Source organism: Muscardinus avellanarius (genome assembly GCF_963383645.1).
Source record: "Muscardinus avellanarius genome assembly, chromosome: 16".
NCBI lineage: Eukaryota > Metazoa > Chordata > Mammalia > Rodentia > Gliridae > Muscardinus > Muscardinus avellanarius.
The window spans coordinates 45,850,187-45,921,015 of NC_137802.1; the positions used below are offsets into that span (position 1 = coordinate 45,850,187).

Sequence of the window (70,829 nt, forward strand, 5' to 3'; positions counted from 1 at the left end):
TGAGAGAGAGAGAACAGCTCCCCAAAAGGGGAGGGGGTCCCGAACAGGAAAGTCCCCCCCTTTTGCCATCCGACTGGCCAATGCCTGACTGCTTGCAAGTTCGCTTTTGATTACGGTGACTTTTGGGATTCCAAGGAGAATTTGCATAGGGCATTTGCAAGTCCTTTGAAGGGTCTCTCCTTTCAGGAATGCCAGACTTGCTTGGTGGGTTTGTTGATTAGGAAACTCAGGATGGCTTTGTGAAGCTCTGGCCTCCTTATCTCTGAGCCTTTGGAGTTTCAGGCATTTGTTGCCCCTCAGGAAACTTAGGAAATTAGCTTTTTCTACCAAGGCCTTTTCCCTGTCTGCCTATTTCCTTTCTATCTCCTCAGGGGCAGGGACTCCTTGGGGGCCAGGCTGGGAGGGAAGGGGTTAAGCGGGCCCTGTCCCGGCCTCTGAGCTGTGTGTTTTGGCTGAGGAGTGGACTCTGTTGTCTGAGATGTCCCCTCTTTGCCCTCCTTCCCGGGCTCTTGGCAGCCCGCTGTCCCACAGGCTAGCCGGCCAGCTGTGCGGCTGTCTGGGGCTGTGTCTGGCGCAATGGGGTGTGAGAACATCTGGGGCCGGGTGAGGAGAACAGGGGCAGGGGCCCCGGGCCGCAAGCCTGCAGCCTGGGACACGTGGTGGTGCCTCCTGCCTGGCGAGGGTCCCTGCGCTCGGACAGGTCTTTATCCTCACAGTGTGTGAGTCTGCACGAGGGTTCTGGCTCAAAGCAGGGCAGCCGGGAGTATGTGCCAGGCCCTTGCGTGGAGGGCGGGTGGGGACTCTTGCCATTCTCCGTCCTGGGGTGTGATCCCTGGGCACCGGGGCCAGGCTGACCCCTCCTGTCGGCCCACCCCCACCCCAGGACCGAGCCCTGGCTCTTTGCTCTTATAGGACCCCGTTCTGCCTGTTCACATTCCAGATGTAACTAATGATTTGGCTTTGTGTCCCCGAGTAGGGCCCAGCTTTGCTGAGTCAATATTGCATTCCCAGAGCCAGACACAGAGGGGAGAGAGGGGCCGAAACAGGATTCTCAGGAGGTGTCCGTGACAAGATAGCATCGTGTCCTGCAGCCCGATCTCTCCATCTAATGCCCAGCAATCAACAGCCACATTGTTCCCCAGCCCTGCTCAGGCTGTCCCTCCCCGGAACTGCCCTTTCCCCTCCCAACCCCACCAAGCCAGCTCAAAGTAGCCCAACTCTCAGAAGCATTTCCTGGACTCCCCTAGGGACCCAAAGGGGCTTCTTTCTTTCTTTCTTTTTTAGTTATTTATTTGATGGTACTGGGGGTAGAACCCAGAGGATTTCTACCTCCGAGCTATACTCCCAGACCACTATATATATATATATATGAATATATATATGAATATATATATGAATATATATGAATATATATATGAATATATATGAATATATATGAATATATATATTCATATATATATGAATATATATATGAATATATATAAATATATATATGAATATATATATGAATATATATATATATATTGTTTGTTTGTTTGTTTGGAAACAGGGTCTCACTAAGTTGCTGAGAGCCTCACTAAGTAGCTGAGGCTGCCTTCGAACCTGCGCGCTCCTCCTGTCTCAGCCTCCCAAGCGCGGGGATTACAAGCGTGCGCCACCACTCCCGGCTTCTTTAGGGCTTCTTTAGATGGAATCAGCCTCCCCCAATGCGGATGGGGGTCCCAGGACCCAGGGTCAAGGCCTCACCAACCTGCAGACCCCAGCATACCTGGCATGTCTTTGTTGAGTCAAAGTTAAAAGAAAGGGTGCCCACCTCCTGCCCGGCTGGTGGCAGGCTCACTGTCTCACTGAGACGGCAGTGACAGCGGAGTCTCTGGAAAGAAGTGTTAACTGTGGAAAGAGATTTTGTACCTGAAAGGTTCGAGTAGCCCCTGCCCCACAGGGGGCGGGGCCGGAAGCTAGGAGGTGGAGCTCTGCGATTCCGGGAGGGGACCAGGCCTCCCGGTCAGGAAGAAGAGAGTTCAGAGTTCGGAGAGGAGCCCGAGAGGGAGGGACGCATTCCCCCCCCCCTCCGCCACCAGCCCCCGCGGCCACGCAGGGGCTGGAGGCCGATCTCCCACGAATAAAGACATCCGTAATACCGATTATGGATCTCCGCGTGTATCTATGCGCCAAGGGGACCCGCCAAAACCTTTCAGTACCGTGACAGGCCCCTCTGTGGGATGGCGTGGCAGTGGCGGGCAAGGTAACCCCCAATAAATCATACCTTCATATAACACCCCTCCCCTCCAGGGCAAGCCGGACCTGGGACTTGCTTCCAGCCAATAGAATATGTCAAAGGTAAGCCCGTGGTGGCACACACCTGTAATCCCAGTACTTGGGAGGCTGAGACAGGAGGATCACAGGTTCAAGGAATCTTATCACCCTAGGAATAAAAATAAAATAGGGTTGAGGCTGTAGCTCAGAGGTAGAATGCCCCTGGGCTCAATCCCCAGTAACACACACACACACACACACACACACACACACACACACACACACACACGTAAAGGGGTTTCACATATGCAACCATATTCTCAATGCCGTGGCCTCTGCGTTGTCAGAGGGAGTTAACTCTGGGTGAGGCTGACTTAATCAGGTAAAAGCTCTTACAAAGGGATGGAGACCTTCCCAAGATCCAAGAGTCACCCGATGGGTGAGAAGAAGTAACTGACCCTGTGGCCAGGGACCTGGGAGAGGCCTGGTGGCAAGGGACGGCAGGTGGCCATCACCTGGCCCTGCGTGGGCACAGGAACTGAACTGTGCTGATATTGCACGACCTTGGAAGGGGCCCCAGGAGCTCCAGAAAGGGACAGAGCCCAGTCAACACCCTGACTGCAGCCTCCTGAGACCCTGAGCAGAGGACAGAGACTCCTCCCCAGGGCAACCTCAATAGTAATGCCTGAGTGTTTTATTTATTTTTGTGGTGCTGGGGGTCACACCCAGGGGTGTTCCACCTCCGAACTACACCCTTATTTACTTACTTACTTAGTGGTACTGAGGGTTGAATCCAGAGGTATTCTACCTCTGAGCTACACCCCCAGCCCTGTTTTATTTGTTTATTTATTTATTTATTTTTGGTGGTACTGGGGTTCCTGGAAACCCTTCTACCTCCAGGTTACACTCCCAGACCTATTTTTATACTTTTTTTTATTTGGAAACAGGGTCTCTTAAGCCAGTATGGCTGGCTTTGAACCTGCGCAATCCTCCTGTTTCCACCTCCCAAATGTGGGGATTACAAGCGTGCACCACCACCATGCCCGGCTGTTGATTTATTTTTTTGAAATAGGGTCTCACTGAGTTATGGAGGGCCTCGCCAAGTTGCTGAGCCTGGTCGCGAACCTGCGACCCTCCTCTTTCAGCCGCACAAGTACTAGGATTACAGGTGTGTGCCAGCATGCCCACTGTATGTGAGTCAAAGTTCAAGTGAGAATTAGCGACTCGGCAATAGATTGAAAGAGGCTAGGGTCCCTGGAGGTCAGGGTCTGGACCTGGGCCTTCACACATCCCCCTGCTCCAGGCTTTACCCATCCCCACCCCGCCCATCTTGACTACCTAGCTGGGCCTGGGTGCTGAGCCCTTGACACACTGAGCCCAACTGGCCTGAGGGTGATTGGGGGGTCTACGCGGTCTAGGGGCCCCAGGCTCTGTGTCTCTTTGAACTCACACCAACATTAGGATAATGCTATACCCATCCCAAACACCAACTGTAAGGCCCCAAATTACCATAGAGGCAGGTGAAACACGAACCCCCCCTCCCCACGCGCCAGCCCTCTACAGGGCCCTGGCGCCTCCTCTAGCCCAGACAGCCCCAGCAGACAGCTGCAGCTCCCCTCTGCTCTTCTCTGGCTGTTGTGACCTGGCAGGCTGCGGGGGAAGAGTTCACATAGAGCAGCGGGTCAGCAGCTGGGGCTCCAGATGTGGGGGAGCCCGGAGCTCGGGATAGGGTTACACCCGGGGGGGCTGGCCTGCTTTCCCAGGAGTGTTGGGGCATCAGGAGTGGCCGGGCACGGAGAATCTGGGGTGGCACTTTTCCTACTTTGCCCTCACCCCCAGCTCTGCTCCTGGGCCCCTTCTGGATGTGGGTAACCTATAACAAACCAAAAGGAGCTTAGAGAGGGGCTCTGGGTCCTCAACCAATAGGGATGCAAACTGCCACCCCCTTTGGGCCTTTCCTGCCCTTTCCCAAACCTTGCCGGAAGCCTCCGGCCAGAGCAGCTGGCGAGAGGAGCATGACCCCCTCTCCAGCCCCTTCCTTTTGTCCACAGTGAATACACCAGGATTTGGTTTCTCACTGACCCCCTCCCTCCCAACCCCCCTCCCAGGGCTCCCAGCATCCCTTCTCAGCCAGCACCGCTGCAGGATACAAAGAAGCAGCTCAGGTTCCTTGTTGGCGCCTGCCCTTTGATCCGTCCCCTCCTCCTGCTCAGGGGGTTCTGGGGTGCCCTGGGGGAAGCTCCATCCAGGGACAGGCACCCAGAGATAAGATCTGAGATGGGAAGGAGCCCAGGATTAGAGGGACTTTAAAAGGGTGCCGACAGGCCGCTTCACCAGGCTCACCTCTCAGGCTTCCCAGGCCCTCCCTTCCGCCTCAGTCTGGGCCCCATCAGGGCCTGACTCCCCAGCAGGCTGGGCCTACAGGGTCCTCCATCTCCCAGAGATTCTTGGGGGGAAAAGGCCCATTGCATGGAACCATGCTGCTCAGAATGGATGCCCAGGCCAGGTGTGATGGCACACGCCTGGAATCCCAGCACTTAAGAGTCTGAGATAGGAGGATCACAGGCTTGAGGCCAGCTTCAGCAACTTAGTGAGACCCTCCACAACTCAGTGAGACCCTGTTTCAAAATAAAGAATAAAAAATAGGGCTAGCTGGGCGTGGTGGCGCACGCTTGTAATCCCAGCATTTGGGAGGCTGAGACCAGAGGATCGCGGTTTGCAGACAGCCTCAGCTACTTAGTGAGACCCTCCGCAACTCAGTAAGACCCTGTTTCAAAATAAAGAATAAAAGCCGGGCGTGGTGGCGCACGCTTGTAATCCCCGCGCTTGGGAGGCGGAGACAGGAGGATCGCGCAGGTTCGAAGCCAGCCGCGCTGGCGTAAGAGACCCTGTTTCAAAAATATAAAATAGGTCTGGGAGTGTAGCCCAGAGGAAGAAGGACTTCCAGGAACTACCAAAAAAAAAAAGAAAAAAAAAAGAAAAAAGAAAAAAAAATAAAAAAATAAAGAAAGAATAAAAAAATGGGCAGGGGGTATAGCTCAGAGGTCGAATGCCTCTGGGTTCCATCCCCAGATCCACAAAAAAATAAAAATAAAAATAGGGCTAGGTGTGTAACTCAGAGGTAGGATGCCCCTGGGTTCAAGCCCCAGTACAGCAAATAAATAGATAAGTAGATAAATTAATAAAGTTAGGGATATAGCTCAGAGGTAGAAGGCCCCTGGGTTCAATCACAACACCATAAAAATAAAAATAAAATGGAGTCCTAAAATTACCTGCTACAACACAGTCACCTGGGAGCTCAGAGACCCAGCCTGCCCCACACCCACTGAACCCAAATCCCTCTGCACGTCCGGCAAGTTCCCTGTTGACACCACAGGCTGCACGGGAGCACAGCAACACAGCTACAGTTAACTTCCTCCTCCCCCGGCTTTGCACCCTGCATGGAGAGGGAGAGCCACCAGAGCTCTTCACTACCTGAAGGGCTTAAAGCTGGAAGAGAGTTGGCAGTCCTCTAGTCGTGGGCTTCTGCCAAGGACGGAGTAACAAGGACTTTAGCTAGAAGGAACATACCAAGCAGTGATTTGGGGAGACTGGGCTTCAGGCCGTGAAGGACAGTGATCCCCAAAGACAACAAAGGAAGCCCCAAAGGCAGCGTGCTGCCTGGAGAGCGCTGCGGCACCCGGCGGGGCACTGGTGCGGAGAGGCTGGGGATGGGGTACAGAGAGGAGAAAGGTAAGAGTCAGGGGCCAAGGCAACTATAGTTAGCAGGTCTGAGTAGCAGAGAGACCTGCAGAGGGGGCTGCCCCAGATGGCCAGAGAGGACCTAGAGCTCAGGGCGGAGGAGTGCAGAATGCACCAGGAAGCCTCCCCTGCTGGGGAAAGCTGATCCTAAAGGATTTAAGCCAGCTGGGGGCATTGTGGTACACACCTGTATTCCTAGTATTGGGGAGGCTACAACAGGAGGGTTGCAGATTCAAGGCCAGACTCAGAAATTTAGTGAGAGACCTGTGGGGGGCACACGCCATGTGGCCTGGGCTCAGAGTCTGCCCTGTGCCTGGTGCACGGACCTAACCATGCCATTCAACTGGCAGCCGTTTTACCCAGCCACGTGCTCGCTCTGGGGGCGGCCATCTTGGACTTCTTCCAGATTCCTAGCCAATCCTAGGAGCCAGCGGCCATCTTGGACTCCTCCTACTTGATCCCAGCCAATCCTAGGAGTCGGCAGCCATCTTGAAACCTCATACAGCCCTGATTTCACGCGACATCTTCACAGTGTGCTCCCGGCTCTGCAGCCTCTCAGTGCTTACACTGCGGTAAGCTTCTCCTTCGTTGAGTAAGCAGGTTCCGGCTTTTAGCCCCTTCCGGACTTGGGCTTCCGGCTGTTAGATAAATCCAAATATTTGGTGTTCAAGTTCTCTGCGATTGGCTAGGCCAATCTAAGGTTGTGTAAAGGGAACGGAGACGTCCTTCTCTAACACAACCACACTATCGTTTCCGGACATTAGGCAGGATCTTGGGATGCCAAATCCCTGCTTTCATCCTTGCCCGCTGACCAGTTATTGGGGAAAGTCAGCCATAAAAGATTGACACCCAGTCCGCACTAGGCCATGTTCTGGTTAATCTCCAGACACTGGGTTTATCCGGGAAACTGTCCCCCAAGAGGCTCGTTTTCTTCTGCACTGAGGTCTGGCCGACATATGATTTGGGTAATAATTTTCGATGGCCTGAGATGGGAACGCTAGATCTTAGGATGTTGACTGCTCTCAGTAATTTTTGCAAATGGTCCGCTAAATGGACAGAGGTTTTATACATACAGGCCTTCCTGTGCCTGCATTCCCAGCTTTCCTCCACTCCCAGCTCTACTGCCCGGGTCAGGCCGGCTGGAGATTCCCACCAGCTGTGGCCGCCATCTTGTTCACCACATGGCAACTCACAGGCGCCACCTGGTGGTCTTTCTGGGTCACAGGCCTGCAATTCTGCTGACTCACAACAACCATTTTGCAAGGACACGTGGATGCTGGAGTCTGACCCGGCTGAGTTACAGGCCCCATCTCCCTCTCTCTTGGCCCTGCTTCGTGAAGTGGCTGGTGCGGAAGGTGTGGTCCGTGTTCATGTTCCTTTTTCCCTTCCTGACCTTACTCAACTTGAAAAGAGACTGGGCTCTTTTTCCGCCAGTCCCTCCGGTTTTATCAAGGAATTCCAACATATTGTACAGCATATGATTTAACTTGGCAGGATCTTCATGTCATTCTAACCTCTTCTTTAACTCCAGACGAACGTGATCATATTCTGATCATATTCTGAAGGCGGCCAGGGAATGGGCTGATCAGGCTCACCTAACCAATTCACTGCTTCCTATTGGTACAGCTGCGGTTCCCTCCGAGGACACCCACTGGAATTATAATGGCAAGGAGGGAATAGAAGTAAGAAATTATATGATACAATGCCTTCTTGATGGTATGCGAGATGCCTCCCATAAGGCGGTTAATTATGATAAGCTTAGAGAAACTACCTGGGGCCCAAATGAAAACCCAGTGGTTTTTCTTAATTGGCTGCAAGAGGCTTTTACCCTCTATACGCGCCTAGATCCATCTTCCGAGGCAGGCTCGGTTATATTGGCCACCCATGTTATCGGGCAATCAGCCCCTGATATTTGGAGAAAATTAAAAAAGGCTGAGGATGGTCCTCAAACACCTATCTGAGATTTGGTGAACATGGCATTTAAAGTTTTTAATTCCAGAGAGGAACAGGAAGAGGTGGAGCGTATGCTCCGACTTCGCCAGATGGTAGATCTACAATCCCTAACCCTGGTAGCAGCCCTAAGGCCAGCGGAGGAAGGGCAGCCCTTGGGGTGACAAGTGCCACCTAGGGGAGGACGACAGCAAAGACAACCACCTCCAGGAGCCTGTTTCAGGTGTGGATTGAATGGCCACTGGAAAAGTGAGTGCCCTTTGAAAAGTGGTGGGCCCCAGGTGCCTCAACACAGGGGGACCACCCTTCCAGGTCAGGACCCGTCACTGGCCCTATCTGCCTGGCTGAGGACTGACAGCTCCTGGATCCCTCACCCTCCTTCCTCCATCCTCCTTGCTGGCCCAGGGTAACTCTACAGGTACAGGGTAAGCCAGTCTCCTTTTTGGTGGCCTGCTCAATCTTTCCATCCTTTCAGGCCCTAGTTTCCCTTCCCAAATCTCGGTCCAGGGGATTGATGGCAAGTTCTCCTGCCCACACACTACAGGCCCTCCTTTACAGGATAAAATTTCTCTGCCCGAGACTTAGGCCATATCTAAAAAGGGCTCCATTACAACAGTTCCATAACAAATTCTCTTACACAGTGTTGGGCCTACCAAGCTTTGTTTGTTCTTGGCATAATTCTCTTTGATGTCTTTATTTTAGCAGGTCCACTTGTTTTTTTTTGTTGTTGTTGTTTGTTTGTTTGTTTGTTTTGGTGGTACTGGGGTTCCTGGAAGCCCTTCTACCTCTGGGCTATGCTCCCAGACCTATTTTTATACTTTTTTTTTTTTTTTAATTTGGAAACAGGGTCTCTTAAACCAGCGCAGCTGACTTCGAACCTGTGCGATCCTCCTGTCTTTGCCTCCCAAGCACGGGGATTACAAGCGTGCACCACCACGCCCGGCTGGTCCACTTGTTTACATACTACGGTGCTCTCCCTCTTTGAATGCCAAACTGCCATAAGTATTAAACCTCTGAAATCCATTACTGATGTTTCTGATTCAATGGCATGTTTCCATTTGACCAGATAAACCCAAACCCACTCACTGCTGAAAAGAGTGGCATGTGTTCTATCAGGAAAATGCTGCTATGAATGACTCTGGTCTAATGAAAAACTGCTAAAGGGGCGGTGTATGTCTTCCTCAGGGAAAAGGCTGCTATTGTATTAATAAATCTAGTGACAATCTACCTCATATTTCGAAGGGTTCCAAGGGCCAGCAGCTGCTGGGCTCCTTCCCTTCTGGGCAAGGGCCAAGAGCTGATGGGCTCCTGCCTTTCCCAGCACTCGCTCTCACGATTTGTTTTTTTCTTTAATAGCCCCTCACCTGTTCAAGTCTCCTCAAATGCACATCACTAAGCTGTCTGGGGTAACCTCCAATTCTCGCTCCAGCCATGCTCCCACCTGCCCACTTCTGGCAGACCCGACCTCTCCCAGCCAAGGGGCCCCCTTACGATGCCCCTTGATAGCAGGAAGTCACTCGAGGGTCGAGTCTTCGCCCATTATTATCAAAAGGCCGGGATGACAAGTCGGGTCCTGCACTCATGTGACCTCTGCACCACCTGACCTCTGCGCAGGCGGAGGGGGGGGGGCGAAACCCTCACGAGAATTGTGTGCTCCCACGAGTAAACCCCTCCCCACGAGATGCATACCTTAAAAGGAAGAACCCACCTCTCCTAGCTTCAGATGAGCCACGCAGGTCCCCAGAACTGACTGGCTCCATCCCCGGGAGGGGCCGTACCAATAAAGGCTGATATCATGCACCTTGGAGCCCCCTTGTGCAATTGTGTTGCGCCCGGACTCTCAGTCACTTTACATCTTACAAGGCCCTCTGCAACTTAGTGAGACCCTGTTTCAAAATAAAAAATACAAAATAGGGCATGGGGTGTAGCTCAGAGGTCAAATGCCCCTGGGTTCCATCCCCATACACACCCCCACCAACCTGGAAAAAATAGGGTTGGGGGTATAGCTCAAAAAGTAGGCCCTCAAGAGAGCCTTTAAGATGCGTGTGATGGCCAAGCGTGGTGGCACACACTTGTAATCCCAGTACTTGGGAGGCTGAGGCAGGAGGATTGAAGGTTTGAGACCAGCCTCAGTAACTTAGTCAGACCCTGTTTCTTTCTTTCTTTCTTTCTTTCTTTCTTTCTTTCTTTCTTTCTTTCTTTCTTTTTTTTTTTTTTTTTTTTTTTTGCAGGTCTGGGGATGGGACCTAGAGGCATTTGACTTCTGAGCTACACTCCCTGCCCTACTTTTTATTCTTTATTTTGAAACAGGGTCGCACTGAATTGCAAAGGGCCTCACTAAGTAGCTGAGGCTGTCCGCGAACCACGATCCTCTGGTCTCAGCCTCCCAAATGCTGGGATTATAAGCGTGCGCCACCACGCCCGGCTTCTCTTTTTCTTTTTTCTCTTTTCTCTTTTCTTTTTCTTTTTTTTTCTCTTTCTTCCTTTCTTTTTTTATGGTGCTAGGGGTTGAACCCAGGGGCATTCTACCTCTGAGCTATACCCCCAGCCGAATTTTTTATTCTTTATTTTGAAACAGGGTCTCACAAAGTTGCGGAGGGCCTCACTAAGTATCTGAGGCTGGCTGTGAACCTGTGATCCTCCTGTCTCAGCCTCCCAAGTACTGGGATTACAAGTGTAGACCACCACGTCCAGCTAACCAGACTCTGTCTGAATGTTAAAAAAATAAAATAAAATAAAACCAGCCGGGCATGGTGGCGCATGCTTGTAATCCCTGCACTTGGGAGGCAGAGACAGGAGGACTGTGCAGGTTCGAAGCCAGCCTTGCTGGCTTAGGAGACCCTGTTTCCAAATAAAATATAAAAAATAGGTCTGAGAGTGTAGCCCGGAGATAGAAAGGTTCCATCCCCAGTACCACAAATAATAAATAAATAAATAAATAAATAAATAAATAAATAAATAAATAAAACCAGGCTAAGGGTGTATCTCAGAGGTAGAATACCCAGTATCACAAGAAGAAGAAGGAAGAGGAGGAGGAGGTGGAGGAGGAGGGGAAGGAAGAGGGGAAGAAGGAAGGTGAGTATGGTGGTGAATACATGTAATTCCAGTACTTGGGAGTCTGACACAGAAAGATTGCAAGTTGGAGGCCAGCCTCAGCAAAATAGCAAAGCCCTGTTTAAAAAAAATAAGTAGCCGGGCGTGGTGGCGCACGCTTGTAATCCCTGCACTTGGGAGGCTAAGACAGGAGAATCGCACAGGTTCGAAGCCAGCCTCAGCTACTCAGTGAGGCTCTCAGCAACTTAGTGAGACCCTGTTTCCAAATAAAATATAAAATAGGTTTGGGAGTATAGCCCAGAGGTAGAAAGCCCCTGTGTTCCACCCCCAGTACCACCAAAAAATAAATATAAAAATAAAAATAAATAAGTAATAAAAATTAAATCAAAGTTGGGTGGGGTGGCACACCCTTGTAATTCTAGTACTTGGGAGGCTGAGACAAGAGGATCATAGATTCAAGAATAGCCTTAGCAAGTAGTCAGACTCTCATTAACCTAGTGAGACCTTGTTTTAAAATAAAATAAGGTTCACACACGTTTTTTTACCCCAATATGATGTATGAATATAATGCACCAATAAAAAATAAAAAAATAAAATCTCCTCACAAGTTTCCCAGATGTGCTAAATGGTAAAATTCAGATAGGTTGAAATTTATTATGGTGATTCGAGGGAAAATTCTAACTAATTGTTGTCCAGGTTGTTCAGAGGTATTTCAAATGCAATTTGTGAAATCATTATTTAATTTTCCATTGTTTTATTTACTTGCTCTATCATACAGAACAGATGTAATCAATATCTTTAACAAATATGAAATATATATTTGATATAATTTTGCCCCCCCCCCAAAAAAAAAATAAAATAAAATAGGGCTAGAGGGTGTAGCTCAGAGCTAGAATGCTCCTGGGTTCAATCCCTAGTACCACAATAAAATAAAATACACTAAAAAGAGCTGGGGTTATAGCTCAGAGTTAGAACTCCCCTGGGTTCAGTCTCTAGTACCCTCCCCCCACACACACAAGAAAGGATTTAAGAACAGGTCTTGACCCTCGCCAGGGGCTGGGAAGCTGGGGATTGTGCCTGCTCCAGCCAGACAGGAAAAACTCACCATTCCTGTGCCGCTGGGCAGAATACCCAGGAAGGTCTTACTTTAACCATGGAGAATAATGAGCCCCAGACTGGACCCTGCTCTGGACTTACTTCTAAAAAAGAACATAGTTGGACAGCTAACTCAACCTGACTTCAAGAATTATTATAAAGCTATAGTAACCAAGACAGTACGGTATTGATGTAAAGATGGAGAAATACATCATGTAGAACAGAAACTCCAGAAACAGACCCGCACTGACATGAGCAATTGGCTTTGGACAGGGTGCAAAGGTAGCTCAGTGGAGGGAGGGATCTTCTGCAGATAATGCTGAATGCTGGGTATCTGGATATAAAAGAAAAATCAACTTGGTCTTACACATCTCAATTATATGCAATTTGTGTGTGTGTGGTACTGGGGATTGAAGCCAGAGGCATTCTCTGAGCTATACCTCCAGCCCTATTTTTTATTTTTCATTTTGAAACAGGGTCTCACTAAATTGTGGAGGGCCTCACTAAGTAGCTGAGGCTGGCCGCGAACCTGTGATCCTCCTGTCTCAACCTCTCAAGCACTGGGATTACAAGCGTGCACCACATGCCCAGCTTCATATGCAAGGTTTTATTAAAAATTTATCATAGCGCAGAGGGCATCTAAAGCTCCCAGTGGCTGAGCTCAGCACATGCTGCAGGGATTCAGAGTGGAAATCAAAACCAAGAAAAAAAACGCCAGCCCCACAGCCGAGGGCGTAGCAGCGGCGCCATATTGCCACCGGCGGCAGCAGCACCGAATTCACCTAATTCAGTACAGCTACATCTGCGTACTCAAGAACAGTGAGTCAAATTGCGGGCCACAGAGGAGAAATCCCAGTACTGTACTCACTGGGACTTGACCCAGTGGGAGAGGGGCGGTGGCAGAGATATCACACCATAGGAGAACGTGCAACCTGGCACCCCCCACAGTCTAAAGCAGCCTCTATCAACTCTCTGGGTCGGAGACTCTGTGATACAACCCAGTAAAGGAGTAGTGGGGTCTGAGATACTACTGACTCGAGATCCAGAGCACCTTAAGTGAAGTCATAGTGACCCAAGGGAAGAACCCAGAGAAGGCACAAACTTCCGAAATCATGGGAAAGAGGAATAATACTGGAGCAATGAATGCTCACAACCCCACAACATCAGAACCCGATAAAACAGAAAATCAGAGATTTCTAGAAGATCAAATCAGGAAAATAACTGTAGAAATAATAGAGGTGCTTCGAAAAGAACTCAGAGAGAGCCAAAAAGAGATAAAGAGATTAAAGATAATGAAGTAAAGGCCTCAATTCAAAGCACAAACAACCGATTAGACCACATGGAGAACAGAATCTCGCTCTTAGAAGATGATCATTCCAAAAATGAACGCATAGTTTCTAATCTAGAAAAAAATATCCGACAGCAGGAATCTGATATTGAAGAAATATGGGCCCATTTTAAGAGAGCTAACCTAAGAATAATTGGAATAGAGGAGGGAAAAGAAAGTGAAACCAAAGGGATCAACAATCTCTTCAAGGAAGTAATAGCAGAAAATTTTCCAGACATAGAGCAAGAGGTTGATACGCAGGTCCAGGAAACGTATAGGACTCCCTTTAGACAGGATCGGAGAAGAGGATCCCCACGCCACATAATTGTCAAAATGACCAATGTGGAAGCCAAGCAGAGAATCTTAAAGGCAACAAAAGCAAAGGGCCAAGTGACATTCAGAGGCAAACCAATTAGAATCACTCCAGACTTCCCAAACCAAGTTATGAGAGCCAGAAAGGCTTGGAGTAACATATTCCAAACTCTGAAAGAAAACAACTTCCAGCCAAAAATTTCCTACCCAGCAAAACTTTCTATCAAATTAGATGGAGAAATAAGAAGCTTCCATGACAAACAGAAACTGAAGGAATTTATGTCTTCAAAACCAGCACTAGAGAAAATACTCAAAGAGATTAACTACAAAGAAGAAATAGGTAACACACATCAGAACTAGAGAAACAAGATTTTCCATCCAACAGACAACTAAGATTGGTTATCTGTGGAGATTCATTATTTATGTTAGTCTTTTACCTATCTCTAAATGGTATTGTTTGCCTTTATTGTTGTTAATTTTTAGGATTTCTAGTTGGAATATTAATATACCTTCAGATATAGCATTTGGAAATATTTTATCCCATTCTATTAGTAACTGTTAACTCTGTTTACATTGTCTTTGGATATACAATATGTTTTTTATTTTTTAGGGAGTTTGTATATGCTTCTGTTGCCTGTGCCATTGAAATGATAACCAAGAAATCACTGCCAATTTCAATGTTGTGAGGTTTTATGACCCAGATTTTCTCCTAAAAGTTTATAGTCTTAAGATTTATATTTAGGTCTTTTATCTATTTTGAGTTAATATTTGTATATGGGATTAGGTAAGGGTCCAACTTTATTCTTTTCCATGTAATTATTATTTTTCAACAATATTTAGTTAAAAGATTATTATTTCCACCACCAAATGTTCGTGGAAACCTTGTCAAAAATAACTTGACAATATAGGGAAGAATTTAGCTCTAGGCTTTTATTTAACTCCAATGGTTTATATATCTGCCTTTAGAATAGTACTACACTGTTTCAATTATTGTAGCTTTATATGGTTTGAAATCAGAAAATATACATCTTCTAGCTTTGTTCTTTTTCAAGATCGTTGTGGGTACCTAGAGTCCATATTCCATATTAGGATAGATTTTTTTCTGAAAAATAAATATATAAATATATGATAGTTTCACCTAAAAAATAGAAAAAATAGATTCTCTGGTAAGAAAGAAAGCAAAAAGAAATATTGAAATGTTATCTTTAAGTCATCAAAAGCTTGGTATCAGACAAATGAAACTGTTATGTGAGATTATCATTTTTAATTTTTGATAAATTGCTATAATACTAGATGTCAATCACTAAGCCAAGCATGGGAGGGAGGGATAGGGAGAGAATGGGGTGGGGATCGGGTGGGGGCTGACTGGGCAATGTGTGCATGTATGTCTACAAAAGTATGTATCCCACTATGATGTATGAATACAGTGCACCAATTTAAAAAAATAAATAAAAAAAATAAAAAATAAAAATTAAAAAAAATTTATCATAGAAAGCTGGGCATGGTGGTGCACGCTTGTAATCCCAGCATTTGGGAGGCTGAGACCAGAGAATCACAGTTCACGGACAGCCTTAGCTACTTAGTGAGGCTCTTTGCAACTCAGTGAGAACCTATTTCAAAATAAAGAATAAAAAAAGGTTGAATGTCCGTGAGTTCAATCCCTACTACCACAAAAAAACAAAAATCAAAGATGGAAGGAAGGAAGGAAGGTGAAAGAAAGAGAGAAAGGATAAAAGACATCAGTAGAAATTCATGTTTGGCTTACAATAGATAAAGACGCACACATCTATTTCCCTGCTCTATCAGTTGAAAAAGCCAAGGAGCCACCACACTCTACGAAGAACACGCGCACTTAGTCCCCAGGTCGTGCTCTCTAGTAATAATTCTAACAAAAGGAACCAGGAATCTTTGGAGAAATGGTTGATTTTAGGGCTCAGGCAGGAAACATCTTGCAGCAACAGAGCTATGCGACTTCAAACAAAACCAACAGTCCAAGCCCACAGTGGTGGGATCCGCTAAAGGAACACAGGAGCTAACTGGAAGAGCTCCTGAGCCGCGCTCCCGGGCCGAGGGTGGCGCGGCCTCAGAGCGCCGGCCTAGCAAGTCCAACGCCATGGGCTCTGTTCCCGAAACAGAAAAGAGAGAGTGTTCCCAAGAAAACCAAAGCCGGAATCATTTCAACAACAAATTTAGGGAGTATTGGATTATAACTCAAAGTACAAAGCAAATACCCACGAGTCCATACTGATGTAAAGAAATGTTTGAATAAATAAATAAATGGGGAAGAAGAGACAAATCTCTGGTGCAGATGAATTCCAAGTAACATGTACACACAGTCTGACCTCCGTATCCACGGGCTCCACACTGACGAAATAAACCAACTGCAGATCAAAACATTTGAAAAAAATTGAGTCTATACTTCCCTTTTTCTTTTAAAGGTACAGACATTTTTCTTGTCATCATTCCCCAAACAATAGTATAACTCCTATTTACATTACATTTACGTTGCATTAGTTATTATAAGTAATCTAGTGGTGATTTAAAGTGTACAGGAGGATGTGCGAAGGTTGTACGCAAATGCCATTTCAGCGGAGGGACTTGAACATTCTTGGGCTCTGCTGTCTGTGGGGCATCCTGGGACAGATCCCTGTGGATACCAAGGGGCGACTGTCCACCCTTCCTGAGACGGAGCACTGCTCTCCATCCCGAAGAGTGCAGTATGGAAAGGGAGAAAAGGAGAAATTTTGCAATGCAAATACCTCAGCCAGGCCACGGGTCAGCACCAAGAGTGATGAGAGCTATTAACAGCCTGTTCCCTGGATGGGACACCACACAAGCACACTGCTCCCCCCACCCCGCCCCGCAAGCCACAGCCCCAGTGCAAACATGAGAAAAACACCAGGCAGATCCCAATGAGGGGCATTCCCCAAAATATATGACCAGTACTCCTCAAAACTGTCAAGCTCATCGCCGCCAAGGAAGGTCTGAGAAACTGTCACAACCCAAGAGGCTTAAGGTGACTTGACTACTACATGTGGTATCCTGGACAGACCAGGGAAAAGATTAAGTATTTAACTTGAAGAAAGCATGCACTTTATTTTTCGTGGCACTGGGGATTGAACCCAGTGGCATTCTACCCCTGAGCTACACCCACAGACCTATTTTTACATTTTTACTTGGAAACAGGGTCTCTCTAAGTTGATGAGAGTCTGCTTACTGAGACTGTCCTCGAATCTGCGATCCTCCCCTCAGCCTCCCAAGTACTGGGATTACAAGCGTGCATCACCAAGCCCTGCTAAGCATGTACTTTAAATAATGCTAATGAGCCGGGCGTAGTGGCGCACACTTGTAATGCCCGTGCTTGGGAGGCGGAGACAGGAGGATCGGGCAGGGTGGAAGCCAGCCTTGCTGGCTTTAAGAGACCCTGTTTGGCCGGGCGTGGTGGCACAAACTTGTAATCCCCGCGCTTGGGAGGCCGAGACAGGAGGATCGCACAGGTTCGAAGCCAGCCTCAGCTACTTAGTGAGGCTCTCAGCAACTTAGTGAGACCCTGTTTCCAAATAAAGTATAAAAAAATAGGTCTGGGAGTATAGCCCGGAGGTAGAAAGCCTCTGGGTTCCACCCCCAGTACCACCAAAAAAAAAAAAAAAAAAAAGAGAGACCCTGTTTCCAAATAAAAATATAAAATAGGTCTGGGAGTATAGCCTGGAGGTAGAAGGGTTCCATCCCCAGTACCACCAAAAAAAAAAAAAAAAAAAAAAGAATAAAAATATAGGGCTGGGAGTGTAGCCCAGAGGTAGAAGGCACTTGAGTTCCATCCCCAGCACACACACACACACACACACAAATCCAGAAGAAATTAAAGTAAAAAATAATTTCTCCCTGTTCCATCTGGTATCCATCCAGCTCCTCCTCTGAAAAAAAAACACTCAACCATTTTTATTCCCAGATACTCTGGTGATTACCGTTTTTATCTTTCTTGGTTGTGCTGAGGATTGAGCCCAGGAATGTTTACCGCTGAGCTACCTCCCCTGCTCTTTTAATTTATTTTGAGACAAGGTCTTGCTAAGTCGTCCAGGCTGGCCTCAAACGTGTGGTCCTCGTGCCTTGGTCTCCTGAGGCCCTGGGATTATAGGTGTGCGTTACCATGCCCAACCCATTGTTTTCTTATCTCTAGTAAAAACAGTTATTTAAGAATATTTTGCTTACTTCTCTGCCTTGACTTGTCAACTTTAGATGTTATTTATTGGCTGTCTTTTAGGATTGCTGAAGACCTCGCTCCCAACCTCCCCATCCCTCTCCTCCTTCCAAAGGTGCCTTGACTCCACTCTTCTTAGACCCTCTGCTTCTCACTCTTGGGACACAGCATCACATATCAAAACCTCTATTTCTTTTTCAGCTCGCCATCAATGGTATCTTTATTTGTTTTTGTAGTTCTAGGAATTTAACTCAAGAGTGCGCTTCCTCTGAGCTACACCCTCAGCCCTATTTTGTGTTTTGTTTTGTGGTGCTGAGGACTGAACCCAGGGGCATTGTACCTCTGAGCTACACCCTCAGATTGATTTTATTTATTTGGAAACTTAAATTGCTGCAAGGCTTGTTCATTTGCTGAGGCTGACCTCAAACCTGCAATCCTCCTGCCTCAGCCTCCCAAGTACTGGGATTACAGCAATGCACCCCCACCCCCACTGGCAGTCCTATTTTATTTTTATTTTGAAAAATATCTCACTGAGTTTCAGAGGCTGGGCTGGAACCTGCGATCCTCCGGCTTCTCGATGTTATCTCCTAACGCTTCACTTTAGAGGTGAGGGTGCTGGTCCCATCTCCCTTCTCTCCTTTCCATGTCCCAGCTGCTGTGAGCTAACCTTTTGACACCAAGTCATTAACATTTATCTTCTAGGATATAACCATGGACACCTCTCTTGTGGTTTGTTCAAAGTTAATCCTTACTAAAAATAAATTAGAAAAAAAATAGCATTTGTCCATGTAAGTATTGTTCAGTGCAGAGCCAAGGTGTACGCTGTGGTTACAACATGACTGTCACAACCACTTCTCATCATTTTATGGATCAGGAAACTGAGATCAGAGAGGTTCAGAGTTTGTTGAAGAACACATAGCTGTGCGTGGTAGGGTTGTAAGAACTTTATGCGTCTCCCCAAACCCACCTTCCAAATCCCCAGTGGCCTTGGAGGGAAGGCGACTTGAACCAAGACGTTGTCTGTTGGTTTGCAGTTATAGGCAGGGGAGAGGCAGAGTCATTGATAACCAAGACCTTGGTCCTGCACGGTGTCATCAGTTATGAACAGAGTACTAATAGACAATAGAATAGGCCCATATCTGTTAAAGAATCAATAATTAGTAACCTTCCAAAACATAATTTACCAAGCCTATATTGGTGTATTGGTGAGCTCGACCAAACATTTAATGAAGAAATTATAATGGTTTTCTACGATGTCCTCCAGAAGTTAAAAGCAGAAACACCCTAATACCAAAACCAGACAAAGACATTTCAAGGAAAAAAAAAAAAAGAACTACAGACTAATATCTCTCATGAACATAGATGCAGAATTCCTCAACAATATATTAGCAAATCGGCTCCAACACTGAATAAAAAGAATTATACACCACAATCTAGTGGGACTTATCCCAGGGATACAAAGCTGGTTCCATAACTTTGAAAATTTATTGGTGTAATTCGTCATGTCAACAGGCTAAAAGAAGAAAACACAGGTTTATATCAATAAATGCAGAAAAAAGTATTTGACAAAATATAACACTCATTCATTTTGTTAAAAAAAAACTCTCAGAAAACAAAGAATAGGAGGAAATTCCTCAACTTGACAGAGAACATCTACAGAAACCTAGAGCTAACGTCATATTTAGTAGTAAGAAACTCAAAGCTTTCCCTTTAAGATCAGGTAAATAAAAATATCACCTGTCACCTGTTTTTTCAGCACTGTAGTGGAAGTCTTAGGTAATGCAAAAAATAAGAAAAAGAAATAAAAGGTAATTGACTAGGAAGGAATAAAGACATTTGTTTGCAGATGACATAATCATCTATGTAGAAAGTGTGTGAAAGGAAAAAATAACTCCTGCTGGAACTGAGTGATCATAGCAAGGCTTCAGGATATGAAGTTAATATAAAAAGTTAATCATTTTCCTATATACCGGCAATGGAAATGTGGAATTTGAAATTAAAAACACATTACTGCCAGGTATGGTGGTGCACACCTGTAATACCAGTACTGGGAGGCTGAAATAGGAGGATTATAGGTTTGAAGTCAGCCTAAGCAATTTGCAAGACTCTTGGCAACTCAGTGAGGCCCTCTACAACATAGTGAGATCCTGTTTCAAAAATAAAAAAATGAAATAGAACTAGGGGTATAGCTGAGAGGCAGAATGTCCCTGAGTTCTATCTCCAGTATCACAAATAAATAACTAAAATTTCAAAAATAAAATAAAAATGGCTGGGATATAGCTCAGTGGTAGAGTGCTCCTAAATTCAATCCCCAGCATCAGAACAAAAATATAAGAAAATGAACAACACTATTTAGAGTAAAGAGCTGAGCTGGGTGTGGTGGTGAATGCCTATGGTTCTAGTACTTTGGGGGGCTGAGACAGGAGGATCACAGCTTCCAGGCCAGCCTCAGCAACTTAGTGAGGCCTTCAGCAAATCAGTGAAGCCCTGTTTAAAAATTAAGAAAAAAGCCGGGCGTGATGGCGCACGCTTGTAATCCCAGCATTCGGGAGACTGAGACCGGAGGATGGCGGTTCGCGGACAGCCTCAGCTACTGAGTGAGGCCCTCTGCAACTCAGTGAGACCTGGTGTCAAAATAAATAATAAAAAATAGGGCTGAGGGTGTAGCTTGGAGGTCGACTGCCCCTGGGTTCCATCCTCAGACCCGAAAAAAAAAAAAAATTAAGAAAAAAGGTTAGTTCAATCTCTAGTAGCAAAATAATAACTTTAAAAAATTAAAGAATAGAAACCTCACCAAAGACACACAAATGGCAAATGAGCATTGGAAAAGCAGTTGTTCAACATCATGTGCATATATATATATATTTTTTTTTTTTAATTTTTTGGTGGTACTGGAGATAGAACTCAAGGGCCTTCTGCCTCTCCCAGACCTATTTTATACTTTATCTGGAAACAGGGTCTCACTAAGTTGCTGAGAGCCTCACTAAGTAGCTGAGGCTGGCTTTGAACCTGTGCGATCCTCCTGTCTCAGCCTCCCAAGCGCTGGGATTACAAGCGTGCGCCACCACGCCCAACTTGTATGTGTCATTAGAGAAATGCAAATTCAACCTATAACAAGATACCACTGTACACCTTGTTTTTTTTTTTTTTTTTTTGGTAGAGGTATTGGGAATTGAACCCAGGGGCGTTCTAACCTCAAGCTACACCCCCAGCCCTATTTTATTTTTATTTTGAAACAGGGTTTCATTAAGTTGCTGAGGGCTTCACTAAGTAGCTGAGGCTAGCCATGAACCTGCAATCCTCCTGCCTAAGCCTCTGAAGTACTGGGATTTCACGCATGCTTCCCCCCTCCCCTCCCCAGCAGTACATGCCTATTTTGAATGACTAAAATAAAAAACACAAATGCCAGTGAGTGTGTAGAGAACAGGACCGCTCACCCACTGCTGGTGGGAATGCAGGATGCCCCAGCCACTCTGGAAGACAGTCCGGTAAGTTCTTACAACTCAAAACAGACTGCTACCATATGATCCAGCAATCGCGCTCCTTGGTATTTACCCAAATAAACTGAAAGCTTGTGTCGACATAAAAAAAAACGGCAGATGAATGTTCATGGCTGTTTTATTCCTAACTGTCAAAACTTGGAAGCAACCAAGATGTCCTTCCGGAGATGAACAGGTAAACTACAATCCGTCCAGACAATGGAATACTACTTGTCGTTAAAAAGAAATGGGCTAGCCGGGCGTGGTGGCACACGCTTGTAATCCCCGCGCTTGGGAGGCAGAGACAGGAGGATCGCGCAGGTTCGAAGCCAGCCGCGCGCGCTGGCTTAGGAGACCCTGTTTCCAAATATAAAAATGTAAAAGAGGTCTGGGAGTGTAGCCCGGAGGTAGAAGGGCTTCCAGGAACCCCAGTACCACCAAAAAAAAAACCAAAAAAAAAAAAAAAAAGAAATGGGCTATCAAGTCATGACAAGACCTAGGGGAACCTTAAGCACATTATTACTAAGAAATGGAAATCAATCTGAAAAGGCCGTGTGCTGCATGATTCCAACTGTCTGACATTTTGGAAAGGCAGAAGTAGAGAGATACTAGAAGAATCAGTGGATGCCGGCAGTCAGGGAGGGAGGGTGAGGAGGTGGAACACCGGGTTTTCAGGGCAGTGAAACTGTTCTGAATGATACTACGATGGTGGACACAGCTCATTATACATTTGTCAAAATCCGTATCATTGCCCAGAGTGAAGTCAGGAGTTCAGGTGACAAAGATGCTGCCAGGCAGGTTCGTCTGTTGTGACAAATGTCCCCTGTGGCGCAGGATGTCAGCGGTGGCGGAGGTCCTGTGTGTGATGCGCCTGACGGTATATATGAACTCTGTGCTTTTTGCTTGATTTTGCTGTGAGCCTAAAATTACTCTTTTAAAAATTAGGTTCAGAGCCTGTAATCCCAAAATAAAAAGGGTTGAGGGTGTGGCTCAGAGGTAGAATGCCCCTGAGTTCCATCTCTAGGACCCACAAAACAAAACAAAACAAAGGAAAGGAAAGCAAAACAAAACAAAAAAACAAAAAACAAAAAACAATCACAGAGCACAGAGGAAGGAACTTTTGTTTCTGTTTTGTTTTTATTTTTTTATTATTATTATTATTTATTATTATTATTATTATTATTATTATTATTATTATTATTGGTGGTACTGGGGTTCCTGGAAGCCCTTCTATTTCCGGGCTACACTCCCAGACCTATTTTTACATTTTTATTTGGAAACAGGGTCTCCTAAGCCAGCGCACGTGGCTGGCTTCGAACCTGCGCGATCCTCCTGTCTCTGCCTACCAAGCGCGGGGATTACAAGTGTGCGCCACCACGCCCGGCATCTGTTTTGTTTTTAAAGGGGTGGTGTGGATACAGCAGGGCTCTCACAACTTTTTTTTTGTGTGTGTGTGGTACTGGGGATGGAATCCAGGGGCATTCTACCTACATCCCAGCCATATTTTTTTTTTTTTTTTTTTTTTTTTGGTGGTGGTACTGAGGGTGGAACCCAAAGGCTTTCTACTTCTGGGCTATACTCTCAGACCCGTTTTATATTTTATTTGGAAACAGGGTCTCACTAAGTTGCTGAGAGCCTCACTAAGTAGCTGAGGCTGGCTTCGAACCTGCGCGACCCTCCTGTCTCAGCCTCCCAAGCGCGGGGATTGCAAGTGTGCGCCACCACGCCCGGCCCCAGCCCTATTTTTTATTCCTTATTTTGAAACAGGGTCATACTGAGTTGCAAAGGGCCTCACTTAGTAGTAGCTGAGCTGGTCTCACATAGCGACCCTCCTGTCTCAGCCTCCCAAATGCTGGGATTACAAGCGTGTGTCACCACACCCGGCTTTCTCACGGCATTCTAAACATGCTGGGTTTGAAGAGCATCTAACAGGCCAACAGAAAGTCAGGTGTAGGGGAGACGCGATGCTTCAGTGGGCCACTGGGAAACAAATCGGGGTGAGGACAGGGTGGCTGGGAAGCAGATTACTGTTACCTGTGAAGGCAGTATGGCCCACAGGGCGGAAAAGGCCAAGAAGCCACTGGGAAGCTCTGGCCTTCTGTAGTGGCAAAGGATCGGGGTGAGAGGAGATTCTAGTGGTTTAAGATGCTGCAGGGGCACCTGGCCTGTCAGGCCTCAGGAGGCAGGGAGGCTGGGAAGGTGAGGCTTGAGAGTCACAACTGAATCCCAAGAGGAGAGAGGCCGGCTTGGGTAGGAAAGGAGTAGGGATTTGGAGGGGAGCGGGCACTTTTGTCTGCTAGTGGGAGTACAAGGCGATAAAGCTCTTTTTCCCAGAATCTGGAGTTTGGCAGACAAAGCAAAAAGACAGAGTTTGAGAGGTGTGAAGCTAGGGGAAGGCGTTTACAGGATGAGGGCAGTGGGAGAGTGTTTATAGACTGGGGGTGGGAGTCCGCGGAGAAGCCGGGGAACAGGTGGAAGGAGGAAAGGACCTTTTCATGGATTGCTTGCATTTATCGTAGAAAATAGATTGCACTATTAAAAAGAAAAAAAAAAAAGAAAGGGAGAGAGAAGGGGAAAGCACCCCTCATTCCATCTCTCGATCGGCTCCGTGATTCAGCTTTCTTCTGATGTCAAGAAGTGTATCCTGGCAGAGCGGGGAGGGAATTCAAGGAGAGCTTCCCGAGACCTCCCGGCTGGGGACCAGGGGAAGAGGGTGGGCGGGTGCCTGGCTGGCAGGGGGTTAACGTGAACCCATCCGAAATGAATACAAGATTGTCCTCCCAATCCTCCAGACTCGGGGTCAGGTCTGTTCCCCTCCTGTGCCTCTCTTCCCTCCGGCCACCCTTCTTGGGGCACCACACTGACCCCTGCGTGTGGAAGGGTGGGGAGGGCCACGCTGCAGCACAAATGGGGAGTAATTGAATCCAGGGGCCTCGAGACAGGCAGAGGCCCATGGCTTTTCCCGGCCTAATTAGAGGGATTTTTTTTTTTTTAAACCCAGGAAACAAATCCATATGGTCTGCGATTCTTTTCTCAGGCTCTTTACCCTCCTGAAGTCGTAAATGTCGTGGGCTTTTTAGCACCGGGGGATTGGGAAGGGGGAGGGCCCACTGGCTAAGGTTTCTCTACTGGAACTGGGTCCAGGATCTGGGCCTCCTGCGCCAGGGTCCTTACCCCCACTCTCCCAGCCCCTCAGCTCAGCTCCCCCTGCTAGACCTGGCAGGCGGTCTCCATCCCCCACCCACGCAAGCCTCCCTTCTCCCCCAGGCCTCTCCGCTGTCCAAAAACTCTCCCCCAGTCCACCCTCCTCCCTCTGTCTGTCCCCTGGCCCACACAAGTCCCTTCTCTCTGCCCAACCCCAACCCCTGTCTGCATCCCTGCCCAGGCATTTGTGTCTCTCCCTCCTGCTGTGTGTGATCTGTTTCCACCATCAGACTGGGAGAGGATCAGAGACAAAAATCAGCTTTCTCCTTAGTCTGGGGCTAGTGGCGATACCCAGGGGCATTTACCTCTGAGCTACACTCCTAGCCCTATTTATTATTTTATTTTCAAACACGGTCCCACCCAGCATTCGGGAGGCTGAGAGGAGGATCGCAGTTCACAGACAGCCTCAGCTACTTAGTGAGGCCCTTTGCAATCAGTGAGACCCTGTTCAAAATAAAGAATAAAAAATAGGGTTGGAGGTGTTGCTCGGAGGTAGAATGCTCCTGGGTTCCAATCTCAGTACCATAAACAAAAACAAAACCAAACCATGGTCTCATTAAGTTGCAGAGGGCAGCACTGAGTTGCCGAGGCTGTCAAACCTGCAGCCTTCCTGTCCCAGCCTCCAAAGTACGGGGATTACAGGCATGTGCCACTATACCTGGCTCTGTTGCAAATTTTTATGTATTTTTAGCCAGCTGTGGTGGCACATGCCTGTAATTCCAGTATTTGGGAGGCTGACACAGGAGGATTGCAGGTTCAAAGCCAGCCTTGGCAATTTAGCGAGGCTCTCAGCAACCTAGTGAGACCCTATTTCCAAATAAGAAATCAAATCAAACTGGGAGTGTAGCTTGGATATAGAATGCTTCTAGGCTCAATCCCCATTACCTCCCCCCAAATATATATATATATATATATATATATATATATATATATATATATATATATATATATAATGTTTTTACTCTATGGTTGTCTGGCAAACTGAGACCCAAGTCCTCAGATGGGTTCCCACCTCTTGTGCATCCACGGTGTGACCTGGGAGAGTCACTCTGTCTCTGTGAGCCCCAGTTCTCTCATCTATACAATGGACGACTATACCAAGAATCGTCAGTTGGAATCAGCGTGCTGGGAAGACAGGTGCCATGTCGTGGCCTCCAGCCCTGCCTCAACGGCTCTGCTGGGCAACGGCGTCCGCCTTGGCTTCCCCTACCCTCTGCTGAGGCCCAGACTGTGTCTGCCTCACAAATTGGTGCCTGTAGGTGGCTTCTCCTTCTCCATGACAGCCAACGATGGGGGAGGGTGCAAGCTGCTGCTGAGCCTAAGGGACAACCATGAATGGCTTTTGCCAAACCACGTCAGGCTGGATTAAGTCACAGGGCGGCTCCTGGTCCTCTCGCTCTATTCTCTTGCTTGCTGCCTTGTCTGTCAGTAGAGCGGTGGTGGAGTCTGGGTTCTCCTTGAAAGGCAGGGCTAGGTCTTCTCTATGCACAAAGCCCTCCTGGTGTGAGGGCTGGGGTGGGGGTGGGAGGAGCAGGGGCCTGAGCTGGAGGAGATCGAGGACCAGCGTTCCCAGGCCTCGGGGCATCTACTGAGCTGAGCACCGGGCACTGGTGCGAGGCAGTGGGGATGAGGAGGGTCATGGAGATAAACTGGCTTATGACTTAATACAGGAGACAATGCAGGAACCAAGGCAGAGTAGAATTCTTCCCATGCAAAGCATTGAGGTGGTCCCAGGAGCAGTGTGAGAGGAAGGCCAGCAGGGGCCCAGGATGGGTGGGCAAAGGAGCGCCTCCAGGTAGCTGGGAGAGGGCAGAAGGCTGGGCGCCGAGGGCGTAGGGAGCAAGCCTGCCGGGCTGGCCGCAGCAAAGGGTCTAGGCAGGGCAGGGTGGGGCTTCTGTGGGGACCTCTAATGCAGGATGGGAGTGATAATGACTCAAGTGTAATTTAACATAATTATATTACTAAATATAACTTCCAGGGCTGAGCTAGATCTAGCCTCACCTATACAGTATGAGCTTTAAGTTTCACTGCAACTTCTGTTGATCCTCATTCTGTGGCTTAGGAAACAAGGGCTCGGATAGGATTTGCGACCACCTTGCTCGAGACCCCAGAGCCAGTTAGCGGCAGGCTCAACTCTGAATCCAGGTCTGTGTGGCTCTAAAGCTCACATGGCGGCCCAGGGAGCGGTTTGGGGGTGGGATGGAGCCAGCACGACTTCCAGCAGTCAGGTGGGAAGAGTGACCCCAGGTGAGCCTGGGAGGGCCCCTGTGAGGCTCCCTGAAGGTGGAGGGACTTGAAAAGGCAGACTCTTTAGAATCCCCAAAGAAGTCCTGGGTCACTGGGGAGACCCTGTGGACGGGCAGAGGGTGGGCAGTGGAGGATGGGCGGAGGGGTGGAGCAAGGGTCCCCCAGGCTAGGAATCGGGTCTCCAGCGTGGGGCGCAGTCTCCTGGGCCTCCCACCAAGCCCGGCCTGTGTGGCTCTGTGCCAAGCTCCCAGCGGCGCCAGCTTCCCGCAGCCTGGGTGGGGTCCTGGGAACGAAGGGGAGGGGTGCTGTGGCGGCATGGAGGTTAAGGCGCCAGGCTCAGAACGGGGATCCCCTTTCTTCTTTCCCTCGTGGGCTCCAGCTGTCCCTGCCACTCTTTGGCAGAAGGGGGCAGGGGATACAGGAAGGAAAACAAGCCTTTGGTAAAATCGAAGCGGGGTCAGCTTATCCTCAACCTCCATCCCCTTCTCTGAATTCCAGTCCTCACCCTGGACTCCCCACTTTTCCATCCCAGCTCCTTGCCCCAGCCTTCATCTCCAACCTCACTTAGCACCTTTGCCTCAACCTCTACCAGAGCCAGCCTGGCCCGGGAGAGAGAACAGGACTCCAGGAACCCAGGGGGCGGGTGAGGCTCTCAGGTTGGCCAAGCCCCTTGCTCTCAGATGGCCTTGTGCATCTCTGGGCTTGGTTTGATTCATCTGTAAAATGGGCCTGATCCTGCCTCTCTAGAGAGTACTGAGACAAGTAGATGAAAAAGTGGTTTGTAAACTAAATGAGAAGCAGGTTTCTTTGGTGCCTTGAAGAGTGTCTCCAGGGGCCCAGTTAACAGCCATCCATGTCTGTTCCTAGGCCCTTGGAGTTTCCAGGCCTCTCTCCTACCTAGAGGCCAGACTCCGGGCCCAGCATCCAAGGAAGCAGGCTGTGAACCCACCGTTCTCAGCATGGGGGACGCTTCTCTGACCACAGAGGGCCTTCATTGGTGAAGTGCTGCCTGGCATGGGGCACTGACTCCGTTTGGGGTTTTCCTGGGCCCTTAAGCCGGTCTGCCAAGTTTACTTTCTTTCTGCCAGACTCCCAGATGGGGGGCCAAGCCCCTGCCAGCCCACTACCCCCCTTCCCCGCCCCTTGGCTGGCGGGCACCTGGTGGTGTGGGTACCACAATCTGGGCTGGATGGAGCCCTCCCTCCCAGCCCCTAGCCCTCACCTGAGTCACTGCTTGGGGTTTACCCAGCTCCAGGGCTTCTGGCAGCCTCCCCGGAGAGGCGTGCGGCAGGCCCCGGCCTGACAGGCATGTGGCTTTCTCTGAGCACGTGCTCAGCCCATGTGTCGCCCCAGGGAGGGGAGCCCGGTGCCCAGAGCTGCTGAGGTGGCTTCTGCATGAACCTAATGTGATTCTGGCAGCTCACTCAGCCCTGCGCTGGCTTCCAGCCAGTCATCCCGGAAGAGATGGCATAGATGCCTCCCTGGCTGCAGGACCTGAGGGCTGCTTATTTAAGACTCAAAGAGGCAGCTTTTCTTTTTCCTCTTTGTGGTGCTGGGCATCAACCCCAGGGCTTCATGCATGCTAGGCAAGCGCTCTACCACTGAGCAATACCCCAGCCCAAAGAGGTGGCTTTTTTTTTTTTGGTGTGTGTGTGATACTGGGGATTGAACTCAGGGGCATTCTACCTCCTAGCCACACCCCAGCCTCTATTTTTTTTTTTTTTTTTTGTTACTGGGGATGGAACCTAGCATAATTCTTCTTTGGAGCTACACCCACAGCCCTATTATTCTTTTTTTTATTATTTTTTTTCTTTTTCTTTTTTTTTTTTTTGGTGCTGAGGATGGAACACAGGGGCATTTTACCTCTGAGCTACATCCCTAGCCCTTTGGGTTTTGTTTGTTTGTTTGTTTTGTTTGTTTGTTTGTTTGTGGTACTATGGATGGAACCCAGGGGCATTCTACCTCTGAGCTACACCCCCAGCCCTATTTTTTATTCTTTATTTTGAAACAGGGTCTCACAGAGTTGCAGAGGGCCTCACTAAGTAGTTGAGGCTGGCCGCGAACCGCGATCCTCCTGTCTCAGCCTCCCGAATGCTGGGAGTACAAGCACCACCACGCCCGGCAAGAAGTGACTTTTTGACAGGAGATCTGGGCCACGGTCCTCCTGACAGAATCGACATCATGGAGACCTGGAGATGAATTTTCTGTCTATTTTGACTCGATGTGGAGTTCCTTGAGAAGAGGCACCAACTCCGGCTGCTGTTCAGTCCCCCCAGCAGCTGCAAAGAGTTGACATGAGGAAGGAGGAGTGGGGAGGGCGGGGGATGGTCAGGGCAAAGGGCTAGTAGGATCCCGAGGACCACAGCTGGCCCCCGTCTGTTGGCTGAGACCCCAAGGCTGTGACGGATTTGTTGTTGTTTTGGTTCTAGGAACTGAACCCTGGGGAATGCTACTTTTCTGAGCTTTTTTTATTTGTTGTTTTGAAACAGGGTCTCACTAAGTTGGTGAGGCCGACCTCAAGTCTGAGCTCCTCCTGTCTCACCCTCCCAAGTGCTGGGATTACAGGCATGCTCAGCCATGTGCTGGAGTCCAAGGAGAGCAACCAAGATCAAGGCAGCCCCAGCTTTACAACCTGCAGTTCCTGAAGTGTGGGGGGCCCATCTCCTGCAGCGAGGCCCCTTCTTGTTGCAGGGAAAACCCTGTCTCTTTCCTTCCCTTCTCAGCAAAGCTTTTAGAAGGATGCTTAGAGCCAGGTGTGGTGGTGTACGCTTGTTGAAACAGATTCGAAACCAGCCTCAGCTACTTAGTGAAGCTCTCAGCAACTTAGTGAGGCCCTGTTTCCAAATAAAGTATAAAATAGGTCTGGGAGTGTAGCCCGGAGGTAGAAAAGCCCCTGGGTTCCACCCCCAAGTACCACAAAGAAGAAGGAGGAGGAGGAGGAGGAGGAGAAGGAGAAGACTTGGATAGGGGCCTTTCTGTTGTCCTCTCCTCTCCTCTGTTGTCTTCTAACTTCTGCCATCTGTCTCCTGCACTCTCCAGTCCAGTGGCTTATCCCAGCCCTCTGCCTCCTGGGCCCCTGCCGCCCCTGCAAAGGGGATCTCCTGCTACCTCCTTTTAGAAACTTCTCCTTTCTTAGGCTTCCTCCAGACTGCAAGATCCAGGCCTCCAAACTCACTGCCCAGTGCTTCTTGGTCATCTGCCTTGTCCTTCTGCTCTGGTCACCTAAGCAAGCCTATCCCAATGTAGCAGGGTGGAGACTAGGTTTGTTGTTTTGGGGGACCCCTTTGGGTAACCTTACCTCCTCTGTCACATGGAGACCTCACCCAGTGGCTGGCAGGCATTTAGAAGTGTTTCCCTGGAACCCTGGGCTTCCCCTGAGCTGCCCTTCTCCCCTGCGTGGCCCCAGGCTTCGCCGCCTCCACCACACCGCTCCTCCCCAGGGCACCCGCCTAGGATCAGCTCCGCCGGCCTGCACTGCCAGCGCCGGAGCCGGTGCCAAGCCAGCCTCCATGGAGCGGGCGCCAAGGCCAGCTCGTTCCAGTCTCTTAATTCTTCCTGAATGACTTCCCTGCCTTCCTCCCCAAGGCTGGTTCCTGAGGCACCAGTCTCACAGCCAGACTTCCTGCCTTTAGTTCTTTTCTCCTTCCAGACGTTTTCTTGCTCAGACAACCTCAATAATAATACTATCCCCATTCAAGTCTGAACCCCTCTGCCTGGCAAGGAGTCTTGGCTGAACCCGGCCCAGTTCCTTACCTTCCCCCCATCACTGTATTTATTGGTTCTGGGGAATGAACCCAGGGGCATTCTCCCCCTGAGCTACACCCCACCCCTTTTTATTTGTAATTTTGAAGCAGGATCTTGCCCAGTTGCTGAGGTTGGCCTCTAACCTATGTTCCTCCTGTCTCAGCCTCCCATGTACCCGGATTACAGGCGTGCACCACCACGCCCGGCTCTCTCCCCTTACTCTTTGTGGGGAGTCAGAGTTGGCCCCGCGCTGCTCCCCCTTCTCACGCCTTTGCTCCAGCTGTTTTCTTGGCCTGACATGCTGCCCTCAGCTCTTCCATCCCACAATCCAAGCCCTGTCCAGCCTCGAAGGCCCGAGTCTCGTGGTTGCCTGCAGGAGCCTCCCTGGGTCCCTCTTCGGAGCCCAATGCCTCCTGGAGACTCTTATACACATACCCTGAGGCTTCATAGTGATCCTGACTGCAGATACGCACTCTCAGCTGGCCTGTGAGGAGGTGGGAGCCCAAGTGCTGAGCTAGGATGGGCTGCATTTGTTATTTGGGGGGACCCCTTTTTGGAACCTCACTTCAGTTTCCCCCACTCTCAGTCCTGCTTCAGGAACGCTGACATTCCAGGTCCCGGAGCGTGTGACCACTGTCCCTGGCCACAGGGATGGGCCAATCAGAACCGAGGACACCAGGGATTTTGCTGGGATCCTTAGGACCAAGGTGCTGTCTTCCCCACGGCCTTGAACCTGAAACCAGGCCGCCCTCCTGTCACCACTGAGGAAAAGCAGGCAAGAAGCCGAAAGAAAGAGGGAAACCTGTGGAGTGAGGAGGCCGGGCCTGGTGATGTTGCTTGACCCAGCTCCCCCGGACTCTCCACTTCCCCTTTATATTTTGGACTGAGAAATGGACCAAGGGGCTCACTTCATTCCATTCGTCCTACCTCTGAGTGGACCCCTCGCCCCCGCCAGACACATTTTATTTTGAAACAGGTTCTTACTAAGTCACTGAGCATCTTGCTGAGCTGCTCAGGTCTCGGACCTGCAACGCTCCTGTCTCAGCCTCCCAAGCCCTGGGATGCTGGGCGCGCATCACGCCTGCCTTGGCGCTCCACGCCGGATGCGCGGTAAGTGCCCTCCAACTGCGCGGGTGGGGTTTTCTCCCTGTTGCAACTCGCAGCTCCTCGCTGGTGTGCGGATGAGGAGAGCTCTGCTCCCGGGCGGTGCTCCCAGGTGCCTTGCTTGTAGCCAACACTGAGGAATAGAAGCGAGCTGGCCCGTGCCCCGGCCTGCATATCCTGCGAGGAGCACTGGTATCCTGAGGTCGGTGGGAGTAGGATGGGGGCCATCTGGACAGCTGGCGGAAGCCTTAGGCTCTGGGTCAGGGCTAAGATCCGGGAATGTGGGTGCCAAGGCCCAGGCTGAGGCCTTCTCAGGGGGCCCCAGGCTCCTGCTGAATGACTCAGAAAGACCCCTAAATTCCACGAGTCACTAGAGTATGGGAAGGGGTGGAGCATTCCAAGACTTCCCCAAAGGGAGGACTCTCGGTCAAGGGAGGAGTCCAGACCCACCTCTCCCAGGAACCCTGTGAGAATATTGCTGGAAACAGTTGGCAGGGATTGCTGAGAAGGGAGCATCGGGATTGGGAAATGCCCAGATGCTGTGGGAAAAGGGCAGTACTGGCCGGCCTAGGAGAATTAGAGTGAGAACCAGAATGTTCTTGAATGTTCTTCCATGATAGAGCCTTTGGGAAATGTTCCTGGCCTCACCTTGGGTGGTTGTGGGGCTGGAGCATCAAGGCAAACAGGGAATCGTGTAGAAAACCCTTGGTGGCCCAGGGAGGACTCACCCTGCGTGTGGGGCCGATGGAGGAGGCTCAGGGTGCGAATGGCGCATCGCACTGTAGCCTCCCAGGGTGTGTCAGGGAATGTGGAGCCCACTCTGCAGGAGCTGGACAGCCAGCTGGGCCCACACTGCCACCCAAGGCCAGAGAACTACAGAGCGGACTCTGGGGGAGCTGAGAGGGTCAGCAGGAGGGCAGAGGCCTTGGGAGGAGGTGGTGAGGAGGAAGAAGAGGACCGGAAGCTGAAGAAGGAGCCTCCTTCTGTATCCAGACGCCTGGAAGCCCAGCCTGGTCCCCTGGCCTCCTGCCCACCAGCTGCCACAAAGCTGGGGAGGAATCTGCTTTGCATTATCAGAGGCGCTGCCTCCCCCAGGCATATGGTCAACAGACCCCCAACCCAGAGCATCATGGGAAATGTCTTCTCTTGACCCCAGCTCTGGCCCTGCTCCTTCTGGTCCTGGAGCACTGGCTACAGGCTCCGGGCCCCCACCACGGCCCGAGAGCGGAGGGGAGAGACACCTTGGGGGTGGCAGGGGCAAGAAGGGAGGCCTGAGGACACTGAGGACAGGACATAGGAGGGAGCCAGGGTCCATCTGTCCTCAGCCCCCTCAGACTGAGTCCCTGCACAGAGAGGTGCCAGTTTCAAAACTGAGCTGCCCAGAGTGGGAGCCCTCAGCTGCATATGGCTACTGGGCCCCCGAGATAAGACTAGCTCAAACTGAGATATGTGGTAAGAATAAAATACACACAGGAATAGGAGGGTGTGTGTGTGTGTGTGTGTGTGTGTGTGTGTGTGTGTGCGCGTGTGTGTGTGTGTGTGTGTGTACTGGGAATGGAACCCAGGGGCATTGTACCTCCGAATACACCCTCAGCTCTATTTTTTTAGTCTTTTTATTTTTGCAACAGGGTCTCACTGCGCTGCGAAGAGCCTTGCTAAGTAACTGAGGCTGTCCACCAACTGCGATCCTCTGGTCTCAGCCTCCCGAATACTGGGCTTACAAGTGTGCACCACCACGCCTGGCGGGAGGGTTTTTTTGTTTGTTTTTGTGGTTCTGGGGCTAGAACCCAGGGGCATTCTACCTCCAAGCCACCTGAATCCTCCTGTCTCAGCCTCCCAGTACTGGGATTACAAGTGTGCACCACCATGCCTGGATACACACATAGGAATGTTGACAACCTTATTAGGATGAAAAAAAACTAAAGTATTTCATTATTTTATTTTACTTTTGAGTACTGGGGGGGTTGAACTCAGGGGCATCCTACCTCTGAGCTACATCCCAGCCCTTTCTGAAGGTCTTCACTGGCCTTGATCCTCCTGTCTCAGCCTCCCAAGTGCTAGGATTACAGGCATGCACCACCACGCCAAGCCTACATCCCAGCCCTTTCTATTTTTTATTCTGAAACAAGGTCTCACTAGGTTGTTGAGAGTCTCACTAAGTTGCTGAGCCTGGCCCACCATGCCCGACTTCCTTAATGATTTTAAAATACTGAGACCAGGCATGGTGGCACACGCTTGTGATCCCGCGCTTGGGAGGCTGAGACAGGAGGATCGCACAGGTTCGAAGCCAGCCTCAGCTACTTAGTGAGGCTCTCCGCAACCTAGTGAGACCCTGTTTCCAAGTAAAATATAAAATGGGTCTGGGAGTATAGCCCGGAGGTAGAAAGCCTCTGGGTTCCATCCCCAGTACCACCACCACTAATAATAATAATAATAATAATAATAATAATTTTAAAATACTGATTATATGTTGAAATAATACTTCGGCTGTGTGGCAATCCTCCTGTCTCAACCTCCCAAGTGCTGGGATTATAAGCCTGTGCCATCCTGACAAAAATAGTGTGTGTGTGTGTGTGTGTGTGTGTGTGTGTGTGTGTTGAGCCCAGGAGCATTCTACCTCCGAGCTACATCTCCAGCCCTATTTTATTCTTTATTTGGAAACAGGGTCTCACTAAGTTGGGGAGGGCCTCACTAAGTAGCTGAGGCTGGCCATGAACCTTCAATCCTCCTGTCTCAGCCTCCCAAGTACTGGATTTACAAGCCTGTGCCAACATGCCTGGCAAAATAATACTTTAGATTTATTAGGCTAAACATATTAGTAAGTTCATCTGTTTCTTTATATTTATGTAATGTGGCCATTAAAAAAATAAAATCACATCTGTCGTCACTTGTATTATTATTTTCTGTTGGACAGAGCTGCTTCAAAGGTCACTCACCCATATATTCAGTGTAACTGTTGAGAGCACCAGCAGCATGCCGAGCGAGCTGCTAAGAATTATTATGTGAGCAAAGCCAGAGCCTGTTTCTGGTTTGCTGGAGTTTACAGTCATCAAATAATCACTCAGATGGGAACTAATTACAAAGGGAGATTCCTAACTGGTCTGACCAAAAAAATAAAGAGTAGAAAATGGTATTCTCTGAAGCTGGAGAATCAAGAAACCTGATTTGGGCCCAGATTGGGGCCAGAGCTTCCCTGAGGAAATACTGGACTAGGTGACTTGGGAAGAGTGTTCTAGATGGAAGGACAGCATGTGCAAAGGTCCCGTAGCTAGAGGGGATGGCAAAAATGGAAGAATTATAAGAAGGCTGGTTTGGAGGAGCACAGAGGGTAAGAAAGATGTCTGGAGCAAGGTGGTGAGTCTGGGGAGGTGGGCAGGAGCCTCACTCAGCCCCCCCAAGCCACAGTCAGGATGGGAAGCTGACGAACCTTTCAGTTCTTTGGAGGGAGTGAGAGGAGGGGTGGAGGTTATTCTGAGGAGGTTAAAGAGAATTTCTCTACACAGTGCAGGAAGGGTGCAGAGGGACTTGGTAGCAATGTCTTTCAGGATCTTTGCCCTACACCCCCAGGCCCCTGGCAGGGGTCGGTTACTTCCACGCTCCAGCATCCCGCTGGCTCAGAGGCGCTGCCTAGACTCCCCTCTGCTCCCTCCTGGACTTCCACCTCATGTCCTGTCCTGCCCCAGCTCTGCAGCCAGAGCTAGTGCTTCCTAAAATGCAAATCTGGGGGCTGGAGATGTCTTTCAGTGCTGGAGCTGAAGCCCTGGGTTCAATCCCCAAGAACAGAAACAACAAATCTGTGGGTGGCACCTCCCTGCTTAACCCCCACACGGTTCCCAGGGTTCTGAGGATGTAGTCCAGACCCCAGAGCCAGGCCCCTCTCAGGCCTGGCCCTCTGGCTCACTGCCCTCCCTCCCTCTCTCTTGTTTCTCTGGGCTGCAGGCACAGGAGCTTTCCCAGACACGGCTCGGTTCCCTCTTCCTCCAGGGCCTTAGCTCTGGCTGTTTCCTGGGCCAGAAACCCTGCTCCCTGGCCTGTGAACTCACTCATCCCCAGGGCCTGGCCCTCCAAGCCTCTCCCCTGACCTCTGGTCCAGGTGGAGCTGGGACCTCCACTGCCAGATGTGCCAGTGCTTACCACCCAGACCTGTCTGCTCTATCTCCCTCAAGAACGTACCATCACAACCTGGGCTTGGTGGCACATGCCTGTAGTCCCAGCTACTCGGGAGGCTGAGGCAGGAGAATGGCTTGAGCCCAGGAGTTTGAGACCAACCTGGATAGAGCAGTAAGTTTCCATCTCAAAAAGAAAGAAAAGGACGTACAATCGCCGAGAGCAGGATTTGACAGCATCTGGCTCTCTTCACCAGACATGAGGCTCCTTTAGGGCAAAGGTTATATTTCTTCCATCAGAAAGAAATGGACCCTCTCTCTCATCCTATGGGAGCTTCCTGTGTTCCAAGATCATTTCTCTTCCTTCCTCTGAGTCCCTCCTCCCTACAACCATCACCCTTTCCGAGGGAGTGGGGACAGGAGACTAAAGATCCCCCTCATCTCATATCTGACTCTTGGCTGGGCCCCGCTGGCTCCTCTCCCTGGATCTGGAAGTCAGGAAGGCTTCTCTGTTGTTCTTCCTGGAAAAAAAAAAAATAGCCTCCCAAAGCCTTCCCCTGTGACCACAAGCCAGCCCCATCAGAGGACCTGGACAAGGGACTGAGCGGCTTTGACCACCTGCCTGGCCAGCCTCAGAGCGGGCACAGGCCCAAGGCCAGGCACCTGCAGCTCCAGGGGCTCCCAGGCCGGGTCCAGGCAGGGCCCACAGCCAGGCAGGCAGGAGCCTGGATTAGGACCTGCCAAGGGGAGCTGAGAGGGAGGAGCCTGCCTGCCTGACTCCAGGCCAGGCCAGCCAGTCTCCAGCCAGGCCATCTGGAGCCAGATTCTGTGTGTGTGTGTGTGTGTGTGTGTGTGTGTGTGTGTGTGCGCGGCCGGCCATGTGGGTGGCTGGGAGCTGTGGGGTTGTGACCTGGCCCTCCTAGCCAGCCCCTGGATCTTCTGTGGTCAAGTTCACAGCTGGCCAGCTTCCTGTATGGCCATTTTTACTTTCCCTCTCCAAGGGCCCCACTCCTTCTCCCTCCCACGTAAATGAACGCCATGGCTGCGCACGTGAACTTGCAGGGTTTCTGTTAAAACTTCCCCATTTGCTGGTGGTGCAGGGTTAGGAGAGCTCTCTGGGTTGGAAGTTGTGTCTATCCCCATCCCCACCGCCACATGACCCCAAGCCACTCAAAAGCACCGGGACTCCCAGAAAATCTCTTCGCACGATTTTTCTCTTTGCTATTTAATGTTCATCATTTCTGTTTTATGTGTAAGTTTCAGGAGGGCCCAAGAAACGATTACACAGGATACAAAAGGGACGTGACAGGGAGGGTGACGGGGCTCACAATCCCCAGCTGGAGGGCCCAAACGGTTCAATCTCAGCCCAGAGGGAGATGGGGCTGGGGCCAGAACCGAACACATGCTAAAACATACTTGCAGCTCCCCAACCCCCTCCCCAACTGCTGGGGAGGAAAATAAATACACTCCAACTGTCCCACTCCCCAGGTGCTCTGTGAGGGGCCAGCAGGAGCGTCCCTCCCTTGATAGCAGACTGAGGTCCACGGACGTGCAACGCTTAGACCCTTATGCAGGGTTGGGAGAACCCTGGGCGGGGGGAGGGGTGGTCTGTGCACACCCTGCCTGGGGCTCCTTCATGCTAAATATACGGGGAGCCACACTCATTTCAACAGCAAGCAAAACACAAAAAGCCGGGAAGAGGGTAAAAAGGCCACTGAGACCTCGTGGCCCCTTTCTGGCCACACTAAGGAAAACACAGTCCCTCGCAGGGTCCTCTGAGCTTGGAGAAACCCCGACGAGCCACAGTCCAACCGGGCTCCTTCCCGTAGCACCCCCGCCAGCTCACTTTTCTTCACAACCTTCAGGGCCCAGCCAAACCCAAGCTTTGGAAAAGAAGAACGGGGAGCATTCCTCCACGCACAGGCCTCGGGAGGCAGACGCCAGCTCAAGCCTCAGTGGTCAGTCCTTGGCCCGCCAAAGCTGGGGGCGAATGAAGGCCGCCCTGGTGGAGCTCAGCCCCCCTCCGATACTTCTCTGGCAACGGCCCCAGCAGGATCCCATCTCAGCCCAAGAGTGGAACAAAGCAAGTCATCTCCTGTGTGTCTGTGTGTCTGTGTGCACGCACACACACGTTGCAGGATTGGGGGGCGGGGAGGGTCCTCAGTCCCTGGCACCTAGGGCTGATTCTAGGGGCCAGTACTGGCTACAGGTCTGTGCCAGGACAGATGGCACCAACGGACTAGGGCCACTCTGTAAGGACAAGCCTGAGGGGGACAGGCAGAGGGAGACCCCCTCCAACCCCAAGCCTGATTTTGTAACGACAGGCCAGAGGCCCAGCTCAGACAAACGTCCCATCTCCACAAGGGCTGGACAGGGCCGGGAGGCAGTGGAGGCTGGGGCGGTCTTGGATTCAAGACATTTCCTGAAAGTCACCTGTTCCCCCTCACCCATCCCTCAAGCTAGTCAAAGGCCCCCTGTTCAGAGAGGAGGGTACCAGCCTGCATTTGACCTTGCCAGTGCTGGGCAGCTTTGGGCGTCACTGTCCTGTCAACGGTGGACTGGCTTTCAAACCTGCTTCCAGCTCAGACAGCCCTCTGGTCCTCTTCATCTTGGGCCAGAGTGGAGGAGCCAGGGGGCCGAGGGAGGGTTTAGGCCACTGGGAGGCTCCCTCGTACCCCAAGTTCACAGTGTAGAGTCCAGGGCTCTGGTTCCTTGGTACCTCCTTCTGAGTCTCGGGGGCCTTGTCACCAACCCCAAACACAATCCCTGGTGTCAGCCCCCAGATACCTGCCAAGGTGGGAGGAGCTGGCCCACCCAGCAGCAGGGGAAGGAAGCAGAAGGCCTATGATGGTGAGGGACGGGGTGGGGTGGGGAGGCTCCCCTCTCGCTGGAGAGGGGGCGTGATGGGGCCAGGGAGCACAGGGCCGCGGTGTGGGGGCCTGGGCCCTGAGGCCCTGCCCAGAGGAGCTCAGCTCTGTGAGGCTGGCCCCACCCCGGGGGAGGGACAGGCTCCATGGGGTCTGCCCGAAGCTTCAGTCCTCAGAAGTGAGGGCAGGGCAGGGGCTCCCCCTGGGCTCACACCGGGGACGTGGCAGTGGACTCACTGCCCAGGCTCTCGGCAATGTCAGACTGCCCGATGCGGCGCAGGGCGTCCTGGAGGGTGTGGAGCCTGGCGCTGTCCCCGTTGGCCCAGTCGTCCAGCAGGGTTTGGACTGGGCAGACCTCTTGGGTGAAGGACTTTATGTGCTCCTGCTGGTAGCCCAGCACTTCTGCAAGACTCTTCCAGGTGTCCCCACCGGAGCCATTAAGCAGCTTCTCCAACTCCTCCCGCTTGGCCGGGGGCAGGCTGCTGTAGAGGACTCCGTCGCCCTTGAGGGCTGCCGAGAACACCACCGTCAGGCAGGTTCTACCCGGTGTGTCCCCCCACCATGGGCCTGGGTGACACCCTAGAAGGGCCAAGGCACTCTCCTCCCAATCTGGGGGCTAGAGGCAGAGGGATGGCTGAGATAAGGTCCCGGATGGGGCAGGGCTGGGAGGAGTGGGGGATGCTGACTCACTGCCCCTCACCCACCACACTATCCCCACCACCTAGTCCCCCCCACACCCCAGCGATTAATCAGGGCAGAGGAGACTGCACTCCTCAGCTCCAGACAACTACGGTCAGTGTCCCAGAGCCGGCTGGGGGCCACTAATTAGGGTACACACTTAACCACTTGCTCCCCACAAGCCCAGGGCAGGAGGCTAATTGCAGCTACTTTGGGCAGTAATTAGCCCCCAGGGGGGACAATTAGCCTGATGAATCTGGAGGCCCTGACTTGTGAAAGCCTCTCCTTCCCAAGTCATCCCCCTGGAAAGAGCCTCTCTTTCTCAACTCCCTCTCCCAGCTGTCCACAGAGGCAGCGCGCCAGCCCCCTCCCCGCGGTCCTTCCTGTAGTCTAACCTCAACCCCTCAGATCCCACCTGCCCGCTGGCAGCTCACCCTGCCCTGCGGCCGTCTGCGTGTGAGGCTGCTGGTCGTGCAGGCTCTGGCTGTCCACGGAGATGCCACTGTCGCTGTGGAGTTTCTCTCCTTCGGGCGGGGGTGTCTGGTTCGCGGGCCTGCTGTTGGCACCTTGTTTGTTCTGCTTGCAGCTGTTCCACCTGGAGCCGGGGGACAGGCCAGGTCTCGGGTGAGCAGCCGAGGTGGTCTGGCGTGTGGGGCCTGGCAGGTGCCCATAGAATCTAAGGTGCTTAGCTCCCCATATATCCACCCCCCCCACACACACAGTGAGAGCGCTCTAAGAGTAGGGGGCACGCTACACGCGCCCAATAAATGTCCATGGGAAGAATGGGGCATAAATATATGGCGTCCCAGGAATTCCTTCTTCCCAATCCCCCCTTCTAAATGCTCCCACATGTGGGCAGTGATATACACAAGGATTTCCTCTGTATTTATAAGCAGTAACAGAACGCTGAAAACAAATCAAATGTCCATCAAGAGGGGACTGACTAAATAAATTAAGATCCACCCGTATTACTGGATGAGTGGCTACAAATGGTCAGGTCATCCGTGTCCCAAGGAAAGCTCTCCTGAGGGGGATTAAGTGAAACAGTGCGCTGTAGAATATGTATAGTGGGATTCCCTTGAGGCTTAAAGAAAAACCTTATGTGTTTACATATAAACCTGTGTTTATATTTTAAAGTGCATGGAAAAATAGCTGGGGAGGGCATAGGGGAAATGAAAAGGGGCTTGTACTCTTCATTTTAGAAGATATTTGTCTTGGGGCTGGGGGTGCAGCTCAGTGGTAGAGTGCATGTCTAGCATGCCCAAGACCCTGAGTTCTAGCCAAGCACCCGAAAAAAAGATAGTGATATTGGCTACATTTTCCTAAACAAGCATGTATTGATTTTTAAACATTTTTGATGATTTTTTTTTGGTGGTACTGGGGTTCCTGGAAGCCCTTCTACCTCCGGGCTACACTCCCAGACCTATTTTATATTTTTTTATTTGGAAACAGGGTCTCTCAAGCCAGCGAGGCTGGCTCCGAACCAGCGCGATCCTCCCGTCTCTGCCTCCCAAGCGCGGGGATTACAAGTGTGTGCCACCACACCCGGCATTTTTGATGATTTAAAAAAATTTTTATTTCTTATTTTTATTTTTGGATTGAATGCAGGGGCATTTTACCTCCAATCTATACCCTCAGCCCTCCCCTTTTGCTATTTATTTATTTATTTATTTATTTATTTATTTACTTAGCGAGTCTGGGGATGGAATCCAGAGGTATTCCATCTGAGCTACACTCCCTGCCCTATTTTTTATTCTTTATTTTGAAACAGGGTCTCACACTAAGTTACGGAGGGCCTCGCTAAGTTGCTGAGGCTGTCTATGAACCGTGATCCTCCCATCTCAGCCTCCTGAATGCTGGGATTACAAGAGTGTGCTAACACACCCGGTTATTTTTTATTTATTTACTTCTTTTTTTTTTTTCAGTACTATGGATAGAACCCAGGGGTATCCTATCTCCTTGCTACACCCCCAGTCCTATTTTTTATTCTTTATTTTGAAACAGGGTCTCACTGAATTGCAAATGGCCCAAGTAGCGGAGGCTGTCATCAAACCAAGATCCTCCTGACTCAGCCTCTTAAGTGCTGGGATTACAAGCGTGCGCCACCACACCCGGCTGATTTTTTTTTAAAAGAACATGAACTTAAATGCAGTTAAAGGGCTGTGTATTTTCAGGTGAAGGTCACAGCAAAGCCTTCCTTGATTATGAGCATCCCACTCTCCACACCCACAGGACAGTCTCTCACCTCTTGAAGGCGATGTAGGCCACGAGGCCCACGACCACAGCAGCCAGGATGGAGCAGTAGACAGGGATGAGGTTGTCGGTGGTGCCTCTGGTCAGTACGGGCTGGGAGCTGCCCATCACTGTGGTTACCACGTCTGCCACCGTGCTGGCCACCAGGTCTTGCTCTGGGGGAACCTCAGGCTCCTGGGTGCTGGGGGCCGTGCTGTCCGAGCCCTCCGGGGGTGTGGACCGGGTAATCCAACGACCAGGGATCTCTAGGGAACATGGCCACAAGAGTGAAGGCCCGTTACCCCAGGCCCCTCCCCTAATATTCTGACCTGCTGTCATGCTTCTTCCTTAACCCTTCCACTCCCTTCCCTCCCCTGGTTCTGGACACCTGAGTACCAAGCTCAGGGGTGGGGGCTGGCAGTGTGTGCGTCCATGGCAAAACGCTGGTGGAGACAGGCAGAGGCTGCAGGTCAGGAGATCTGGATCCACGTCAGCTCTGTGACTGATGGGACCTCACTGTCCCATCTAGGAAATGGAGCTATTTAGAGCGACGGTCTCTAAGCTCTCTTCTATCTTGGGCTGTGAACCTAGAATCCTAATCTGTTTTCTCTGAGTACCCCGCAGCCTAGCAAGGGGCAAATGTGCAAGAAAGCTGGAGCCACAGGGAAGCCTCAGGCTAGAGCAATGTCCTCATTACTCTGGGGAAACGTTGCAAGCTCTCTGGCCCCGGGTTGCCCAGGTGCCTGCAGCCCTCAGGAAGCATGAAGGCACTTGGGTCTGGGTCAGAGAGGTGCTACGCTACACCACCTCTCCATACCACACTCCTCGACCCCCTTCCGGTCTCCCATGTCCAGCTGAGGTGCAGGGTGCAGCTGGGTTAACAGTGCCTGTTCCCGCCCTGCCCCCACCCAGCATTGCCCTGCCACCTAGAGGAAACTGAGTCAGGTAGCCCAGACCCTCCTTGATAGGATGCAGGCTGCTGGTGGAGAGAGGCCTGCAGGGCAGGTGGTGTCCACTGCCTCTGGGGCAGGAGGCAGCGCCGAGCCACCCATCTAGGCCCTCTAATGCCAGCTGAGCATTGCCAACCTCCCTGGCAGGGACCCTAGCACCTCCTGGCACCAGTGGGTGGGATTTTCCACTGTGCCACCCAGCCAGGGGCAGTGCTAGGGGTTGTGGGCTCTGGACGTTCCGGGGTGCTTGTCTGGGCAAGGTTGTGTACCCCATCTGTCTTCGCTTCCCACGCCTGGGGCCAGGAAAAGAGCAGACGGGGCATGCCAATGGGGTGAAGGGGAGGGCACTGTGCTCTCCAGCTCTGCCCCACCCAGCCCCCCGGTGTGCCCACCCAAGTCGGAGTCAAAGCTGCCCACTGGTCTTTTGAGCCCCACTGGCTCAAGACAAAGATGCTTCAAAGCCCCTCCCCCATTTTTGGCACCTCCTGAGGGTTAAGGCCCCCAGATGTGAGTCTGGAATCCATTTGGCTGCCAAGGAGGAGAGGGCTGCCATCTGCTGCCCCACCCCACCCCTCCCCCAGCTAGTCCTGGCAAGGGTGGAGAGAGGAGGGTGGGAAGTGGTGGGGACCTGAAGGGGACATACAGGGCTGGTCTTCTGGAAGCCTCGAGCAGGGCCTGGGACTAGGGAGGGTCTTCTTGTAACCTGTTAGGGGACTGGGCCAGCTAGGGGGCAGCCTGAGCCCTGAGGTGGCAGCTCAGACCCACATGCAGAAACTGAAATTGTGCCTTTGGGCGGGGGTAAATCAGGCCATCACAGAGAGTGCGGCAGAGAAGGGCTAAAAGGGCAGCAGGGGCAGCCCAGACTGAAGACTGTCCAGGGCACTTTCCCTCACCTCTCCTGTCCTCCTGATGGGGGCAGGGGATGAGATCCAGATGTGGCCAGTCCATAGCATTCCAACCCACTAAGCCCCTGGCAGGTCCTGACAGCCATTTCCGGAATGGGAGCTTTAAGACTTGGGGGTAGAAGGAAGGACCAGGTTACCCATTCTAAACCTCCCAGGGGAAGGGGGGCTCTCCGCCCAGAGGGTGGGTGAGTCACCGCGTTGACACCTGAAATGTATATGCAGGGAAGCGTGGTACACTGGAGGGGAGGGGGCAACCCAACCAAGAATCAAATTCCATTTCCTGACCCTCTGCCCTGACGCTGACATTTAACTCTTCAGAGGCCGGCATAGCAAGGGCAACGGGACAGGGATAAACAGGCCACTCAGGGGTACACTAGTTCAAGGAGGCTGGGGAAAAGTGGGGTGGCATATAAGAGGAATCTGTGAGCACCCCAAAAGACAGAGCTTGCCCCTACTCCAGCCTCCCCCTTTCTTTGCTCTAACCTCGCCCCTGATTAAGTGGCCCCGCTGGCTGCCCAGACTTGCCCATGGAACTGTGCTGCCCACCGGTCTGCTGCCAGAACTCTCCCTGCTCTGCCTGGCGCCTGATGCCAGCCGCCTGTCTCCTGGCCCAGGGCAATCTCCACAGGAACCACCCTGGGGTCTACACCCATTCCTCCTCCAACCCCCTTCCTTCCTGCTGGAAGCTTCAAAGTTACCTGGCTGAGCCCAGGCTTAACAGCTTTCTCCACCCTGAGCTCCCCAGAACTGGGAGGGCAGGCCCCGGACTGTCAGAGCCTGGGTCAGACTGCAGGCTCCCCAGGGGCAGGGCATTTATTTATTTTTTTCATTCCTTCAGCTGAGAGCTAGGTGCTGGACCCTGCCTCCCTTGTCAGACAGGAGCCAAGGCTGTCTCTCTGCCCTGAGGTTAGCTCTCAAAGGAAAGCGGCTCATGGCACATGCCCTTGGGGTATGAAAAGAAAGGCACTGCCAACCTCTCACGAACTGGGAACCCCCCTTCACCCTCAGATGGACATCACCAACCAGAGCCAGAACAGTTTTCCCTGGCCCAGGGAAGCCGCTTCTTCTTCTTCTTTTCCCAGGGACTGCCATCCCTTTGGGACCTCAGGTCTGGCTAATGTGGGCACACCAGCTCCCATCCACCCTGGCAGGGAGCTGAAAGCCTTCAGTGTACCCAACCTTGTCCTCAGGCCCCTGCTTCCTGTCACAGAACCCCTCCTCCACGACCTTGGTGGTCTCTGCATCCCACCTTATCCTTCATTAAACTTCACAATGGCTGCTGACCCATCCCCCAGACACCAGGAGGTGAAATGGGACGTCCTGCTCTGTGCACCCCAACTCTCAAGGACCCTGGTAACCACCCGGCCAGGGAAGAAACAAGTGCAGAGACAGGAGTGGCCTGGCCGAGGTCACTCAGATGGCGAAGGGCAGGGTGAATTCTACCCCAGGTCCTAGAGCCAAGAGCCAGCATGAATCCAGGTCAGGCCTAGGAGCTAAGGGTCCCAACGCCTGTGCCCCACCCCCATCCCCTGCCTGCCGTTGTCTGCTGCCCATCCAATCACCGGCAGCAGCCACAGATAAATGAGGGCCTTGGAACCAGAGTTACGAAGTAATAACTGCGCCCCAAAGATGATAATGCCGGCTCCCCAAACATTCCATGCAAGGACGGAAACTGCATGGGGTTTTGTGCTGGGATAGGATCCTGATCGCCTACTTCCTCGGGTTCCACAAAGGGACCGAGGCTCGGGAGGATGCACGCAGGCTCAAGGTCACTGAGCTCCCCCAGGGGCCCTTGGCGACCCCCAGAGGGCGCCCTTCCTCAGGACGCCAGCGCCCGCTCACCCTCGCACTCGGCGTCCGCCCAGCGCGTGCACTCGCGCAGCTGGCGCTCGGTGTCCTCGCACACCGTGCAGGGCAGGCACGGGTCCACGTGGTTGGCCTCGTCGGAGTACGTGCCGTCGGGGCACTCCTCGCACACGGTGTTCTGCTTGTCCTGGCACGAGAACACGAGGCCGGAGCCCGCCTCGCACACGCTGCACGCCTCGCAGAGCCCCGTCGTCTCGTCCTGGTAGTAGCCATAGGCGCAGCGGCACACAGCATCGTCCGCCTCCACGCAGGGCGCCAACATGCTCTGGAGGCCCACGCACTCGGTGCACGGCTTGCACGGCTCGGTGGCGCTCGCCACGTCAGAGAACGTCACGCCTGAGGGTCGAGGGCCGGGCAGGGAAGCAGCAGACACGGAATTTAGTCACCTGCGCTTTGGATGCATGGGATGCAGGGGCTGGAGTCCCTCCCTCCTCATCGCAGGCCAGGGTGCTGGACCCTCTCCTTCACCCACCCTCTCATGGACTCCCACCTCCTCCCTAGAGTCCTGGAGTCCAGCCTGTGAGAGCCGGTGGCTGCCTATTGGGATGGGGCCAGAAGCCCCATCCTCTGGGCCCCAAAGCACCCGCCCTGAGGCTTCACAGTGGAACCCAGCTGGTGACGGTAAATTCCTTGGCAAATCATCTTAGAGCACCCAGCCCTATGCCCTTGTTCCCACCACGATTAAGGAATAATGCAAGGGAGCGTGGTTCCCACCCAGCCCTCCCCTGCGGCCAGAGCTGGGCGGTGGACCCAGCCCTGGCATGTAGGCCTTTCACTAGGGAGCCTGGCTTGGCAGCCCCAGCCCTTGCAGGGGGGTGGGGGGGCTCGGGTGTGACCTGATGGGAGTGACTGACCGGGGTGATTTCCCACCCATGGCCCATGGTGCTCCCCCACGCTGCCTGCCTGAGGGCTTGGTTCTTCATGGTCGGAGGAACTCCAGACAAGAGGGATGCAGGCTAGAAAGCAAGAAGGACTTGCATGTAGTCCTCTGCTTTTAAAGCTGGCATAAAGGGAGGTTTCCAAGCTGTCTTATTTTTTACTGATGGTGGTACTGAGGATTGAACCCAGGGGCACTCCATCATTGACTTACTACACTTGAGCCCCTTTTTTTGTGGTACTGGGGATTGGACCCAGGGGCATTCTGCCTCTAAGCTACTCCCCCAGCCCTATATTATTTTTATTTTTTAAAGTTTGAAACAGGGAGGGTCTAAGTTGTGGAAGGCCTCCTGAACCTGTAATCCTCCTGTCTCAATCTCCCAAGTACTGAGATTACAGGTGTGCACCACCATGTTCAGTTTACCTCAGCTCCTTTTACTTTTACTTATTTGTTTTTTTTTTAAATTTTGAGGCCGCCATGTTGCCCAGGCCATCCTCAAACTTGCGATTCTCCCATCGTAGACTCCCAAGTACTGGGATTATGGGTGTGTGCCACCACGCCCAACTTCCAAGTTCACTCTTGACTAATGCTCCCTTAATTAATGGATGTGACCTTCAGAACCAGGGGAGGTGGGGTGTACCAGGGTCTTCCCCTTCTTGTGCAGGAAGCAGAGAAAGGGAAGGGCAGAGCTGGGTCTTCTTATCCCCTTCCTTCCTGGGTGGAGAACTCCATGCCAGTCTGAGTCCAGGAGGCCCTATCCTTGCTCCAGAGGCAGGAAGAACATGGATTTAGAACCCTGAGATCCAGAGCGGGCGGGAGTGCTCAGGATTTGGAAGAGATTTAGAAAGACTATGGAGGGAAATGGGGGCCTGCAGAGGGGTCCAGTATAAACATCGCCTACAGGCATCAAGAGACAAGATGGAGCCCGGAGTCGTAGCTTGGGAGAGGCTGGAAGGAAAAGCCAGAAAGGAAAGGGTAAAAGGGGGGCAGGGCACAGAAGAGATAGAGGGACAGGGCCTGAGTCAGTCCCTAGACAGCAGATAGGCTCAAACCCACTTCCATCAGGTATTAGCTGTGTGACTCTGGGTGTTTGACTTAACCTCTCTGCACTTTTTCCCCCCTGTAAAACGGGGACTATCTCCACTCACAGGCTTGAGGTGAGGTATAAATGGAGCTTAGTGGTGAAACACTGGCCACATAGCAGGGGCGCTATAAAGGTTGGGCCCTGTGGGTGGGCAGTCATAGGTACAGAGAACTGTGGTGGTCGAGACAGAGAAAGTCGGACAGCACAAAGGATTTCTCAACCCAAAGGCCAAGGCAGGATGGCCGCTCAGTGCAAACAAGAGGGTCCCTCTGGAGGCTTGGGGCGGGGGTGGGTCTTAGTCACACTGGCTGTGAAGAGGAGAGAGAGCTCAGCTCCTGGGAAAATACAGAAATTAACAGAAAACTCCTGGGAGAGGGTTTTAGGTGGTGTGAAAAATGTGGTCTTTTTTTGGCAGAGCATGAAGGCAGGAGCTTAATAGGTTTCCTTGTGGAAACGTTTTGAGGATAGAGGGAAAGTCCACTGGGGTCTCTATCCCATAAAGTGGGCTTGTAAAGGCAGCCTGTTAACACAGCTGGAGGAGGCAGGCTGGTGGGGGCAGGGGGAGAGGGGCGGGGTGAAGGGAAGGTTCCTCCAGGCCTCCGGCCTCTGTTCTCCTGCAGCCCGTCTCCCTAAAGGCCCCTTGACAGGAGGGAACCCCTGCGCTGGACTCTAGGCAAAGAGGGCGCCCTGGGATGAAGACCATGTCCATCCAGGGCCAATACAGGTGACAAATGGCAAGGCGGCAGAACCTTCCCACCCAGGCCAGGGGTCCTTCTGCTAGGGATGGGGTCTCGGGATCCCCAGCATAGAGCTGGGAAGATAGTGTGTTTGGGGAACACCAAGGAGCTGCGGTGCCTGAGGATAGGCTGGGGGCGGCAGCTCTCCAAGGCAAGGCTAGGCCAGTGGGTGGCCTTGGAGCTCCCAGCCCTGCACCCTTGTTCCCAGCGGGGTGAAAGAGCAAGCAGGGTTCAGTTCCCACCAGCCCTACAGGTGAGCATCAGCAGGATCTGACTGGCAGCAGTCAGGAAAGTTCCCGAGCCCATGGCAGCAGCTGAGCAATGGGGTATCCAGCAGGGACACCCACCCTCCCCATCCACAGCCCCGCAAGACCTTCCTGAAGGAAACCCAGGTGGGAATGGGCACAGCGCCCCTCTCCCCTACCCACCCCAAGTCACCCCAAAGTAAGAACGTCCTTATCAAGTTCCAGCCCCCACTGCTGCCTCAGGAAAGCTCTGCTTCCTCCTTCAAAGCAGTATGGGGTGGGGCCACACCCTCCAGGATCCCCCAAGGTCGGTGTCTCCAGGGTGGCTAGGGTTTGATCCTCCTCTCCCTCCCCGAGACACTGAGACACCGGAGTGTGTAAGTTGCAGCCATTGATTTTGCAGCGCACAGGTTATTTTTAGCTGGTCTTCGCATCAGCTTCTCCTGCCTGGCCTCACTCTTTTACCCGCCCTCTGCTTAGGAGCTGGGAAGGGGCACCCCTGGGAATCCCCCGCCAGGCACCCCTCCTCCCTCAGCCTACTTCCCTCACCCACTCACAGCTCCTCTCAGACCCAGCTCTGGTCACCCACCTTGAAGCAGCAGGCAAAGGACTGCCAGAAGGCAGGGTGCTTAGAGGTGCCCTGGTCCCTCCCCCCACCGCCACGCCCTGGTCCCTCTCCGGCCACCCCCTACTCACTGTCCAGGCAGGGCTCACACACGGTCTGGTTGGCTCCGCAAGGCTGGGCCACGCCCTCCCCCACGTTGCAGGCTTTGCAGCACTCCCCGCTGTGGGTGTACAGGCCCGTGGGGCAGGCCTCTTTGGCACCTCCGAGGGACACCTAGGTGGGGAAGATCCGAGGGTCAGACTGGCAAAAGAAAGGGGGTGTCTTCTGAGGCATCAAACACCCCCCTACCAGTGCCGTCTATTGGAACCACCTGGGATGGGATGAGCTCACCGGGGAGGCATTAGGCACATCAAAGCTGGCGGGAGGAGGGGCAGTGGGGGACCATCGCCCCTGCAGGCTGCCAGGGTGTGAGGTCAGAGCCTCGGATGCTAACCTTATGCAAAGTTCACTTTGGGGTTACAGCCGCACCCGGAAACCTGAGGATGCAGCCCACAGGGAAGGTGGTCTGAGACCCACTGGGAGGGCCTTCCAGCAGGGCGCCCCACTGCGTACACAGGTTGCAGCTTGCACAGGCTCCCAGCCAAGGGGCAAGCAGAGCTGAAACCTGGCCCAAGCTGGGCTCACTCGCTAAGCTTCACACCTGCAGGGCTGCATTTACCCAGAGGAGGGGCCTTTTTCTAACAAAGGCTAGCAGGGCTCTTCCTCTAGGCCTTAATTCCACATATTAAACATCACACCGGAGGTGTTCATGCCTAAGAGCAGAAGACAGAGAGCTGGGGTCTTGGGTTCAAATCCTGATTCTGCACTTGGGGTTTGGGCCTGCCCTGACTTCCCTCTTGGACTCTTCCTCTTCATAGAGAGAGATGGCGTCAGCCTGGTGCCAGGGCAAAGGACCAGGGGATGGGCAGGAGTCTGGCGCCAAGACAGAGAGAAAGGGACGCCTGTTATCAATGAGACAGCGGCTGCTCTCACCACCCGGCTACCCTGCCCCACCAGGGTTTGATTTCCAGCTACCAGCCCTCCCCATCCCCAAGCCTCCCATGTGATGGCTGGGAACAGAGCTGGAACCAGGGGAAAGGGGAGTCAGATTCCTGCCACTGAAGCATCTTTCTCTGCTCATGGATGGAACGATTTAGCACCAGACTCCCTAGAGGGAGGGGCTGCTGGATGTTGCTTTATATTTCTGCTCCTTCAAAAAAAAAAAAAAAAAACTTAATGTCTAATAAAACTCCAAAGCCTGCTTTGCTGGCTCCAGACTGCAGCCCCCATTCAATGCTGAAATGCATAGGCTCTTGAGTCACAGGACCAGAGGGGAGCTTTACAAGGTCATTTGGGGGCATTCCTCTGACCTTCCCTCCGCCCCCTCCAGTGTTTTCAAACATCCTATGTCACACCAGGGTTTGATGGGGAGAAAACAGAGGAGGCAGGGACGCCCAGGACGATCATCTCGGGAGCAGCCCTGGGCCCCAGGAGTCTGTCAGGAAAGGCGCAGGCAGCAGATGAAGAGGAACCCTGGGTGTAGTCACCATCTCTGCCCCTGTGTGGGCAAAACACAGTGCTGGGAACATCTGCAGACCAGGAGCCTCGGGGTCCCAGATGCAGGCTTCCCCCCAGGAGGCGAGATTCCAGAAGGGTCTGCTCTGATTTCTTTTCATCACTTAGGGCTCTGCTAAAATGTCACTTCCTGGAGGAAGTGGTGCTGCCATCCTCGGGCCTCCGGCAGAGCTGCCTTGTCCCCAGTTCTTGCGTAGCCTGACTCACTAGACTCCCTCACTAGTCTAGCGAATTGTCATGGTGCCTGGCATAAGGACCCGGTGTATATATGTATGGAACTGAAGGCCATCAACATACCATATGCCCCAATTAACTAGGACTCTGGGAGAAAGAGCTCCTCCGGATGGCTGAGACCCCGAGGGCCTCGGCTTTGCCGCTGGGTCACCTAATGGCTTTCACCCTTGCCAAGGGAGGCTGCACCCTTCTCTATCTTGGAACACGCCTTCCCAGCTTCCCTCTGACTCAGGGACTCATCACGCCAGCTATTATTCCGGGCTGCGAGGCAGCGATGCGCTTGTGTTTTCTCCCCAAGTACCACGCTTTCTGAGTTCTCCAGTCAGCTTTTTTTTTTTAATAGCTTTTCTATCTCCTCCCTTCCTGTCAAGGTATCAGCTGTCACTTCTTGCTGCTGCTACCAGAATGTGACCTGAAGCAGCCCCTCCCCCAGCATCCTAACTTATTAGGGCTCACTGACTCTTTAGACACTCCTCCACTAGCAGGGGTAGAAAGGTGCGTAACTGGAGGGGAAGCTCTCTGAGCCAGATGTGTGACTGAAGTGCCTCCCTCCTCCGCTGTTGCCACCACTCTGAATCCTGGCTCATCACTTAGGGACAGGATTTGAATTTCTCTGCACCTCTGTTCCCTCATCACTAGGTAATCATGACAGAACCTGCCTCGCGTGGGTTGCTCCAAATATAAATAAATTAGTAAAGTGTCAGCGCACTTTGGGACCCCTCTTTCCTCTTCCCCAGGGTCCCTCTCGCTGTCTTTGTGGTCTCTGGCTGTGCTCCAGTTAACTGAGGGCAGCAGAGACCTGGGGTCTGGGTAGCTGAGGGATCAGGCAAGGGTGGTGTGGTAGCTTCGGGTGAACCCCTCAACCAAGAAGCCTGCTCTCCCTACCTTTGTTCCTCTGGTTGTGACTTGCATTTGGAACGGGGGCCACGTAATTAGTGACCATGCATTTCCTGTGGTTTTATGTTCCCTCTATCATAAAATCCCAGATCTGTTCCTATGGCTGTGTGACTTTGGGTACATTACTTAATCTCCCTAAGCCTTGGTTTTCCTACCTAAATTACTGGGTTGGTAATGACTGCTGCTGTGAGAATTGGACGGAATAAGTTATGCAACTATGTGTGTATTCAGTGCAAAGTCAACAAAGGTTAGTTATCAAAAAAGCTGCTTGTCTTAGGGAGGATCAGTTGCTGACCCCAGGCAGGACATAGTAGGAAGAGGTTGGCCACACAGAGAGGGGAGACCAGAGCTCAGGCAGGTCACTCCAAAATTAGATCCAAAATGTCAGCGTATCGAAGTGACAAATACAGCCGGGCATGGTGGTGCACGCTTGTAATTCCCGCGCTTGGGAGGCTGAGACAGGTGGAGTGTACAGGTTCGAAGCCAGCCTCGGCTACTTAGTGAGGCTCTCAGCAACTTAGTGAGACCGTTTCCAAATAAAGTATAAAATAGGTCTGGGAGTAGAGATAGAAAAGTCCCTGGGTTCCACCCCCAGTACCACGCGTACACACAAAAAGTGGCAAATACATTGGCCTGCAACTTGTATTTATTATACTCATTCATTTCAAAGTTGATGGAACAGTTCCCCATTTTCCAGAAGGCAGACAGTCCTTTTTGTTTTTGCAATTTCAGGGCTTTTAAGAACCAAGGTGAGTACCTGGGAGGCTGGTTCCAGGCCAGCCTCAGCAAGTTAGTGAGACCCTGTTTCAAAATAAAAAAAATGGCCGGGCGTGGTGACACACGCTTGTAATCCCCGCGCTTGGGAGGCTGAGACAGGAGGATCGCACGGGTTCAAAGCCAGTCGTGCTGGCTTAACAGACCCTGTTTCCAAATTAAAAAATGTAAAAATAGGTCTGGGAGTGTAGCCCGGAGGTAGGAGGGCTTCCAGGAACCCCAGTACCACTAAAATAAAAAACAAATAAAATAAAAAAATGAAATAGGACTGGGGGAGTATCTCAGAAGTAGAATTCCCTGGGCTCAGTAGCAATACCACAAAAAATTTTAACTAATTAAATAATTTTAAAAACCCAAGGTGGAAATACCCTTATGAATTATTATTATTTGTGGTGGTGGTACTGGGGATTGAACCCAGACGTCTTTTTGCCTCTGATCTGCTGAGCTATACCCTAACACTATTTATTTATTTATTTATTTATTTATTTATTTATTTATTTTGGTGGTACTGAGGATGGAACCCAGGGGCCTTCTACCTCCGGGCTACACTCCCAGACCTATTTTATATTTTTATTTGGAAATAGGGTCTCTTAAGCCAGGGAGGCTGGCTTCGAACCTACGCGATCCTCCTGTCTGCCTCCCAAGCAGGATTACAAGCGTGCGCCACCATGCCCAGTCTCTATTTTTATTTATTTATTTATTTATGTTTGATTCTAAGATTGACCCCAGGAGCATTCTACCTCCCAGCCCTTTTTAATTTTTTCCACTTTGAAACAGGGTCTTGATAGGTTGTTTAGAGCCTTGCTAAGTTGCTGAGGCTGGTCTTGAACTTGTGATCTTCCTGTCTCAACCAAGTGCAGGGATTATAGGCTTGCACTACCACACCTAACTCCTTTTTATTTTTAAATAGTGTCTCACTAAGTTACTGGTGTGCTAAGCCTCAAGCTTGTGATCCTCCTCTGTCTCAGCTTCCCAGGTAGTAGGATTACAAGCGTGCACCATCACACCTAGATAGATGGATTGACTTTTAAGAATCTTAATTTTTGTAATTAGAATAACTAGAAAGCCAAAAATCATTGAAAGTACATGAATGGTTGAGTCCTGACCGTTTATTATAGCTTCATCACCACTACTTGGGAGGCTGAGACAGGTTTGCAAGCTGGAAGCCACCCTCAGCAACTTAGTGAGGCTCTAGCAACTTAGACCCTGTTTCCAAAAAAAAAAAAAAAAAAAAGGTCTGGGAGTGTAGCTCACAGGTGGAATGCCCCTGGGTTCAATCCCCGGCACCACCAAAAAAAAAAAAAAAAAAAAAAAAATCTCAAAGTAAGCCGGGCGTGGTGGTGCACGCTTGTAATCCCAGCATTCGGGAAGCTGAGACTGGAGGTTACGGTTGGCAGACAGCCTCAGCTACTTAGTGAGGCCCTCAGCAACTCAGTGAGATCATGTTTCAAGATAAAGAATAAAAAATAGGGCGGGGGGTGTAGGTCGGAGGTCAAATGCCTCTGGGTTCCATTCTCAGACCCGCAAAAAAAAAAAAAAAACCCTCAAAGTAAATGGAGCCACAGTCGCCACCATGGGGCGGGGCTACCAGGGACTTTTTTTTTTTAATATCTAGAGGGTCTTCAGAGGAGGATGCAAACCCGGGAAGCACTGGTACATGCCCTCCGCGCCCCCCTTGGATAGCAGTGGAGTTGTGGGTAGGACACTAGAGATTATTACCCAGGATGGCGATGTAAAGAGGCTTGAGGGGGCGGGGCTCTGTGTGGGGAGAAGCGGCTCAAGTCTAAATTTGTGGTTCCAAAGCCATTGGCCAAGATCTAACCTCCCCGGCTGGCTAGCGGAAGCTCGGAACCACACCTCCTTTGGAGATCGCGAAGTTGCCGGAAGGGAGGGAGCATGGCTTAGGGACGAAAGAGTGAGCGGATCCCGGATTCCTACTGGGGTGCCACTACTCACTAACAGGGGGCGCCCGGACCTCCTGCCTGAAAGTCTGGGAGATTCAGCCTCATCGACTGTAAAGTGATAATGACTAAATGTATCTTGCGGGTACCTTCTAAGGATTAAATAACTTAAGACAATATCCAGGGCAGCTCGAGACGCACAGTAGGCACTCAACAAGTTTTCTAATTCCCGCCTTTCCACCCGGTCCGCTAGGGAGGAAGAGGGGCGCTCGAGCAGGACCCGGCTGGCGCGGGGTGGGGGCCTCTCCTCCCAGCGCCCCCTCCCCACCCACCGTCCGCCCCAGTCCGGCCGCTCGCGCTCGCCCATTTGCTGCCCTGGCTGCTGCATCCTATTAGGCGCATTAGCCAGCCCCGCGTCTCCAGTTACTGACATCTGAATGACAAAGTGCCTCCATTACCGGCGCGCCCGCCCGCCGCCCGCCGGGGCGCGCTCCAGTTTCAGCACTCTCGCTGCGGACCAGGAAGAAACTCCGACCGCGGCGATGGTGGAGCGGAGCGGAGCAGCCCGGCTGGAGGCCGAGGCCGGGGTCCACCTTCCCCAGCCCCAGGCGCCTCTCCTCTGCTCCGCGGCACCGTCTCCTGCCCAGGTCCCGGGCCCACGCCCTCGCCCCTCGGGGGTACCAACTCCGGGCCGCCCCAGGGCCCCCTTCCCGGTCGCTGTCGTCCACCTGCCGCCCCCACCCCGGGCCAAGAAGCATCCCTAACCTGCGGCATCAGTCAGCAGCCGCGCCTGCAGTCCGAGACCCAGCCTGGGCTGCGGACCACACCGGGGAACCGGTGCTGGGCTTCGCCGTCCAAGGTCTGCCCACCGCCCGCCTAACTCCGGAGATGACCTGACCCCTCCCCACCCGGGGCCGCCTGGCTTGTGGGATCCTAGGCAAGTCGCCTAAACTCTCGGAGCCTCGGTCTCCTCATCCGTAAAATGGAAACTTGGGAGATGCTGGCGGCGGGGAGAGGGAGGACGACGCTTCCAGTGCCCTCCTCCCGGGGCATTCAGTTCACGGCCACACAGCGACCTGCGCAGAGGACGCAGGTGCTTACAGGGAGGCCCTGCCGACCTCACCCGGGTCCGCGCCTCCGGACACTGAAGGGCCGGACCCGAGGCATCTCCAGCCGCCCCAACAAGGGGAGGGGCGCGGGTACCAACCGGACCCCCCGGGGCCGCGGAGCCCCGCGAGCGCGGTGGGCGCGGCGCTGGGGTCGCGTAACTTCTCGGGGGCTGTGCGCAGCTGCGGACGCCGACCCCCGCCCCGCAGTGCCCCCTGCGGGCCGCCGCGGGTCTGCGCAGCCGGGGACCGCGCGCTCCGGGACGGTCACCACGTCCCAGCTCTGGTACCCCGAGAGTGGCCGCGGCCAGGCCAGGTTAGGGGGACACCCACCCCATCCCTTCCCGTCCGCCGCGCGTGGACACGCCCGCGGAGCCGGCCAGCCGGGAGGGGACGCCGCAGCGCCTTGCCCGGGAGAAGTGGGAGCTCCCTTCTCAGCTCCGGGTACCCCGCCGCAATTCCCGGACTGGGCGAGGCCACGAGAAAAAGAGAGAGAGAGAGAGAGAGAGAGAGAGAGAGAGAGAGAGAGAGCTGGTACATGCGCGGGAAAACGTTTGTACCCCGCTCTCTTTTTTGTCCGGCTGTCCCTCGGCGGCAGGCGGAGCGCCTGTCACTTTAGGGTCCGCACTCGCTTCGCGCTCCGCTGCCCTTCTGCGCCCATCTCTACTTCCCTTGCCGGCGTCCCTTTTCTGCTCTCCCAAACCCACTTCTACTCTCTCTTCCATCCCTCTCCAGCTCCCCGAACCTCTCCTCCCGATGCCCCTCCCCCCCATTGTCTGGCTGGTCCCCATTGTCCAAGCCCGGTCCCCTCGGCCTCCAGCCCCTCCAACCTCCCACCTATTGTTCCATCGCTTCGCCTCGGTCCCCGCCCCAGCCCCGCTCGCCCCGCACCTCTTCAGCTCCCGCCTCGTTCCCGCTCCTCCTCCCGCCTAGGTTCCGACTCCCCAGAGACACTGATGCTGGAGGGGAAAAGTGCCCTCGGGATCCCGGCACTCAAGTGCGCTCTTCCCAAGAACCCAGGTGTCCGAGGGCCCCGTGACTCCTCCTGAGAGGCCCTCCCCGCGCCCCCCGCTGCGCCCGCGGTACCGGTGCGCGGGTCCCTCCGCATCTCCACCCTGGGACTCGGGCGTCTCTGCGCTCTGGGAATCCTAAGTCCTCCTCCCCGGGCTGAGCCATCGGGGCTCCTCTCCGGTCACCGGATCCCAGCATCTGGGACCCTAAGGCTCTATTCTGCTTCCTGGGTGATGGCGCCCGGCTCCCCTCGGAGTTCCGATCCGGAGAAAGGGAGCGGGCTTCCCTCTGGCCGGCACTCACCCCCAGGAGCAGCAGCGGCGGCAGCAGGCGCGCCCAGTCCATGGCGCGGCCGGCAGCACCTGCCCCCATCGCCCGCCTCCCGCGGCAGCGCTCGGCCTCTGGCTCGGTCCGCTCGGGTGGGAAGGGCTGCGCTGCGCTCGGGCGCCGCTGCCCGCCGGAGCTGGCCGAGGCTCCGCTCGCTCTGGCGGCCGGCGGGAGCGGCTGGGTGAAGCCAATGCGGCGGCCCCGCCTCCTCCCCGCCCAGCCCGCCCACCCCCGGAACCGCGCCCGCCCGCCCCGCAGCCCCGGGTGGGGAGCCCAGGGCCGGGGAGGAAGGCTTGCGGAGAGCCGCGCCCGCACGCCACTGCGCACCCTGGACCACCGAGGCCCGGGACCCAGGGCCCCGCCGCGCTCCGGTGCGTGGGCTCGGGACTCCGAGCTCCGGCGTCTCCGCGGCCGCTCGCGCTCCTCTTCCTCGGGCTGCGGCCGCGCAGGGTTCACTCCCATCTCCCTCCGCCTCTGGCTTCAGCTGCTTCCTAGAGCCCACCCAGCCAGGCTCTGCCATCCGCAAGAAAGCGCGCTGCCCTCCCTGCCTTTCTAGGTCCGCTCTACCCCTACCTTCTAGGTACACTCTTCTAGGTCCACTCTACCCCTACCTTCCCCTCCCCTTCCAGGTGCAGGGATCTCTGGGCAAAAGCCTGGGGGTGGGGGTGCAGGTCACCGGATCCCGGGATGTGCGGCAGCGACCTTCAAGGTAGAGTGCATCCCAACCCCAACGTCATTTGAATTCTCAAATGATGGGTTTTAAGGAGTCGCAGGTGTGCACATAAAATCCGGGGACACACACACACTCAAGCTCACCTGTGTCTGTGCCCATGCTCTTACAAACATCTTCGTGCTCCGGCCGGTCATACACGGGCACCTCCACGGTACGCACATATGCACACATAACTACACACTACACGTTCACATGCGCCCAGCCACATCCATGCAAGCCCTCACGTGGATACAGCCACGCAGGTGTACACACATTCATGAACACACACTTATACCCATACACAAGCACACAGATTCATCCTCGACCACACAAACGGCTCTAGACTGTTTTGGTAAGTGCAGGCAGGAACTATGGTTTCTTATCTGAAAGCCTGGCGCACACAGTAGGTATGCAATAATGTTCTGTAGCAGGGAATAAAGAGAAAATGGCTGGCTCGCATGTTCTCATCCACCTATTATGTAGGTCTTTCTAGGACGACCCTTGTCAAGCTCTAGAAATCTTGGCAGGTCAAATCACAGATCCTGCCAACCAATGAGTATGCCACCCCACTTCCGCTGTCGCCCCTGCCTGTCCCTATCCTTCCCTGGTTTCCGGGCATCCAGGCCCTGGAGCACAGAGCTGGGGGTGGGGGTTGTCAAGTCTCCGTGTCCTGCTCAAACAGAGGACACCAAGAGCATTTGTAAAGAAGGCCTGCTATCCATCCCTTGGTGATCAGCTGAAGCAGATTCATCCATTCATGGGGGACAGAAATCCATCCTGTGGATTTTTCCTGCATGACCAATAAAGTCCAGGGGACCAAGGGCAGGTAGACATCACTGTGGCTTTGAGCATTAATGTTCCTGAGCCACCGTAGCTGGCCATAAGAGGCCAGGCAGGGAGCACCTCTTCAGAAATCTCTGAAGACTCTGCCCTCCTGGGTGGAGATCTCTTCTCCATCCCTTTTATGGGCCTGCTTTCCTCTCAGCTGAATTCATGGCAGGCAGGAAGGGGCAACATTAGTACTAACAGCAGCATTAAGCTGCTTGCTACCAAGGGTATTGACAGTGTGGCATTAATTTAAATACTCCTGTTATTAATTTATGATCCCAGTTACTATCATTGCCAAGGTTATCCATCTCAACACAATTTAATATGACCCACACCACCATGGCTGGGCCTGAGTTATTAATAATTTCCATGGTCCTGATCATTTAAGCCTTACTTGAACAATCACAAACAGCAATTGTTACTATTATTAGCGGTATTTCTATGATTAAGCCTGAGCGGGGCTGCTGAGTGCTGGTGGGGAGAGTGGCTGGGAAGTGCGATGAGGAAAGGGCACTGCACTGGGAGTCAGGCGGCCTGAGGATGCTTACCTCCCGCTCCCCCGTGGCCTGCTCCCGTGTGGGTTTAGGCAGGTGATAGCATGTCTCTTGGCCTCAGTTTTCTCATCTAGAAAATGGGATTTGCGGAGTGATATGGTGAAGATCAAATGAGGTAATACAGCGTCACCTACAGGGAGGGACTCAGTCCCCTCCTATTCATTCAACACGGATTAAGCACCTAGGCATGGTATGAGCTCAATACTTGGGAGGCTGAGTCGGGAAGATCGCAGGTTGGAAGCCAGCCTCAGCAACAAGCGAGACGCTCAGCAACTTAGACCTCGTTTCAAAATAAAAGGGCTAAGGGTATAACTCAAAGGTAGAATGCCGCTGGGTTCAGTCCCCAGTACCTAAAAAGGCAAAAACGAGCCAGGCATGGCGCACGCTTGTAATCTCAGCATTTGGGAGGCTGAGACCAGAGGATCGTGGTTCACGGACAGCCTCAGCTACTTAGCGAGGTCCTCTGTAACTTAGTGAGACCCTGTTTCAAAATAAAGAATAAAGCCGGGCGTGGTGGCGCACGCTTGCAATCCCCATGCTTGGGAGGCAGAGACAGGAGGGTCGTGCAGGTTCAAAGCCAGCCGCGTGCACTGGTTTAGGAGACCCTGTTTCCAAATAAAAATGTAAAAATAGGTCTGGGAGTGTAGCCCAGAAGTAAAAGGGCTTCCAGGAACCCCAGTACCACCAAAAAAATAAAGAAAGAAAGAAAGAAAGAAAGAAAGAATAAAAAGTAGGGCATGGGTGTATCTCGGAGGTAGAAGGCCCCTGGGTTCCATCCCCAGACCCGCAAAAAATAAAAAAATAAAAATAAAAGGCAAAAATGTATATTGAGTATCTCTACAATCCTTGAGGCCCCGAGAATTCCATAATGATAAAAAAAGCAGCTGTCCTCAGGAGCTAATGTTCCAGTGTGTTAGTTATTTGATGCGAGGGCTATTTTATCATGTAACACCTTGCCTCCATCATACCATAGGCCGTGTAGCTGTGATCGGCATATGCCTTTGCTGGGACACTGCATCACTATGGCCACAAGCACCTACATTGTGACCACCATTATAGCCAGCACCATCATTACTGTGGCCACCATCACAGCCACATATGCCAACCCCAGCACCACCATGACCATCACCGGCCACGATCACCACGACTGTCACCACCATCACCAACATCATGACCACCTCTACCAACCCCAGGACCACTGTGACCTGGCGTCACCATGCCGCCAACATCAGCATCGCCACCCAACTACCTCCTCCATGACTGCTAGGACCGTGGTCACACTGTCACTACTGAGACCGCCACATCATCATGCTCACCACTACCATCACCACCATCATGACCGCCATAGCCTTGCCCCTCACACGCGCCGGCCTTCCTACATCTGCACCACCTCGGCGGACAGCAGGAGTCCTGTTCCTAAGGAGAGCCGGGTGCATCTGCCCATTGCTTTTCTAGGAACCATCTGGGAGCCCAGCAGAGCCGCTGCCTGCCTCAGCCCAGCTCCTTAGCAATCAAGACTCCTGGCTCCATGCATGAGTCGTCTTTATCTGCACACAGAGAGGACCTCTCTCCCGCTCCCGGGCTTCCTTGACCTAAGGAGGCTTTAAGGCAAAAGGGTGCAGATTATCAGTGCAATTCAGCATGGAGCTGGGGGCGCGAGTGGTGGACTCAACAACATCTCCAGGAGTCCATAGAAGAGGGGCAGCCCCTCCCCAGTTCACTTCACAGCCCACCCTCTCCCTGTCCCTCCAGGAAGGCAAGCTCTCCAGTGCACACTCCCTGTCCCCCATGTCCACTCCAGCACCCTCGCCTCAGCCCCTTCGCGATGCACAGCTCACAGATCCCCGTCCCCCATGTCCCTAGCCTGCAGCTGCAACCCCTTTCCTAGCAGAAATGGGGGCGCAAGCACGGACAACTCATGCTTCTAGATCCATCCAGCTCCAGCCCCTCTGCAAGCACCATTTTACAGATAAAGAGACTGAGGCTGGAAGAGGTTAAGCCACCTGCCCGAGGGCCCCCAGAAGGAAGCAGAACCTGCCGCACACGACCCTCCACGGGATCTCACCACTACCCCCCTATTCGCAGCTTGCTTCCCACTCCGGCCTCCTCCAGCCTCCAACCTGCTGGACCAGGAGCAGAATCCCCATCTCAGAGGGGCTGAGCCTGCCTCCAGCACCACGACATGCTCCATCCTGGGACATCACAGGGATTGCACTAAGGGACGGGGGGTGGGGGGCATGAGCCAGCTCTCATCTCTCCTGCTTCGAGGGGATCACTTCCAGTCCCCAAGTTCCCACACTCAACCAGAGAGGGGGTGAAGGGAAGTGGGCAAGGCGGCAAGGATTTCTGAGAAAGAGGAAGAGAGCGAGAGGGAAGCAGGACGTGCTGGGCCTCACCAGCTGCATCCCATCTGCCCTGGGCAGGCAGCCAGGCAAGGTAAGTGAAACCTGCTGCCCCCATTAGGAGCCGGCTCGGTGGCTTTGAAGCGCGATGCAGGGATTGCTCAGAGCTGCCTCCTTCTGGGCCACAAGGGGGGGCCTGTCCAATAAAGGGACAGGGTGGGGCCCAGGGTTGGTTTGGGATCTGCAGGTTTGATTCTGGAGCTGAATTAGTAGCGAGAGGGATGGGAGAAATTAGCAATTTTAGAGTCCAGTTAGATTAACTCAAACGTCAAAGTGGGCCCACTGCACAGTGCCCTCCCGCACCGTCTGCTCCTTGCTGCCTTCCTGTCTCCATCCTACCCTACGACGAGCCCACTCACCCACCCACATTCATCAGCGTCGCCCACCTCCGAGCCCTGGCATGGGTTGCCCCCTCCCCCGCCCCAGGAATTATCTTCTCTCTTCCCAGGACAGTGGTGGTGGTGGTGGGGGGGGGATCAAAGGCTTCCATCTAGCCTGGCACGGTGACACAAGCCTGTAATCCCAGTGCTTGGGAGGCTGAGATAGGAAGCTCACAGATTCAGGGCCGACCTCAGGAACTTAACAAGACCCTGTTTCAAAACAGGAAAATAAAATAGGGATGGGGGTGTGGCCCAGCAGTTGAACCAATCCCCAGTGCCAATCCCATGATGGAGGGGGGCTCCCATCTTCCCCCCTACAATCTTTCCCTCCAAAGCCCACCCTGCAGCCTGACCCATGCATCCTGGGCAGGAGCAGCGAGGTCTGATCAACTCACTCACACGTAGGGTTCAGTTTCCCCCAGGCTTCATAGCGTGGACAAGGACTGTCCAGATTGGCAATGCTACCCCGGGGCTTGAAAGCAAAGTTCCAGGCCTTGTGGTAAGGGCAGGAGAGGGAGATGCAGGGGCCCCGTGCCTCAGGGCAGCCCCCTCCCTGGCTGGCTCAGGGTCCACCCCCCTCTGGCCAGCCTCTCCTCGTCCCTCTGAGCACAAGTTTCTCCCTTAGTAGCCTTCTTCCAGGAGGTCCCTCCCGACTCCAACGCTCCTCCTTCCTACCCCCGAGGACTGCAGAGCCGCCCTGCAGTTCTGCAGATGTACAGCCCTCTTTCTCACTTTTTATCCTTCATCCAGGGACAGGCAAGGTGTTTTAAAGAAGAACTTAGTAGTAGGGCTACTTCATGGCTGGAGCATCAGCGAGTGGGAAGGTAGAAGATGGGCCACTGAAAGACCAGATCTGCCGTTTATTTACTGGGTGGCCTTGGGCCAGTCCTTTCTTTGGCCTGAGCCTCAGTTTCCCCATCTGTAAAATGTGCGTAACATGCGATCCTCACAGAAGGACTTTGAGGAATCAAGGAAGTATTGAGTGAGAATGTGTTTCTGGAGTCCGGGGGGACTGGAGAGACGTCGGCTACTCTCGTGGTATTTGATGCTATTGCTGTTGGCGGCTTCTGGCCTGCAAGCTGCAGACTGGATGAGGGTGAGAGGACATTTTAGTGCCGGAGACTGGACCCAGGGTCCTTCCCGCTGCAGATAAGAGCCAGAGCTGTGACAGGCATCTGGGCTCCAGTGAAATTCCCACGGGAATGGCTGGGGGAGGAGGCGTCCCGGGCCCAAGCTTATCTTCACCCCAGTGTCTGGAGAGAGGGGTCAAGTGTAATTGTCTGGGTTAGCTTCCAGTAGGGGAGGGCAAAGGGCATGGATGCGGAGTCTGGACTAAGTCATGTTCCCCCATCCCAACGAGGGCCAGGGAGGGGGCAGCCCCAGGAGGAGGGCAGCTTCCCCGTCCCACCCACCACAAGGCAGGGTCTGTTCTCCCGGGAGACCTCTGAGATGGGGCTGGGGATTTCAGAACAGAGGATTCAGGGCTAGTTCCTCCTGCGTCAGTTCTTCCCGGGTCACCAAGGGCATGAGCCAACAGAGCACCTTCCTGGAGGAGAGAGAAGATACCCTGGCCTGGGAGAAAACTCCTCTGAGCGAGGCAGTGCCCTAGCCTGGGGAGGGCCCCTATGCAGAGGAGGGAGAGGCAGCCTTAGGCCTGGGGGAGCACAGGGGGTGGACAGGGGTCCTCTCCTCTCTTCCTGCCCCTCAATCTTCCTTTCTTCTCCTATGCATGGCCTTGGGGATCTCCTAAAGAGTTATCCAATCAAACACCTGAGGCAGCAATACAAGGCTCCCCATCACACAGTCTAGGCCTGGAATCCAACTTCAGATGCCTGTAGGGGTACCTACGGTTGGGGAACGTGAGGTCCAGCAGCGTGTACTGCTCAGGCCTCACGGCAGGCGGTCTTGGCGAAGGGGAGAAGGGAATTGGGAAGCAGTTCCAGCGGGGTGACAGCCAGGCAACAGGACCGGACCACCTTGTGTTGGGGGGCACTCTGTGACTGTTTTTCCACTTGTGACGAGAAATAACATCCTTCTCACACAGCCCCTGCTCCTGTTCCCTGGGATGGTTCTTGCGGGCCCACGGGGTGCCCAGGAGGGGTGGGGCAGCTCGAGGAGCCCGCACAGAGGAAGTGCTGCGTCGGCACACAGCACCCGCCACCTCAGATCAGGGTCCATTATTCATCCCTGCAGAGGTTCCCCTCCTCCTTCGCCCCCTCCCCACCGCTCCCCCCTCAGCTGGAAACTCTTAAGCAAAAAGGTCGTCAAGATGATTAAATGCGAACAGATTTTCAGCTCTTTTTCCACCTTAATTAAAAATGTGCTCTCTGTTCAGAGGAAGCTGGAGACAGCTCCCTCAAGGTCGCGGGGCTGAAAAGCAATAGGGAAAACGCTCCCGGGGGTCTGAGGGTTGGCCCGTGGTGGCCTGGGGTCAGTGGCTGGCCTAGAGTAGCCACGCACTCATGGTCACTGCCCAGAGAGGGTAGCAGGTGCCTGGTGGCCACTGAGCACCGGGACAGATGAGGAGTCCCAGCAGGTGGGTGGGCAGGTCAGCACTGGGCAAGAAAGAGAAGGAATCTTATTCCTAGACCACTGGGGAGTCCCCAGCCTGGGAGTAATGGACCAAGTCACTGTGCTCAAAGAGGACTGGAGTCTGACAGATAATTCAGGATAGAAAACAGATGAGGAGCCGGGTGTGGTGGCGCACGCTTGTAATCCCACTACTTGGGAGGCTGAGACAGGAGGATCACAGGTTTTCGGCCAGCCTCAGCAACTTAATGAGGCCCTCTGCAATCTAGTGAGACACTGTTTCAAAATAAAATAATAAAATCGGCTGGGGGTGTATCGGCTGGGGGTGTAGCTTGGAGGTATGGTAGAATGCCCCTGGGTTCTATCCCTAGTAACACACAAGAAGTAATAATAATAGAAAGAAAATAGATAAGTAACTCCCACAAAATCATAGATGGTCCAAGGTGCCTGCAAAAGAGATAAGTAACAGAAAAAACGCAGATCGATGTGGGAGGGCAAGGGGGCCACCTGAACAGCTGTTCCTCATCTGCCCCTGGGGAGGACTTCAGATGCAGGTGGGGGAGAGGCAAGTGCCTGTAAGGGCGTCCCACAAGGAGGGTTCAGGGAAGCCAGGGGCCAGGGAGTCCTGTGTAGACACAGTGCACTTCCGTGAAAAGATGGGGAGGCCAGGCTTAGTGGCACACACTTGTGATCCCAGTGTTTGGGAGGCTGAGACAGGAGGATCTCACGTTGGGGGCCAGCCTCAGCAATTTAGTGAGACCCTGTTTCAAAAAAAAAAAAAAAAAAACTGGGGGTATAGCTCAGAGGTAGAATGTCCCTGGGTTCAATCCTCAGGACAAAAAAAAAAAAAAAAAAAAAGGGGGAGGTGGGAAGCCGGAGAAACCAGCAGGAGAAGGAGGCTCCACCTTCCTTTCCCCCTTTCTCCTCCTCCCAGAGACCAGGAGCTCTGACAGACAGGAGAGAAGAGGCGGGGAAGGGATTTGGTGGAGACACCTGAGAACATCCGCAGGGGGCGGAGGAGCTGGCCCCGGCTGCAGGGACAGGGGAGCCTGCAGCTCTTGGTCACAGATCCCATTTCCGGTCTGGCTCTTGCCCTTGGCAGGCTCAGAGCCTCGCTCTGAGCAGCGTGTAAGGCAGGACGGTGGCCTTTGAAGCTCCTCTCCGTGTTCCGGACCTCCTCTGCGCTCTGGTGGGAGAGGAGGCTGCCCAGGGAGAAAGGCCTCCTACCACTTCCTGTACCTGTGCTGGGTGGTCCCACCTGCTCCACTAGCAGTGGGGGTCTGCCCTCTGTCTAGCCCATCACCCCGCCTAGCTCATCACCCACCCCCGCAAGAACGCTGTCCCCATCACCTCCAGGGAAGGGTAAACTCCACAGAGTTCTACTAGCCAAAGTTAGGAGGTTCTGCCTGGTGTGGTGGTGCAGGCCTGTTGTCCCAGTACTTGGAAGGCTCAGACAGAAGGATCATAAGTTCGAGGCCAGCCTGGACAACTTTGTGAGACTTTGTCTCAAAATAAAAAGTAAAATAAGGGTGTAGTTCAGAAGTAGAGTTTACACCCACACACACACCCCACACACACACACAACCTTGAGCAAGGGTTGAGCCTCATGGGGCAGTGCGGGGGGGGGGGCTATTCCCAAAGGGGACCTTGCAGTCAATATGGAAATTCCGGGTATGGAAATTCCGACCCATCAGTTTGGGGGCGGCCTGGAAGAGCAAGTGGATAGAGATAGAGCTGGCCGGATACGTTGAGGACAAACTCTTTCCCTCCCCTTGAAACGCCTTCCTGCCCCAAGCAGGTGACAAGTTCAGAGTCAAAAACTTCTGCTTCCAAGAATTGCTCTTGGTCCCTCTTCTCTCGTCCTCCAAGCCTGATTGGCCGTCCAGCCATCTCTGGTTCCCGTCACCTTGGCTAGTCTGGCCTCTCTCCCTGGTTGTCTTAGCAGAAGGAGCCCTTCTGCCTAGACCTTGGGTGCCTCCTCTGAGGCTCCTCGTTGGGTGAGCTACTCTGCAGAATGCCCCCACGCACAGGCCAGTGGCCTGGCACCTGCTTCTCCAAAGGAACACTTGGCTGGATGAGAGGGGGCACTGGCCTGATACTAGGTGGATAGCACAACCGAGACCTGGGCGCCTGGTAGCTTGAGTCCTCTGTGGCCCCCGGCCTTCCGCCTTCCTTCCTTTGTTCTACTTTTGGAAAACCCAGGACTCAAGGCAGAGAGTAGCCTATTTTGATGGAGTCCAAATGGAGCAGCTCGGGGCGGGGTAGCCATTGGGGTGGGAGGCGCGCGTCTCCGCTGGCGGGCACTGCCTTGCCCGGAACTCACTATTCCTCCCCAGTGTTAATTATCAAAATTAACCGAACACTATAAATAGCCCAACCCAGAGACTTGAAGAGCCTCACTTCTAATTAATTCATTTCCAATCAAGACACTTCTACGCCCCCCTACCCTAGAATCTGAGGGATGGGACTTCATTGTGTAGCTTTTCAAATATCGAATCCAGCCGTCCCCCTCACTGCTCCTGAGCGGTGGAAGCTCAGAAGAGAGAGAGGAGAGAGAGAGAGAGAGAGAGAGAGAGAGAGAGAGAGAGAGAGAGAGAAGCCAGCCTGCTTTCTTGGAAGGGGGTAGCCTATAAATAACCACATATTGGTGCATTTGTTGGACGACGTTCTCGCATCTAGATTGGCTTTTGTTGGGATGAGGAGAATGGAGGGTGGGGGTGGGGTGCGGAGACTTCCATCTGCCGCCTCGTTTACTGGGCAATAAATTTTAAAGCAAGACTGTGAGTACCGTCCAAGGCCTCTGTGTTGGCTGGGGCTGGGAAGACTGATCGATAGAGGAGGAGGAGGAAGGGAGGAGGGAAGAGAAAGAGAAAATGCAAGCTCTGGGGTAAATGTGGGGGAGGGGAGAGATTAGGAAGGAGAGAGGGAAGAGAGAAAGAGGAGAAGCAGGACAGGGCGGACAGGCAGGCAGGAGGGACATCTCTAGCCCCACCTCACGCTGGGACCTTTGCTGGGAGGCTCAGTGGTCTCCTCCAGGGTATGTCCAGCTGCCTCCCATCTTGATCTCCTGGGCTGTGTGTCAGGTGTCTCACCCAAGTGGCCTGCATCCACTCACAGGCATCCCTGCTCCTGCGCTCAGCCCTGGGGGAAGGGACCCAAGCCAAGAGCACACAGGGCCTGCTCATCACCTTCCTGGACCAAGTGACCTGCTGGACATGGGCGTGGGGGACGAGAGGAGGAGACAAAGCCTGAGTCAGAGGTGAAGAGAGGAGGGAGAGGCAGGGAAGGAGAGGGAGAGCTAGAGACACGGTGAAAGGGGCTGTGGCCAGGCGTGGTGGGGCACACCTGTAAAGCCAGTACTTGGGAGGCTGAGACAGGAGGATCACAGGTTTGAGGTCAGTCTCAGCAACTTAGGGAGACCCCGTTTCCAAATAAAAATACCCGGGCGTGGTGGCGCACGCCTGTAATCCCAGCATTCAGGAGGCTGAGACAGGAGGATCACAGTTCACAGACAGCCTCAGCTACTTAGTGAGGCCCTCTGCAACTCAGTGAGACCCTGTTTCAAAATAAAGAATAAAAAATAGGGCTGGGGGCAAAGCTTGGAGGTAGAATGTCCCTGGGTTCCATCCCTAGTACCACAAAAGAAAAAGAAAAATGAAATAAGATAAAAATCAAAATAGGTCTGGAGGTACAGAGTTCCATCCCCAGTAACACAAAGGGGGGGTGGTGGCTGTGGCTAAGAAAGGAAGGAAAGACGGACTGAGGGTGGACAGAGAGAGATAGGAAAGAGGAAAGGGAAGAGATGGCTCCTGCTCGTGGGCCCTTGGTCCCTCGGTGTCCAGGTCACAGAGCCAGCTGGTGCCAGAGGCTGGGAGACAGTCTTTGGCGGGCTCCCTGGGGGCTCTCACCTGGGACCAGTGACATCCCCTGTGAACACTGACTTACCTTCCCGCGGAGTGGTGGGATATCAACCCTGTCCTCCTCCTGAGCTGGTCGTGAGGATTAAATGATATTAAACGGGTGCAAAAACTCAACCAAGGCTTGGCACGAAATGAACTGCTACTCGAGGTGGCAGTACTAGTAGTAGGAGTACTAGTCCCGGGAGTACTGCTAGCTTTGTCTCCCTGGTCCCACCTTGTCCTGAGAGCTCCCAGGTGGACAGTATCCGCATCCATCCCTCGCCTTTGCACCTGCCTCCTTGCTCACCAGACTGGGGGGCTCCCTGAAGGCAGAGCTGTGTCCCTCACCCCAGGCTGGAGGCTTCCATCAAATGGGGAACCCCCGGGGGGTGCAGCCCAGGTTTTCTTCTTCCTGTGGGCACCTCCTTCCCAGGCCCTTCATGACTGGAGGGTCCTGTGCCGGGGGCAGGTTGCTGATGGATTCACTGGGTGGCCCCTTGTGAGCCCCAAGCCCCGGGGCTGACCAATAGGCTCCTGTACTCTCTCCCACCTTCTAGCCACCTCCCAATGGACGCCGTCCACCTGGTCCTCCTCCTCCAGCTTCAACTCCCTCGCCTCCAGCTGAGATGAAGGGATGACCAAGTGGCCAGAACGGCCCTTTCCCACCTACATCCTGTTCCTCTGAGATGGCTGGGGAGGGGCTGCTGGGAGCCAGCCCCTGGGCAATCTGATCTCCATTAGCCCCTTCTCTGGTTCTCATTACTGCAGGCCCTGCGGCTTCGGAAACATGTAATTTCCCCCTGGCGGCTTTTCTCTCCTTCCTCAGCCTTTTGAGGTCCTTGTCCCATCTCCGTCTTCTTTGGAAGCCCCTCCTCTAGTGGGCCAGCCATGGAGGCAGAGAATCACCCAAGCTTTATGGGGCCTACAGTGTGACCATCCATCTCAGCCCAACCCAGGCTCAGGCAGAATGCTGCCCTCCTCGTAGGTCAAATGCTCTGTCTCAGCTCAGCCCTGCCTTCCCCTTGGGCTCCCCTGCTTTGTCCTCCACTTACAGCCAGCGACGCTCCAGGGTCTCTAAGAGGGGGAGCTGCTGATGGCACCACTGGGTCTCAACAGAAGGTCGCCACTGGGCTCTACAGCAGCCAGGTAGCAGGCTGCTTGGACAGTCTACAGCAAGGGAAAGCAGACAGGGCAGAAGGGAGGAGCAACTCAGCCAAAGAAGACTTCAAAGCGGGGTTTTGTAGTACACGCCTGTAATCCCAGAGCTTGGGAAGCAGAGACAGAAGGATCACAGGTTCGAGGGCAGCCTCAGCAACCTAAAAAGACCTTGTTCTAAATAAAAAATAAAAAGGACTTGGTTTATAGCTTAGAGGTAGAATGTCTCTGGGTTTACTCTCCAGTACTACACACTAAATAAGTAAATAATGATAGATAGATAGATAGATAGATAGATAAAAGGAGGTATAGCTGGGTATGGTAGTACATTCCTATAACCCCAGTACTTGGGAGGCTGAGACACCACAAGTTTGAGGATAGCTTCAGCAACTTAGCAAAACCCTGTTTTAAAATAAAAAATAAAACTGGGCGTGGTGGCGCACGCTTGTAATCCCCACGCTTGGGAGGCTGAGACAGGAGGATCGCACAGTTTCGAAGCCAGCCTCAGCTACTTAGTGAGGCTCTTAGGAACTGTGAGACCCTGTTTCCAAATAAAGTATAAAATAGGTCTGGGAGTATAGCCCGGAGGTAGAAAAGTCCCTGGGTTCCACCCCCAGTACCACAAATAAAATAAAATAAAATAAAAATAAAAAAGGGCTGGGGGTGTAGTTCAGAAGTAGAATGCCTCTGAGTCCGATCCCTAGTACCCCCCCCAAAAAAAAAGCCTCTTTTGATAAAAGAAAAAAAGATTCCAAGGCAAGGATGCTCTCCAGCCCTGTCCATCTCTCCAGCCCCCTTTGGGACTGTCCCTCCTGCTATTCATCCATCATGAGGCAGCATTAGCATCACTCCTCCAGGAAGCCTCCATCAGCTCCCAACTGGGGACCGCTGGGGACCTCAGGTGCCCTGCACTTGTGCCCATCACCACATGGGCCTGGCAGCTGCTTTCCTTTTCTCTCTGCATGGGTGCTGAGCCCCCTGGGAGAGGGGCGGGCGGTCTTGTCTGTTCTCTGGTGTCCTCCTTGCCTAGGGCCTGCAGAGCAGGTGCTCAGAGACGATGGATGGATGATCCACAGATGAAGGAAAGCAAGGAGGGAGGAAAGGATGAACTGAAAGCAGCCCAACCAGCCACTGGTGGAGGGACTGGGATGCAGAGGAAGGCATGTCCCTCTGTGCACTTTGAACAGCGATTGCAGACCATCACCGGGAAGGGAGTGTCAGTGCAGAGGGGAGAGGCACAAGTTTAAAAAGGTGGCATTGCAGTTTTCTCTATACCATCATGCCAGGTGATCAATGACTCGGGAAAAACAATTGTGTGTTGTTTTTCCTTGTTAAAAAATCCACTTTATGCCTGGTGTGATGGCCAACGCTTGTAATCTCAGCATTTGGAAGGCTGAGATAGGAGGATCACGGTTTCAAGGACAGCCTCGTCTACTACTTAGTGAGGCCCTTTGCAACTTAGTGAGACCTTGTTTCAAAAAGTAAAGAATAAAGCCAGGCATGGTGGCGCACACTTGTAATCCCAGCATTCAGGAGGCTGAGACAGGAGTATCACAGTTCACAGACAGCCTCAGCTACTTAGTGAGGCTCTCAGCAACTTAGTAAGACCCTGTTTCCAAATAAAGTATAAAAATAGGTCTGGGAGTATAGCCTGGAGGTAGAAAAGCCTCTGGGTTCCACCCC

The 70,829-nt window shown here is 52.7% G+C and overlaps 1 protein-coding gene across 1 annotated transcript; it reads right to left on the reverse strand.

Moving 5' to 3' along the window:
- Nucleotides 1-38,892: 38,892 nt before the first annotated feature.
- NGFR (nerve growth factor receptor) lies at nucleotides 38,893-56,732 on the reverse strand (the record flags this gene model as incomplete). Its single annotated transcript, XM_080713770.1, has 6 exons — nucleotides 38,893-39,194; nucleotides 39,797-39,957; nucleotides 41,608-41,860; nucleotides 45,292-45,651; nucleotides 48,955-49,096; nucleotides 56,664-56,732. The coding sequence occupies 6 exons, from the start codon at nucleotides 56,730-56,732 to the stop codon at nucleotides 38,893-38,895; spliced, it is 1,287 nt and encodes a 428-aa protein (XP_080569896.1).
- Nucleotides 56,733-70,829: the final 14,097 nt, after the last annotated feature.